The sequence below is a fragment of the Drosophila virilis genome, unplaced genomic scaffold, assembly GCF_030788295.1.
Source record: "Drosophila virilis strain 15010-1051.87 unplaced genomic scaffold, Dvir_AGI_RSII-ME tig00000574, whole genome shotgun sequence".
Lineage (NCBI taxonomy): Eukaryota > Metazoa > Arthropoda > Insecta > Diptera > Drosophilidae > Drosophila > Drosophila virilis.
Genome location: NW_027212813.1, coordinates 129838 through 201926, shown reverse-complemented (window position 1 = coordinate 201926; position 72089 = coordinate 129838). Strand labels below are relative to the sequence as shown.

Here is a 72089-nt window from a genome sequence, read left to right as displayed (position 1 = left end):
CAAGTAGTAGCATATGCTACTATAGGAATTAGAAACGACATTCGCTGTGACGAGCCGCTAGATGCCGTCAAGTGCTTACCTGAGTTTGCAGGAGTACAGGAATCTTATGTATCTTGGAGGCAGGCAGCATTAGCCGCTTACGAGACCTTCAGACCACATAATGGCAGTTCTTGTCATTATCAGGCATTGAACAGGAATTTGATACCTTGAGGCATGGTGGCCTGTCCCTGCTTTAATATTACGATGAGGTAGAGAAGAAACTCACTCTTCTCACTAACAAAGTTGACATGTCATATGAGCCGGCTTAAGAAAAAGTCCTATGTGAAAAATTCCGCGACGATGCGTTGCGTGTGTGGTCTCAAGCGCAGTCTTACAGATGTGCTCTTTGCAGCAAAGCCCAGAGATTTGCCTTCAGCGCTAGCTCTCGCGCAAGAAGTCGAGTCAAATCATGAAAGGTACGCATTCGCGGCTAATTTCGCAAGAATTCTAGAAGACAAAGAGCGCAAGTCGCATGCAAAAGCATCACCAACAGGAGAGGCATTCGCAACAAGCCGACGCACAAGCCAGCGGTACAAAGAATCCGCACTTTAGCAAGCAAAGCAAGGCCCCAGTGCAGACTGACAGGCAGGCAGCACAATAATAATGGCGCACCGGTGCCCATTGAGGTCGATCTTTCCTTCTCAAGGGTCTTGCAGCCCATTCAGGCCCCTGCTTACGCGAATAGGAAGCACCCCGCATCTGACCGCACAGGCGGTCGGGCGCGGTCAAGAAATTCATTCGGTCACATGAACGGTTCAAAGACGTCCGCTCGGTAGAGTCTCCCTTCAAAATTCATTCCATTCACAGCGAGACACAAATTACACACAAATGCTTTGTTTCAATGTTTGGGTTAAAGGCAACCTTTTTTATTCTGCAGGACTTGTCAACTTTTGATGGGATTGTAGGCCTTGACCTGCTAAAGCAGGCAGCTGCTTCTCTTTATCTAGCTTCAGGAAAACTTAAGTGGGGTACGGAGATCACAAATCACCTTCCACACGTGCAAAAATGTAAATTTCACAAATGTAGACTGTGCAGAGGCATCCCCATTAGCTAGAAGTTCTTTTTTGAAAATGCTAAAGACTAGACAAAATGCCTTTGCAGACCCAGACGAGGCGTTGCCGTATAACACATCAGTCGTGGCTACCATTAGGACCACAGATGAGCAACCGATCTATGCCAAGCCTTACCCATATCCAATGGGAGCAGCTGATTTCGTTAATAAAGAAATCAAAGATCTGCTAAAAAAATGATATAATTCAAAAGTCCGTCTCTCCCTACAATAACCCTATATGGGTAGTAGACAAGAAGGGCACTGATGAAGCACGCAATAGGAAAATGAGGATGGTAATGTACTTTCGTAAACTCAACGAAAGATCCGTGCCTGAGAAATACCCTATGCCAAATATATCAATGATATTGGGGAATTTGGGGACAGCCAAATTCTTTTCAACAATAGACCTCAAGTCTGGTTATCACCAGATCATACTCGCTGAACGTGACCGTGAAAAAACCTCTTTCTCTGTGAACGGGGGGAAATACGAGTGCAAAAGACTCTCCTTTGGATTAAAGAATGCAGCAAGCATCTTCCAAAGAACCATCGACGACATACTGCGAGAGCAGATTGGCAAATTTTGCTATGTTTATGTCGATGACGTAATCATCTTTTCAGAAGATGAGGAATCCCACATTAAACACGTGGATTCGGTCCTAAAAAGCTTACACGAAGCAAACATGAGGGTCTCCGTCGAAAAGTCACGTTTTTTTAAGAAAAGCGTGAACTTTCTTGGTTTCATAGTCACCAGCACTGGCACCACCACGGATCCTGAAAAGGTTAGGGCAATGCAGGAGTATCCAGAAGCCTCGCAAGTTATTAAAGATGTTTCATTAGAGACTTCGCCGCAATAGCAAGACCCATCTCGAATATCTTGAAGGGTGAAAATGGAACAGTCAGTAAGCATAGGTCTAGAAATATAAAGGTTCAATTCTCTGAAGTGCAAAGGGCGTTTCAGAAGTTGCGCGATATTTTGTCATCCGAGAATGTAATGCTCAGGTACCCCGATTTTAAGAAGCCATTCGATCTAATGACTGATACTTCGGCTCACGGCATAGGTTCAGTTTTGTCTCAGGAGGGTGGTCCTATAACAATGATTTCAAGAACATTGAAGGACAGCGAGGTTAACTATGCAACAAATGAGAGAGAGTTATTGGCCATCGTATGGTCACTTGCCAAGTTAAGGCACTATTTGTATGGGGTGTAAGACATTAATATCTTCACTGACCATCAACCCTTGATCTTCGCAGTTTCGGAATTCAATCCAAATGCGAAGATCAAAAGGTGGAAAGCGCGCATTGACGAGTCTAATGAACGTATCGTCTATAAACCTGGCAAGGACAATCTGGTTGCGGATGCGTTGTCAAGACAGCAGCTCAACGCTGTAAATGAACAAAAAGTTGAGTCCTGCGCAGCAATGATTGAGATAACCGACAAACCCTTGAAATGTTTTCAAAACCAAATAGTGCTGGAAGAGGCGCGTTTCCCCTTAAAACGAAGTTTTATTCTGTTTGGAAATAAGAAACGATCCTTGATCAGCTATACTTGCATCGAATCGCTTCTAGACGAGCAAGAAGATGTAGTTTCACCCAAATACGTAAATGCTCTCCACTGTAATTCACACTCGCTTCCAATGATACAATATGCATTGGTTCGAAGATACCCGGCCACAAAGTTCTGGCACTGCAAAAATCGCATAGTGGACGTATTTGCGGTTGGAGAAAGAAGGGAAATCCTCAAAGCCGAGCATAATAGGGCCCATAGGTCTGCACAGGAAAACATTAAGCAGGTACTCTCGGAGTTCTACTTTCCAAAGATGGCCAAAAAATACAAAATTGCAAAACATGTGCAAGGGCTAAATATGATAGACGCCCCAAAAACAAGAGCTTGTGCAGACACCGATCCACTCACATGTAGGAGAGATGTTACACATAGACATTTTCTCCACTGACAGGAAATAATTTCTCACGTGCATCGACAAGTTCTCTAAGTTTGCTATTGTCCAACCGGTCCCTTCAAGAACCATTGTGGATCTGAAGCCAGCTTTAATGCAACTAATGAATTTTTTTCCAAAAGCCAGAGACCATCGTGACTATACTCGCAAACAACTATGGGGTCAGCATTTCAAGTGCACCACCATTGCATAGCATCTCGAATGGACAGGTGAGCGCTTTCACAGCACTCTGTTAGAACTAGCCAGATGCCTAAAGTTCGATAAAAGCATAAGTGACACCGTAGAAGTCATTTTACTGGCTACAACTGCGTACAATAAGTCGATCCATTCGGTCATCGACCAGAGACCAGTCGATATGGTTCAGGCGCACCCAGATGAGGCACAAGAAAAGATACAAGAAAAAATCAGAAACGCAAATCGGCAGAATAGGGTCTTCGACGCTAGTGACAAAGTTTTGGTCAAGTCCAACCGACGGCTCGGAAACAAACTCACACCTTTTTGTGATGAGAAGGCCGTGGAAGCAGACCTGGGGACCGAGGTCCTCATTAGAGGGAGGGTGGTACACAAGGACAACCTAATGTGACTCCCTTGTTTTTTTACACCGTTTTTTAAGCCACTAGGCAAACTCGTATAAATTAGATATAGTTTTTCAATTCACTTTTAGCCACTTCGCATAGTTTTTATAAAACATTTTTGGTGGTGGGCAAACCTCTTTAAAAAGAAAAACAAAAAAATGGCTAAAAAGAAAGAAAACAACTTCATTTCACAGGTTTGGATCCATAATACTCCTTTCCTTATCAGTGGCTTCGGCACATGTCACCGACTACTCGCATGCCAAGTACATTCCCATCGTCGACGGCGAAATCTTGGTATGGGAAGAATACGCCTATGTTAGGCACTCGGAAAACCTCTCAGAGTACGTGCGAATGGTGGAAGAAACGATCAAATTAATTGACATGTTCCCGCTATCCCACATGAAAAAACTTCTAAGTGTGGACACGGTTCATCTACAAGACCTATTGGAGGCGTTAGGCACACACCATAGAGTCGCCAGGAATTTAGATTTCCTAGGATCCATACTGAAGGTTGTGGCGGGTACACCCGATGCCGGTGATTTAGAGCAGACTAGGTTCACTGAAATGCAACTAATAAATGCCAACAATAGACAAATAGAAATAAATACTAGAGTTCAAGACCAGCCTAACCAGTTAACAATCCCTGTCAATAAAATTCTGAAGATAACCAAAAATTCACAAGTTGACACTAGCCATTTATTTAAAACACTACTGACTAGAAACAGAATGCTGATGATGGAGTTGCAAATTTAATGCTTGCTATTACTCTTGCGAAGGCTAACATTGTTAGCCCAAACATTTTGGACCACTAAGATTTTAAATCAATTTGGCTAGAAGAACCAACCAACACTCCCATAGGAGATGTTATGTCCGTTGCGTCCGTAAAAGTTCTTTAATCCATTAACACTATACATTTTCCTTTGCTGAAAATCACTGCCAGCCAAGATGTCCTCAGCCTCCCTTACCTTCATCGTTTGAATGAACGTAATTTGGAGGTGATACAGCAATTCAAGAAAGACGCCGGAATTGATCAAGCTTATCGTGTGGCATTCATCATTGGAGCCATATGCTGTGCTTTAATCTGCATTGGTCTCACTCTTTGGCGGATCATCGACGCAAGGAAGTCTGCGAAGCAGTTACGAGAAGTCGTCGCCGGTCTAATACTTGAAGGGGGAGTAGTTAACACATAACACTTAATAAAGGATATTTCAAAGGTTTATAATCAACCCTATCTATCGCGTGCTTCACAAGTTAAGAAACAGCCCTCGCAATTGCGACACTGCATACTTTGTATCTGCTCTATAGCTGCAATGGTCAGCGGCGGTAACCGGACACTTTTGTTTTGCTGCAAGAGTTTCCGTTATTGCCTAAGATTTTGCTGAGTCGCCTTGCCGACCATGACATTGAGGCGTGATGCGAGTTTTGGCTTAGCTTAAGTGATATATTCTGTGTATTAAGAAATTAGTTTTGAATTCAGCGCTCTTCCAATAAATCGCTTAAAAAAATATTTACTCCGGCACTAGGCCGTTAAATAATTTGCCTTATTGTCTGAGCCCAGGCCTAGCAATAAGAGGCACAGTCGCCTCTCAACGCAATCTTTAGCCACTACAGGACTGTAAGGATGTTCATTTGCATACAGATAAACTTTGAATTTGCGCTGGTGCCGCAACCACGTGTTTCTTAATCGATCTTCTACAGTATATATTAATGTACCATAGAATATCTCTGTATTCTCAAAAAGTAAATTGCATTAAAATTCTAGCTTAAATTGGTGGGCAATGAAAGGTGGGTTATTAACTTCATTTAGAGCTATCTGGTAGAAGCGGGAAGATGGCGATAGGTATACAATGAATTATACTTGATATATACATACTATTCTAGAGAAAACATGTCAATTTTGGTGGATCTAGCTCTTATTATATACCCTATTTACTCAAAAAACCGGATTTCGACATCGATTTATATCGATTGCTTGGAGGAAATGAAGTTATCGATTATCGAAAACAAACTCGATCCGCGCATGTATTAAGAGGACCTACAGCAAAAATTTCAAGTCTCTAGCTCTTATAGATACTAAGATCCTTGCGTTCATACATACGGACGGACGGAGACAGACGGACATGGCTAAAATGACTCGGCTGTTGACGCTGAACAAGAATAGATATACTTTATGGGGTCAAAGCAGCTTCCTTCTGCCAGTTATATACATTTACCATTTCCACAAATACAATATACCGTTGTTATCTATTTTCAATGGGTTCAGGGTATACAAAAAATAAGTTCCCTTCGCAGGGTTCAAGCTCGCAACTAACCGTACCACTTGCCACCGCCTAGCTTTTCTCAAAAAGTAAATTCTATTAAAATTCTAGGTTAAAATAGTGGACAATGGCAGATGGGTTATTAACTTCATTTATAGCTATCTGGTAGAAGCGGGAAGATGGCGATAGGAATACAATGAATTATACTTGATATACCCATACTATTCTAGAGTAAACATATCAATTTTGGTGGATCTAGCTCTTATTATTAATCCTTTTTAATCAAAAAAACGGATTTCGATATCGATTTGTATCGATTGCTTGAGGGAAAGGAAGTTATCGATTATCGAAAACAAACTCGATCTGCGCATGTACTAAGAACTTACAGCTAAAATTTCAAATCTCTAGCTCTTCCTTCTTCTTCTTGCGTTTAAACTGTCTCAAATGATATCGCAATCATATGCGAGACTTAACCCGACAAAACTCTCGGAAACACATCGGAAAACGATAGCAATATGATATGATTTAGTGATTGTCAAAGTTTTATTTACGACTGTTGCAAGAAATACTAGCGAGCGTTTTGTGATATTTTAAAAAAGTCTCTAAAAAGATATCGCAAAGGCTGTCATGAAATATGGTTTGCGAAACTTTATTTGTTCCATGCCTACTTTGTTCCCATAAAAATGTTTGCTACTGTTTTTTCTAATATTTATATATATTCAAAGTGTATTTTAAAAATAAATAACATTTAATTTAACTTTAAATTAAAGGGCATTTTTAAAGGAATCTTATAATGATAAAAAAAATGAATATGTGTAGTTATTAGTCTTTTAGCACTGCCTAGTGAGCAACGAAATTCGAAGATTTATATTTTCTGTTTCAAATGTATATATTTGCCGCACAGGGCCCTTATAACTTACGAAATGTTACAATCCTGCTCGGCAGTCAACTCGAAATAGTTGTGCCTCGCTTGCGATCGAACGAAAAACTAATCAACGATATGCAAAACGAACGAAATTGAGCTCCGCTCAGAACGATGGGCAGCGGGCATCAATGCAGGAGGCAAAGGGCCGATAAAGAGAGTAGGCAGCAACTTACAAAGAGCAAACATCATTTGCTCTTAAGCTGTAATTGTGATTATAGACTTCTGCTGTTACTGCACGCAGCCGTCGCTGTTATCTCTACCGGTCGTTTAACCAAACATCCTCCCCCCGTTGGAAGCAAGGGACTTTCAACATCATCCTGTTTTGGCAGCAAACACAGCTTACGTACGGCTCTGCGTATGACTCCAGTCGCAGTCTGAAGCACTGCGACTCTAGATACCCCATCAGATCCCGAGATCAGCTCTAGAACTCTAGCTAATGGCCAATTCAGCGGAGGTAGGTTCTCATCCTTTACAAGGACGACATCGTTGATAGAGAGTCCTGGCTGAGGAGTGCGCCATTTGGAGCGCTGTTGAAGAAGCGTTAAATACTCTTCGCGCCAACGGGCCCAAAATACTTGTTGGAGGTATGTGACGCGCTGAAAATAGCTAAGCCGATTGAAATTAAGCTTCCTTAGATCAGGCTCAATGTATGACGAAGATGGCGATGTACCCAAAAAGTGTACGGGTGTCAAGACGTCAAGATCATCGGGATGCTCTGAAAGTGGAAGTAATGGACGAGAATTAATGAACGATCATTCAGATCTGCCATTATATGCTCTGCCAATCGTGGCTTGGCACGAAAACAGATTGTGCATTTGGCAACAATACTAGAGACTTTTTTACGACCGCCAATGGGCCAGTGTTGGAGCCGAATCGAAGCCAATACGGCGCGAGGTCCAGCATGTAAATTCCGTTTATGAAAGTGGATTATTATTGCTCGGGTCACAGGATGCTGGCGAGGCAATATAATCGGATGTCGCACTGAGAAGTCTAACGACGAATTTTTCAGCCGTCCATCGATGCGGAGTAGGCCGCAGTCGTCAAGGAATGGCGCGAGAGAAGCCATTGAGCTAGACCGTTTGACGGGCCTTAGCCATAAGTGCCTTGTAGTCATCGCCAAGAGTAGCCATTTGCACTGACCGCAGGAACAGATGTGTGCCGTAATGCACGTGGCTTACAGTTACCTCAGATCCTCGGGATCGATTTACAAACTTGTAAATGTAATCAAGGACGCGTTGCAGCTTGCAGAACGGGTTGATGAACTTGCAGCCAATTGACAGATCAAGTTGCGCTGCAGTTCCGAGTAATACCTTGTGTCGGAGTTCTGGCAAGGATTCGACAGGTACACAGGAGGCAGGCCACTCTTCCTTTTCCTTTCCGAGAAAGCTCGGGCCATGGGACCATAACGGGGATCTGGAAACCTCACTGGGCAGCGCTCGTCGTGAAATTATATCCGCCGGGTTTAATTCAGTGGGAATATGATGCCATTCCATGCCAGTGGTGAGCTCTTGGATGGCTGCGACCCGATTGGCAACGAAAATATTGAATTTGGAAGCATCATTGCGAATCAAGCCAAAACTACAGCAGAGTCTGACCAACAGTAATAACGACAGTTAAACACTTTCAGTTGGCAGATTTCGCTGAGAAGTTCAGCCAATAATGCAGCTCCGCAGAGTTCCAGCTTTGGTACAGTGATGGTTTTCACAGGCGCGACACGCGACTTGGAACACAAGAGACGTACGCTTGTGTTGCCATGGCACCTTGAAACTGTATAGACGCATGCTCCATAAGCGCTCAGGCTGGCATCACAAAATCCGTGAATCTCAACAGTGCTGTCTTATGAGAGTGCACGACGGGGATACTGGAATTGCTGAGTCTGCTCAAAATCAGCGCAGAAGTTGACCCAGGCTGTGCTTAAGTGTACAGGCAAGCTCTCATCCCAGTCCAGTTTTTCTCTCCAGAGATCCTGCATAAAAATTTTAGATTTTGTTATTACAGGCCCAACAACACTAAGGGCGTCGTAAAAACGAGCAATTGAGGAGAGGATTGATCGTTTTGTCAGTCTCGAGGGTAGCCTCAATGGAGAAAAAGAAAAAAGAAAACAGTCTGAGGCGGGATCCCAAACGGGGCCTAACGTTTTCGTGATATCGCTGCCATCGTTGAAGTTAAGCAGCGATTCTCTATCCTCTTCGGATATGCTTTGGAGTACAGTAGCGTCGCTACAACACCATTTTCGCAGCTTAAAGTTGCTCTTGGCGAGTAGTCCAGACGTTTGCTTCAATATCTCGACTGATTCTACCACCAGAGATGAGATCATCCACGTAAAAATCCCTTTTAATAATGTCAGCGCCAATAGGAAATGCCTGCTGCTCATCCATGGCCAGTTGGTGCATAGCCCGCACTGAGAGAAACGATGCTGGTTTTGTGCCGTAGGTGACAGTGTCTAATTTGTAAGTCTGTATCTTCTGATGCTGAGAATCACGCCACAGGATACATTGAAGATAGCTGTCTGCTGGTTCGACTCGTACGCATCGATACATTTTGCATATGTCGCCTGTAAGTATCGAAACAGTTTCGGTTGGATGGTAGGACCTGCCATCAGTGCATCATTCAGCGAGTGTCCAGAGGTAGTAGCTGCTGATCCCTCAAACACGACCCTTAGCTTGGTTGTAGTACTATCCTCCTTCAGCACGCTGTGATGTGGCAGATAGTATTTGCATTGGCCCAATGCAGCTAAGCTAACAAGTGACATATGATTTAAGTCAAGATATTCCTTGATAAATGCTGCATACTGGGTTCTCAAAGTTGGGTTGCGGTATAGTTTCCTTTCTAAATTAAGAAATCGGCGAAGCGCCTGTTGATTGGAGTCACCCAGCTGATCCAGGCTTAGTCGAAGCGGTAAGCGAACTGAATACTCGCCAGTCGGCAGACGCTTAAAATTGGCCTGAAAGTGTGCCTCGCAGTCACGCTCCTCCCTGTTCGGGGATGACTCAGGCTCGGTGCAAGATTACAGCTCCCAAAACCGACGGATTAATTCGTCAATCTGTGCATTCGTCTGCAGATGCGAGTCTACCAGCAGATCTGGATTCATCACAAATCGCCTAGCCACGAGCGATGATTTTCCTGCATATGCAGCACCTCCAGTCGCGACCCAACCAAAGCGAGTCTTTTGCAGTATCAGCAGTCCAGCAGCTGGTTTGATCTGGCCAACGCAAAGCAGATCGAAAAACAGACTGGCTCCGATCAACATTACGATTTGCTGAGATTTGAAGAATTCAGGATCAGCTAGTTGTATGTTTGACGGAATGTTCCATGATGCAGGGTCGAGAGTGAAGCCAGGCTGATTATCGGTGATGGATGGTGCAATCAATGTCGGGATGCATGTGGAGTATTCAGACACTCGAGATTGGACATTGATGTTTACCGAAAAACCATCTGACGAAAACGCTGCATCACCAATGCCAGAGACGACTGCTGTGGAATTGAATTTGCGCAGCTGGAGCTGATGAGCAAGACGAGAGGTGATGATGTGCAATTGCGACCCAGAGTCGAGCAACGCACGGCAGGGCACCAAAGAGCCAGCGGGATTTTTAAAATTGTTGACGGCAGTGGCAAGTAGGATGACATCATGCTTAAGATGCTGGTCGATGGAGAGTGTCGACGATGAAGTTTCCGCCAGGATGTTTTGAGATGACGTATGAGTTTCTGCTTCTTGAACATTGTGTGAGCTAGAAGCAACGCTGTGACTGCTTGTGTTGCCAAGATGCAACAGGCTATGATGTTTGCTTCCACAGACTTTGCAAGTACTGGAACCGCAGACTCTCAGCTGATGTCCCCTTTGCAGGCAATTAAGGCACAGCGCAAGCCGTTTAGCTTCATGAAGGCGCAGCGAGGGCGATAATTTTGCGAATTGCAAACATTGCATAAATTTTGGGTAAAAGGAGTGGCCTGCGGCTTCACAAAATACACATGCATATGTTCCATTCTTAATCACCACAAACGTTCTTCTACTATTGTTGTTCTGGCCCACCTGGGAGCCAGGCGTGTTCATTGCCGTCGCATGATCCGCATTTTCCAGCCTTTGACAACGCTGCTCAATGAAAGCTGTAAGCCGCTCACATGATGGTATGACGTCCAATGGCGCATCATCCTCCCAGCTAGCTTCCGTGGCGCTATCTAGCTTTTGCAGCAGTGTGTGTACTATGATGCAGCCGGCGATCTGCCCATCGATTTTAACGCACGTAAATGAGAGTTTCCTTATCTGAGAACTCGCGCAGTTGTTTCGTCGCATCCTTATCCACCTTTCTTTAACTCAAAATTTATGCAATATGTGCCTGAAAAAATACGCTTGTTATTAAAACGCTTATCAAGCAGTTCTAGAGCGGCAGCGCTGTTCCAGTGCTGTTCCTTTGAGGCATGACCGCAGATGCTTAAGTTTTTCAATGTTGGTCAAATACGGATCCTTATCAATGACCGTGGTGAACATATTCGAGAAGTCAGACCATTCTGTGTATCCTCCACTAAACTCCGGCAATTTAAGTTGAGCCAATCGAGAGTGGTTTGGAACAACAAAAGTAGAGCGCGGATCATCGGCTGCCGCTGAATTTAAAGAGGAGCAATGGGGAGTCTGCTAAATCTTGCTTCCGCGCTCGCGTTGAAGGGACACTCGTAGCCGCCTAAAGTTTGACTGAAAGCTTGACCTAAGACCCTCTTCAACGCTGACCTGACACACATCCAACAAACTATCATAGATTGTTTCAAATTTCGCCTGCTAGTCAGATGCCATGCATATGTAATCTTGCAGCTCGTAGTCATCAGCATCGCGAAGTGGCGCGGGATCAAGTTCATTTGCACTTTCGCTTTTTATTTGCACTTTCACCTTCATCAAATATTGTTAATGTAGCGCACAATAAAGTTCACACAGCCGAACTACAATACAAAATTTGCGCGCACAAGTGTTCGTTCGAGCGAGATAGTGTATAGCTGGTTAAAGCGCGCAACGCTTAATGGTGATTTCGCTACGGCGTCTATTTACAACGACAAACTGTATGCATATACACAAGCATGCGGTTAAGTACAGTTACAGTGAGAGGATTGGTTAAATTTATCAATTTATGTTGAGGCTCGCAGCACTTAACGCACAACTTTTTGTAAATATACGCAATGAAATTATAAAACAAATGCGAACCGAAAGGAAATGATATAGTAATAAAGAGAAAATCACGTCGGGGCCACCAAAATGTGTAGTTACAATCAATTAATTTGCACTGCTTTGTACGCAACGAAATTCAAAAAATTATATTTTTTTTTTCAAATGTATTTATTTACCGCACTGGGCACTTATAATTTACGAAATGTTATAATATTGCTCGGCAGCCAACTCGAAATAGTTGTGACACGCTTGCAATGAAACGAAAAACTAATCAACTATACGCAAAACAAACGACATTGAGCTCCGCTCAGAACGATGGGCAGCGAGCGTCAATGCAAAGAGCAAACATCATTTGCTCTTAAGCTGTAATTATAAATATTGCCTTCTGCTGTTACTGCACTCAGCCGTCGCTGTTGTCTCTACCGGTCAGTTGACCAAACAGAATACATAATATAAAATTATTATATTTACAACTATTTAAAACAAAACTTAATATATTCTAATTTTTTGGGAATTGTTTAGCTATTAATTTACACTTGGTTATTACTTACTTAATTACTTGTCCGCTTCGGCGGACAATAAAAAAGAGAGGAATAGGAAAAAACAACAAAAGCAACACAGCAGCCGAATGCCACGTCGTTTTTACTATCTCGCTCTCATGAAAATGTTGCACTCTCTGAGCACGATTAACATTTGAAACAAAAACAATAAAAAATTCTCTCTATAGTACAACGCTCGTGTGCGAGTGTTTTGCGAAAAAAATATATCCCACTCCTTTTCTCCTCGCACGCGAGCTCGAGTGTTGGTGCGCTGGGTTAGTTATGCAGAAAACAATACAATCGCAATTATTTTGCTGTTGATAAATAAGAAGCAGACGCGCATGAATGTGCATGAGTACGTGCATACAGATATTCTTCGAATTTCGAGCGGGTGCCGTAAACAAGTGTTTCTTAACCGATCTTCATGAAATTTTCTGCAGTATATCTTAATGTACCATAGAACATCTGTTTATTCTCAAAAAGTAAATTGCATCAATATTCTAGCTTAAATTGGTGGGCAATGGAAGGTGGGTTATTAACTGGATTTATAGCTATTAGGTAGTAGCGCGAAGGTGGCGATGGGTATAAAAAGAATGACACTTCACATATATATACTATTCCAGAGGAAACATGTCGATTTTGGTGGATCTCGCTATTATTATTTATCCTATTTACTCAAAAACACAGGATTTCAATATCCATATTATCGATTATCGGAAACAAATTCGATCTGTGCATGTACTGAGAGGACCTACAGCTAAGATTTCGAATTTGCACTGGTGCTGCAACCACGTGTTTCTTAAGCCATCGTCCTGAAATTTTCTAATGTATATCTTAATGTACCATAGAATATCTTCTCAAAAAGTAAATTGCGTTAAAATTCTAGCTTAAATTAGTGGGCAATGGAAGGTGGGTTATTAACTGGATTTATAGCTATTAGGTAGTAGCGCTAAGGTGGCGATAGGTATAAAAAGAATGACACTTCATGTCGATTTTGGTGGATCTCGCTCTTATTATTTATCCTATTTACTTAAAAAAACAGGATTTCAATATCCATATTATCGATTATCGGAAACAAATTCGATCTGTGCATGTACTAAGAGGACCTACAGCTGAGATTTCGAATTTGCACTGGTGCCGCAAACACGTGTTTCTTAACCGATCTTCACCAAATTTTCTACAGTATTTCTTAATGTACCATAGAATATCTCTGTATTCTTAAGAAGAAAAAAGCATTAAAAATTCTAGCTTAAATTGGTGGGCAATGAAAGTTGGGTTACTAACTTGATTTATAGCTATCAGGTAGCAGCGGGAAGATGGCGATGGGCATACAATGAATTATACTTGATATGTACATCGTTGGATCTAGCTCTTATTATTTACCCTAATTACACACAAAACCGGATTTCGATATCGATTTCTATCGATTGCTTGGGGGAAAGGAAGTTATCGATTATCGGAAACAAACTCGATCTGCGCATGTACTAACAGGACCTACAGGTAAAATTGCAAATCTCTAGCTTTTATAGTTACTAAGATCCTTGCGTTCATACATACGGACGGACGGAAAGATACACTGACATGGGTAGATCGACTCGGCTGTAGATGCTGATCAAGAATATACATACAATATGGGGTCGGAGAAGCTTCCTTCTGCCTGTTACATACATTTACATATTGGACATATACAATATACCCTTTTTATTTAATTTCAATGGGTTCAGGGTATTATAAAAATAGGTTCCCTTCGCAGGGTTCGAACTCGCAACTAACCGTAATCGAGTATTAGTGAGAAGAAAACCAATTAACTTTACTCAAAAACAGGATTTCGATATCGATTTGTATCGATTGCTTGGGGGAAATGAAGTTATCGATTATCGGATACAAACTCGATCTGTACATGTACTAAGAGGACCTATAGCTAAAATTTCAAGTCTTTAGCTTTTATAGTTACTAAGCTCCTTGCGTAAATACATACGGACGGACGGACGGACAGACAGACGGACATGGCTAGATCGACTCGGCTGTTGATGCTGAGCAAGAATATATATATATTATGGGGCCGGAGAAGCTTCCTTCTTCCTGTTACATTCATTTACATTTTACACAAATACTATATACCCTTTTTAACCATTTTCAATAAGTTCAGGGTATAATAAAAATAAGTTTCCTTCGCAGGGTTCGAGCTCGCAACTAACCGTACCACGTGCCACCGCCTCCACTCAACATCCACACTAATAATCGATTATTAATGATAAGAAACCCAATTTACTTAGTTATACGGAAAACAATATGGCTAGATCGACTCGGCTGTTGATGCTGTTCAAGAATATATATATTTTATGGGGCAGAAGAAGCTTCCTTCTTCCTGTTACATACATTTACATTTTACACAAATCCTATATACTCCTTTTAACCATTTTCAATGGGTTCAGGGTATATAAAAAAATAAATTCCCTTCGCTGGGTTCGAGCTCGCAACTAACCGTACCACCAATAATCGATTATTAATGAGAAGAAACCCAATTAACTTAGTTATACAGAAAACAATACAATCACAATTATAATCCTGTTGATAAATACGAAGCAGACGCGCTTGAATGTGTGTGTGTACATGCATACAGATATTCTTCGAATTTGCGGTGGTGCCGCAAACACGTGTTTCTTAACCGATCTTCATGAAATTTTCTACAGTATATCTAAATGTACCATAAAATATCTCTGTATTCTCAAAAAGTAAATTGCCTTAAAATTCTAGCTTTAATTGGTGGGCAACGGAAGTTGGGTTATTAACTTGATTTAAAGCTATCAGATAGAAGCGAAAAGATGGCGATAGGTATACAATAAATTATACTTGATATATACATACTATTCTAGAGTTAACATGTCAATTTTGGTGGATGTAGTTCTATTTATCCTATTTGCTCAAAAAACAGGATATGGATATCGATTTGTATTGATTTATTGGCGGAAATGAAGTTATCGATTATCGGAAACAAACTAGATCTACGCATATACTAAGAGGACCTACAGGTAAAATATCAAACCTCCAGCTTTTATAGTTACTAAGATCCTTCCGTTCATACATACTGACGTACGGACAGACAGACGGACATGGCTAGATGGACCCGGCTGTAGATGCTGATCAAGAATATATATACTTTATGGGGTCGGAGAAGCTTCCTTCTGCCTGTTACATACATTTACATATTGCACAAACACAATATACCCTTTTTATCTATTTTCAATGGGTTCAGGGTAAAACAATAAATAAGTTCCATTCGCAGGGTTCGAGCTCGCAACTGACCGTCTCACTTGCCACCGCCTCCAGTCAACAACCCCACTAATAATCGAGCATTAGTGCGAAGAAAACCAATTAACTTAGTAATACAGAAAAGAATACAATCGCATTTATATTGCTGTTGATAAATACGAAGCAGACGCGCATGAATGTGGGTGTATATGCAAATTAACCGATTAGTGGCTACTTATTGGAAAAAAATATTTTATAAGTGGGAGGCTGAAGACTTCCGATTTATTTGAATCCAAGATTAGTACTAAAGTACAATTGTGAACTTATGCTGCAAGTCAGCTACGGTTATGATAAAGCTTATCCTCCTCAAGCTCAATAGCTCGCGGTGATCTTATGCTGCGAATCAGCTGTGTTTATGCTAAAGCTTCTATCCTTAAAGTTTAAAAGCTCGCGGGGGTTTACGTTAGCAATTGCGCTCTAGAAACTGGGTCTTTAGTTCACGTAATGAATTGCGCATGAGAATTTGAATCTTTATGTTAAGTAGTTGCGCTGTTATGTTTATGTTAGTGCCGGGAATCTGGATATTTATGTTAGCAGAGCTGCAGCTGTGCGTTAAATGGACGTAGTGATTGAAACGGGTCAAATAAGTCTGAAAGGGTTAAGTAATTGGGATAGCGACTTATACTGAAATGTTGTTTATGATTGCAATAAGAATTTCCTTGCGGGCTGGGTGATAACTCCTCCCTTTCTTAAAAAGAATCGTCCCCGATTCTTAATGATTTCTTTTTAAAGATTCAATTTGTTCGTTTAAATATGTCAAGCTCTGTTTCTGTAGTTTGAGTTTTATGGTACTTTTGATTAGTTGACGATTTCAATATGAGTATTTTGAGGGGATTTAGATTTATTAAAGGGCAGCGTTTAAGAAGCCTTACCATAGTAAAAATTAAAAATTAGTATAAATAATAAAAGTTTATTTTTGAATGATTACTTTCTAATATTATTACAATTTTTGATAGTATTTTTGTATCTTCTAATTTGTAGTTCAGTATTATTAGTAACTTGATATTCACTAACTAAGTTGTTTGTGAATTTATTGTGTTTTACACAATTAAAAATTTTTTCTTTTACATTGGTGTAGGAAACGTTGTTTATGGTTACTATGGTCTTAAACGTAACAAGGTAAATGCCTGTAAGCGAGGTTACGTTAATACACTTTGTGCCTGATACTAAAATAGAGCCGTCTGTCATAATATCAAAATTGTTTTATATTTCTTAAAGTTACGAGAAGCAGGCAGACCCGAATTGCTCTGTGCTTATTATTTAAGAACAATAGTTTATATAAGCAAGCGAAGCAAGCGAAGAGACAATTATTAGTTATAATTTTGAGTAATGCAAGTGGCCGATGCGTACCAAATGCACGAAGCGAACGAACTTAACTAACTCGATGCGCAGCATCGAGGCCTTCGCATAAGTAAAGCTAGGGCAATAAAACGATCGTTACAGCGACGAGCGGCAGCTTTATGTAAATGAATTCTTAAGAGCGAAATTTAGGCACTTGCTTTGCAGAGCGAGTATTATACGATAAAATTAAGATGCTGCTCTTATCAGTTGCGAGGTCGCTCCGTAACCAGACAACTATTATAAATTTCTCTTTTATAGTTATCAATTAGGAAAAACGTGTTATTACATTTAGCAATTTTGTCGTTAACGAAAAATTGTCCATCTGTTTGGGATATGGCTTTAGCGTGGTATAACTTACAATTGTAATTAATTGTAGGGTATTTTATAAAAACTATGATTAAACCTTGGTATGAAACGATCGAAAAGAGGCAATGTCTAAAAGATCGATTAGAGTAATATTGAGTGTTTCGTGATTAAATATATTTATCATGTCTTGTTTATTTAAGATTTTTGGATTCAATATTGCAGGTTTGGAAAATGTGATAGTATCCAGCAGATTTGTAGGTCAAGTGATAACAACTTAAGTCGATATTTTTTCATAAATAATTCCTGATTGAATTTAATATCTCTTAAAAGATTTGTGACTTTAGTGACTTCTTTGAAAATTGAAGAATTGATTTGATTTTGCATATTATTGTTTTGAATAAGTTCATTGATTTTAGTTTGAATAGTTATCATGACATCATGGTCTGGTGTTACTATGATCAATTTAAAAATTGTGCCTAGTGTATTGATACTTCGTTTGGCAATTTTGTGAGGTGTAAGTTCAGAAAGGAGTGTTTTAATTAAATTCAATTCCAAGGTTACTTCCAATTGTATTGTTTCTGTTCTTAAAAATATCGTTATAAAAACTTAGATTAGTAACGTGAAAAACTTCTCCGTATGCTTCGTATAAAATTAGATTATCTGTATCCTCAAGTAGGACATAGTCATCATTTGAATAATTAATAATGTCTGCACCGCAAAGCGGCAGTATAACAGATTTTGACTTTATTTTCTAAGTCTTCTTTAACTACCTGTTTCTTAAATCTAGGTTGTAGTTTGCTACGTTCGTCATGTATTTTTTCATAAATTATTTCACCTACTTGGTCATTTTTTGGTGACCTGTTTTTGTTATGGTACTCTAACATTTTGGCTTGGGCTGATTTTAATTTTTCTGGCAATTTTGGGTGTTATATTTTGTTAAATAATATGTCACATGGTTTTTGTTGAGTTGTTGATTGAATTGTGTTGTTATACTCTTTAACTGCTTGATATACGACTTCGGAATGATCCATTATACTGTATTTTTCTTGAATACAACGAGAAATTTTGATTATTGTTGAATGAACTCTTTCTACCTGACCGTTGCTTAAACTGTGTCTGGGGTCTGCATGATAAATCGCTATATCTGAACGAGACATTGACGATTTGAATTGTGTCGAGGAAACTGTGGGTTCGTTGTCCATCATTATGGATTTAGCGAAAGAAAAAGTTTGGATAAGAAAAGTTTTGATTTGTCATTGATTTGCTTAATCATTAAAAATTTAGAATATGCGTCTAGGCATTTCAAGAACGTTAATTTTTGAGCATAAAAAATGTCAATATGTAATTGTTCACCTTCTCTCTCCGGAATAGGGGCTTTAGAAATAGGAATTTGCTTAGGGTTTCTGTTACATTTATTTTTATTACAAATTTCGCAGTAGCGTATGTGTTGCTTAAGGGTTATATAGTCTTGGCTAATAATAGTATTTGAGAATTTGCTTAATATTTTTGTTTCTTCAGATACGCTTTTATAACTACTGTCGGTTGAATGGATAGTTTCATTATCGGATGACGGTTCTTCTTCGGACACGAGATTGCTTTCATTGATAACGCGTCAGCGACGACATTGGTAGATCCTGGCTTGTAAAATATTTTAGGGGAAAATTCTTCTATGAAAGCATGCCTTTTCATTTTTGAGTTAGGGTTTCGTGCAGAAACTGCAAAAGAAAGTGGTTGATGGTCTGTTTGGATTTCTAAATTTGTAACACCATACAAGTAGTTCCTAAGCTTTTTTAATGCCCATGCAATGGCGTATAATTCCTTTGTGGCGTAATTTCTTTCTGTTTTATTTAAGGTTTTTCAACAAAGGTGATAAGTTTGTTTTCCTGTGAAAGGACGGCGACTATGGCGATGTCGGAAGCGTCTATGGTGAGGACGAACTTTTTTGTATTATCTGGCTGAGTTAGTTCGATGTTTGCAATCAAGTGTGATTTTAAGTTTTCAAACGCAGAGATTGCTTTCTCTTCTAGAGATATTTCCGTTTTTTTGGACATTTGTTTTGAAACCATACCGTTATGTCCCTGTAACAATTTAGTAAGAGATTTGCTATAGTCGCGTAGTTTTTTACAAACTTCCTGTAGTAGCCTGTTAAACCAAGAAAACCTCGTAATTCCCTTTAATTATTAGGAGGGGGGTATTTCATGATCGATTCTATTTTTTTCGGATCAGTTTTAATGATATTGTATGATACTATGTATCCTAAAGATTCCGATATTGTATGATACTATGTATCCTAAAAATTCTTTTTCTTTTCTAAAGAATATGGATTTTTCCAAGGATATTCTCAGTTGCGAGGTCGCTCCGTAACCAGACAACTATTATAAATTTCTCTTTTATAGTTATCAATTAGGAAAAACGTGTTATTACATTTAGCAATTTTGTCGTTAACGAAAAATTGTCCATCTGTTTGGGATATGGCTTTAGCGTGGTATAACTTACAATTGTAATTAATTGTAGGGTATTTTATAAAAACTATGATTAAACCTTGGTATGAAACGATCGAAAAGAGGCAATGTCTAAAAGATCGATTAGAGTAATATTGAGTGTTTCGTGATTAAATATATTTATCATGTCTTGTTTATTTAAGATTTTTGGATTCAATATTGCAGGTTTGGAAAATGTGATAGTATCCAGCAGATTTGTAGGTCAAGTGATAACAACTTAAGTCGATATTTTTTCATAAATAATTCCTGATTGAATTTAATATCTCTTAAAAGATTTGTGACTTTAGTGACTTCTTTGAAAATTGAAGAATTGATTTGATTTTGCATATTATTGTTTTGAATAAGTTCATTGATTTTAGTTTGAATAGTTATCATGACATCATGGTCTGGTGTTACTATGATCAATTTAAAAATTGTGCCTAGTGTATTGATACTTCGTTTGGCAATTTTGTGAGGTGTAAGTTCAGAAAGGAGTGTTTTAATTAAATTCAATTCCAAGGTTACTTCCAATTGTATTGTTTCTGTTCTTAAAAATATCGTTATAAAAACTTAGATTAGTAACGTGAAAAACTTCTCCGTATGCTTCGTATAAAATTAGATTATCTGTATCCTCAAGTAGGACATAGTCATCATTTGAATAATTAATAATGTCTGCACCGCAAAGCGGCAGTATAACAGATTTTGACTTTATTTTCTAAGTCTTCTTTAACTACCTGTTTCTTAAATCTAGGTTGTAGTTTGCTACGTTCGTCATGTATTTTTTCATAAATTATTTCACCTACTTGGTCATTTTTTGGTGACCTGTTTTTGTTATGGTACTCTAACATTTTGGCTTGGGCTGATTTTAATTTTTCTGGCAATTTTGGGTGTTATATTTTGTTAAATAATATGTCACATGGTTTTTGTTGAGTTGTTGATTGAATTGTGTTGTTATACTCTTTAACTGCTTGATATACGACTTCGGAATGATCCATTATACTGTATTTTTCTTGAATACAACGAGAAATTTTGATTATTGTTGAATGAACTCTTTCTACCTGACCGTTGCTTAAACTGTGTCTGGGGTCTGCATGATAAATCGCTATATCTGAACGAGACATTGACGATTTGAATTGTGTCGAGGAAACTGTGGGTTCGTTGTCCATCATTATGGATTTAGCGAAAGAAAAAGTTTGGATAAGAAAAGTTTTGATTTGTCATTGATTTGCTTAATCATTAAAAATTTAGAATATGCGTCTAGGCATTTCAAGAACGTTAATTTTTGAGCATAAAAAATGTCAATATGTAATTGTTCACCTTCTCTCTCCGGAATAGGGGCTTTAGAAATAGGAATTTGCTTAGGGTTTCTGTTACATTTATTTTTATTACAAATTTCGCAGTAGCGTATGTGTTGCTTAAGGGTTATATAGTCTTGGCTAATAATAGTATTTGAGAATTTGCTTAATATTTTTGTTTCTTCAGATACGCTTTTATAACTACTGTCGGTTGAATGGATAGTTTCATTATCGGATGACGGTTCTTCTTCGGACACGAGATTGCTTTCATTGATAACGCGTCAGCGACGACATTGGTAGATCCTGGCTTGTAAAATATTTTAGGGGAAAATTCTTCTATGAAAGCATGCCTTTTCATTTTTGAGTTAGGGTTTCGTGCAGAAACTGCAAAAGAAAGTGGTTGATGGTCTGTTTGGATTTCTAAATTTGTAACACCATACAAGTAGTTCCTAAGCTTTTTTAATGCCCATGCAATGGCGTATAATTCCTTTGTGGCGTAATTTCTTTCTGTTTTATTTAAGGTTTTTCAACAAAGGTGATAAGTTTGTTTTCCTGTGAAAGGACGGCGACTATGGCGATGTCGGAAGCGTCTATGGTGAGGACGAACTTTTTTGTATTATCTGGCTGAGTTAGTTCGATGTTTGCAATCAAGTGTGATTTTAAGTTTTCAAACGCAGAGATTGCTTTCTCTTCTAGAGATATTTCCGTTTTTTTGGACATTTGTTTTGAAACCATACCGTTATGTCCCTGTAACAATTTAGTAAGAGATTTGCTATAGTCGCGTAGTTTTTTACAAACTTCCTGTAGTAGCCTGTTAAACCAAGAAAACCTCGTAATTCCCTTTAATTATTAGGAGGGGGGTATTTCATGATCGATTCTATTTTTTTCGGATCAGTTTTAATGATATTGTATGATACTATGTATCCTAAAAATTCCGATATTGTATGATACTATGTATCCTAAAAATTCTTTTTCTTTTCTAAAGAATATGGATTTTTCCAAGGATATTCTCATGTTTGCTTTGAATTTTGAATTTCAATGATTTCTTGTAAATCATCAAAATGTTGTTCCGGGGTATTTGAAAAAACTATAATGTCGTCCATATAAATGTGACAATTTTTCCGTTTTTTTTTCACGTAATATAGTGATTCATAGAATCTGTAGCGTTTGCCAAATATGTTTATTTTATGAAAATGAGTTATGATATTGTAGCCATTTATAGTTTTAATTCTTTTTTTATAACCAATTCTTCTGCGTTATCGTATATACCGTCTTTTATACAAGCGGTGGCACCGGTGTCAATTAATATTTTTAAAATTTTATTTATTTTTTTGTCTAATCTGAAAATGTAGGAGACAATATATAACAAGCGGTGGCACCGGTGTCAATTAATATTTTTAAAATTTTATTTATTTTTGTGTCTAATCTGAAAATGTAGGAGAGTTCTCCCCCTCTTCTTCTAAAAAATGGTATTCCTCGAGGTTATTGATACGCATGAGTTTGTTAGGTTGCTGAACCGAAGGAGGAACGTATTCCCGTTTCTTTGGGTGAGCCGAATTTCAATTTTGGGGATACGGATTAGGTGTATTCTGCAGTTATATGAATTTGTCTACATCCATGGGCTCCGGTGGAGGTTGAGGAGTCGTGTTGCTTTGCACAAAAATTTGATTTTTTGCAACTTGATTGAACCTTAAGTGATTGTCATATCTTTTATTAGGTTGTTTTGGGGATTCAGCTTTCTTTTGCTGATTGTTATGACCTGAGTTTAGATTATTACGATAATGGGTATTTGCGAAATGGTGGTAAGCGAAGTTAACGCTTTGGTAATTGGCTTCGAGTTCCTGAGCTTTTGCCAAAGAGGATCTACAGGTAAAATTGCAAATCTCTAGCTTTAACAGTTACTAAGATCCTTGCGTTCATACATACGGACGGACGCACAGACATTCGGACATGGCTTGATCGACTCGGCTGTAGATGCTGATCTAGAATAAATATACTTTATGGGGTCGGAGAACCTTCCTTCTGTATGTTACATACATTTACATATTGCACAAATACAATATACCTTTTTTATCTAATTTCAATGGATTCAGGGTATACAAAAAATGTTCCCCTCGCAGGGTTGGAACTTACAGCTAACCGTCCCACTTGCCACCGCCTCCAGCCAACAACCCCACTAATAATCGAGTATTAGTGCGAAGAAAACCAATTAACTTAGTAATACGGAAAACAAAACAATCGCAATTATAATGCTGTTGATAAATACGAAGCAGATGCGTATGAATGTGTGCGTACATGCATACAGATATTTTTCGAATTTGGACTGGTGCCGCTAACACGTCTATCTTAACCGATCTTAATGAAATTTTCTACAGTATGGAATATCTTTACATTCTTAAAAAGTAAATTGCATTAAAATTCTAGCTTAAATTGGTTGGCAACGGAAGTTGGGTTATTAACTTAATTTACAGCTATCAGGTAGACGCGGAAAGATGGCGATGGGAATACAATGAATTATACTTGATATATACATACTATTCTAGAGTAAAATTGTCATGTTTGGTGGATCTAGCTCTTATTATTCACCCTATTCACTCAAAAAATACGATTTGGATATCGATTTGTAACAATTGCTTGGCGGAAAGGAAATTATCGATTATCGTAAACAAACTCGATCTACGTATATACTAAGAGGACCTACAGGAAAAATTTCAAATCTCCAGCTCTTATAGTTACTATGATCCTTGCGTTCATACATACGGACGGACGTAAAGACAGACCGACATGGCTAGATCGACTCGGCCGTAGATGCTGATCAAAAATATATACACTTTATGGGGTCGGAGAAGCTTCGTTTTCATCCTGTTACATACATACATACATACAAACACAATCTACCCTTTCTATATATTTTCAATGGGTTCAGGGTACCCGATCTTCAAGAAATTTTCTACAGTATATCTTAATGTACCATAGAATATCTCTGTATTCTTAATAAGTAAATTTATAGTTATCAGATAGAAGCGGTAAGACGGCGATAGGTATAAAATGAATTATACTTGATGTCAACATGTCAATTTTGGTGGATCGAGCTCTTATTATTTACCTTATTAACTCATAAAACAGGATTCCGGAAAGGAGGTTATCGATTATCGGAAACAAACTCGATCTGCGCATGTACTAAGAGGACCTAAAGGTAAAATTGCAAGTGTATAGCTCTATAGTTATCTAATAGTTACTCTATAGTGACTAAGATCTTGCGTTCATACATACGGGTGGACGAATAGACGGACAGACGGACGTACATGGCTAGATTGACTCGGCTGTTGATGCTGATCATCAATATTTATATTTAATGGGGTCAGAGATGCTTTCTTCTGCCTGTTACATACATTTACATTTTGAACAAATACAATATACCCTTTTTACACATTTTCAATAGGTTCAGGGTATAAAAAAATAATAAGTTCCCTTGGCAGTGTCCAAACTCGCAACTAACCGTACCACTGCCTGTGCCATCGCCTCCACTCAACAACCACACTAATAATGACTAAGAGGACCTTCGGGTAAAATTTCGAGTCTCTAGCTCTTATAGTTAGTTAGATCTAGCGTTCATACAAACGGACGGAAAGGACAGATAGACGGACATGGCTAGATCTCGGCTGTAGATGCTAATCAAGAATATATATACTTTATAAGGTCGGAGAAACTTCTTTCTGCCTGTTAAAAACATTTACATTTTGCACAAATACAAGATACCCTTTTTATATATTTTCAATGACTTCAGGGTATAAAAATAAATAAGTTCCCTTCGCAGGGTTCGAGCTCGCAACTAACCGTCCCACTTGCCACCGCCTCCACCCACTAATAATCGAGTATTAGTGCGAAGAAAACCAATTAACTTAGTAATACAGAAAACAAAACAAAACAATTAAATTAGTAATTTAGAAAACAAAACAATCGCAATTATAATGCTGTTGATAAATATGAAGCTGATGAGTATGAATGTGTGTGTAGATGCATACAAATATTTTTCGAATTTGCGCTGGTGCCGCCAACACGTGTATCTTAAAAGATCTTCATAAATTTTTTTGACGTACCACTTGCCACCGCCTCCACTCAACAACCACACTAATAATCGATTATTAATGAGAAGAAACCCATTGAATTTTGTAATACAGAAAACAAAACAATCGCAATTACAATGCTGTTGATAAATACGAAGCAGTTGCGTATGAATGTGTGCGTACATGCATACAGATATTTTTCCAATTTGCACTGGTGCCGCTAACACGTGTATCTTATCCGATCTTAATGAAATTTTCTACAGTATAGAATATCTCTACATTCTTAAAAAGTAAATTTTATCAAAATTCTAGCTTAAATTGGTGGGCAACGGAAGTTGGGTTATTAACTTGATTTACAGCTTGCTGGCACCGAGACTCGTGCCGGGGCGCGTATGCGGCAGGGACTTCTAGCGTCAAAAGAAACAAGTCGATTCAATTCGTTTCGTACGAGGCGGTACGATATAATATAATTCGAACGATTCGTGCTCCGCACGCGCTTCTGTTCTCTTTCACTTCTGCTCAGAAATGCAGCTTGTACAGCTGCGTGCGATCGACTTATCATGTAAAAACTAATTCTAACGGTGCGCTTCCAGTGTAAGCAGCGAGGACTGCTTACAGAAAAAATGCGAGACCCAGTAGGACTTAGTCAACAGCTATTTTCACTTCGCCCCGTAACATTCCCCACCACGTAATTCACGAACGTCCGTGCAGTGTGTTACCAACGGGGCGAGTAATAATTCCATCGGCGGTTCGCACCACGGCACTTCGGACCTGGCCATCCTTTTGTCCAACAGTTTCGCTTGGCACCGTCGTCCACTATTATGACGACGTCGTCGACTGATATTGGTTCGAGTGGCGGTTGAAACCACTTGGTACGTCTGGTGAGTGTAGGCAGATACTCGCGCAGCCATCTCTTCCAAAATTGGTCAGCCAATTGACTGGCGACTCGGAAGCCTCGTGCCAAGCTAGCTCCGCCTTGCTCCCGTAATCCTCTCTCACGCAATCCGCTTGAATGACCTATAAGAAAATGATTTGGAGTCAGGGCTTCGGACTCAGATGTCTCCAAGGAAACATAAGTGAGTGGCCTTCAGTTGAACACGCTTTCTACGTCAGCCAGTGCTGCTCGTAGCACCTCCTATCGTAACCCAGAGGGAGGCAGAATTTCCGACAGTATTGACTTTGTAGAGCGCACCATTCGTTCCCACGATCCTCCCATGTGGGGTGATCCTGGCGGCGATATACGTTCAATTTCATCTTTTAATACTCTGCTAGCGCCTCTGAAATTTGTGCCATTGTCCGACAGCATGCGGCGGGGGCAGCCGCGTCTGGTTACGAACAACTTAAGAACGCATAAGTATGAGTCAGTTGAGAGGGACGTAGCTATATCATGATAAATATGAAGCTGATGAGTATGAATGTGTGTGTAGATGCATACAAATATTTTTCGAATTTGCGCTGGTGCCGCCAACACGTGTATCTTAAAAGATCTTCATAAATTTTTTTGACGTACCACTTGCCACCGCCTCCACCCAACAACCACACTAATAATCGATTATTAATGAGAAGAAACCCATTGAATTTTGTAATACAGAAAACAAAACAATCGCAATTACAATGCTGTTGATAAATACGAAGCAGTTGCGTATGAATGTGTGCGTACATGCATACAGATATTTTTCCAATTTGCACTGGTGCCGCTAACACGTGTATCTTATCCGATCTTAATGAAATTTTCTACAGTATAGAATATCTCTACATTCTTAAAAAGTAAATTTTATCAAAATTCTAGCTTAAATTGGTGGGCAACGGAAGTTGGGTTATTAACTTGATTTACAGCTTGCTGGCACCGAGACTCGTGCCGGGGCGCGTATGCGGCAGGGACTTCTAGCGTCAAAAGAAACAAGTCGATTCAATTCGTTTCGTACGAGGCGGTACGATATAATATAATTCGAACGATTCGTGCTCCGCACGCGCTTCTGTTCTCTTTCACTTCTGCTCAGAAATGCAGCTTGTACAGCTGCGTGCGATCGACTTATCATGTAAAAACTAATTCTAACGGTGCGCTTCCAGTGTAAGCAGCGAGGACTGCTTACAGAAAAAATGCGAGACCCAGTAGGACTTAGTCAACAGCTATTTTCACTTCGCCCCGTAACATTCCCCACCACGTAATTCACGAACGTCCGTGCAGTGTGTTACCAACGGGGCGAGTAATAATTCCATCGGCGGTTCGCACCACGGCACTTCGGACCTGGCCATCCTTTTGTCCAACAGTTTCGCTTGGCACCGTCGTCCACTATTATGACGACGTCGTCGACTGATATTGGTTCGAGTGGCGGTTGAAACCACTTGGTACGTCTGGTGAGTGTAGGCAGATACTCGCGCAGCCATCTCTTCCAAAATTGGTCAGCCAATTGACTGGCGACTCGGAAGCCTCGTGCCAAGCTAGCTCCGCCTTGCTCCCGTAATCCTCTCTCACGCAATCCGCTTGAATGACCTATAAGAAAATGATTTGGAGTCAGGGCTTCGGACTCAGATGTCTCCAAGGAAACATAAGTGAGTGGCCTTCAGTTGAACACGCTTTCTACGTCAGCCAGTGCTGCTCGTAGCACCTCCTATCGTAACCCAGAGGGAGGCAGAATTTCCGACAGTATTGACTTTGTAGAGCGCACCATTCGTTCCCACGATCCTCCCATGTGGGGTGATCCTGGCGGCGATATACGTTCAATTTCATCTTTTAATACTCTGCTAGCGCCTCTGAAATTTGTGCCATTGTCCGACAGCATGCGGCGGGGGCAGCCGCGTCTGGTTACGAACAACTTAAGAACGCATAAGTATGAGTCAGTTGAGAGGGACGTAGCTATATCCAGATGAACGGCGCGCACCGTGAGGCATGTAAATAACACCCCCGAGCGCTTCTCACGACGCCGTCCAACGACAATGTCGTAGGGGCCGAAGTAATCCACTCCAGTATATGTGAACGGTGGAGTATAGGGCGATAATCGTTCGATTGGCAGGTCGCCCATCCCTGGCGGCTTTGGGCGGGCGCGTCTTATGCGGCACGCTGGGCAGGTATTGGAAACTTCTCTCACCGAAGCTCGTAAGCCACAAACCCAGTACCGCTGCCGTAGTTCATTTACGAAGATTTCGTTGTGTAGGTGATGATATCTGCGGTGATAAAACTCAACCAGCAGATACGTCAATTGATGTCGTCTTGGCAGAATTATCGGGCGTTTTACGCAGACTTCGACTCCTTCTATATTGTCTATCCGTCCTTTAATACGTAGAATGCCCGAGTCATCCACATACGGGGAGCACTTAAACAGCAAGCTTTTGTGATCGGTTAAGCGGCGCCCCGACCTTAAGCAGGTGATCTCACTATAAAACTCCTCTTCTTGACAAATCCGGATAAAAATCACATCCATTTCATTGCTTCTTTTAAGGAGCAGCGTCTTCTGCAGATCCAGTCCTCCGTCCAATCTGACCTTCTTAGTAATATTCCGTAGGAAATCCAGTACGCATAGCTGTACGGCTCTCAATTTTTCTAGCTTGCTGAAACGCTGCAGATCCGGCAGAATATATCTCCAGGACGACGTGTGATTGGGTTGTTCTTCAGCATGGTACAACATGTTTAATGCAGGTCCTATATCCGATTGTGGCCACTGCGATTCTTCTAGATACAAAAATGGTGGTCCATTGAACCACCTGGTTGAGCCATGAATTTCAGGCGTTTTAGTCCATTTCGTACCATCGTCTGCCACGTTTTGAGCCGATGGTACCCATCGCCAGCTGTCCACATCTGATTCTTCTAAAATCTCTCCTATCCGAAGCGCTATGAATTGCTGGAACTTTCGAGCATCGGAACGGATCCAGTAGAGCACATCCTTTGAATCTGTCCAGAATGTTCGTGTATGTATGCGTACCGACATTTCCTTTTGGATAAATTTGGCCAGTCTCAGACCTAAGGCCGCGGCCATCAGTTCCATTCGAGGTATGGACACGGGCTTTAGGGGGTGCTACTCTCGTTTTCGAGGCGACCAAACTGCAATGTACTTGGCCATCAAGTTCAACCCTCAAAAATACAACTCTGGCTTAAGCATTCGTACTGGCGTCAACGAATGTATGCATCTGCACAGCCTGGGTTCGGCTCACCCACTTCATGCACCGTGGATGCGGACGGCATTCAAATTTGAAACTAGATCAAGCTAGTGTTGCCAATCGGCTTCGGCTTCGTCTTCGTTGGTGAGGTCGTCATCCCATCCGATATTGGATCACCATATGTTCTGAAGGATGATCTTAGCCCGTGTATTAAAGAATCGTAGCAGCCCGTGCGGGTCGAAAATAGACATGATCACACTCAGAACACGTCTTTTAGTTGGGCGCTCCTTAGATGCCTTCGCGAGCAAGTTCGGCGTCACCACAAACGTCAACAGATCTTGTCCAGGTAGCCACCACAGGCCTAAGACCTTCTCTTGCGCTTCATCCTGAGCGCTGATACGCTTGTCCAACCCCTCACAGTCGTCTTCCAGCGCCTGTATAACTTGCTTCGAGTTTGATGTCCAGCGGCGCATCTCGAAGCCGCCACTAGCATGAATCCTTTTTACAGTCTCAGCTAACTGTATCATTTCAGCTCCAGTATCCACCGACTGCAGCCAGTCGTCGACAAATGTGTTTTCGCAAATCACCTTTACGGCATCCGGATGCTCCGCTACAAACCGCTCGGCATTGCGATTCTTGACGTAATTTGCTAGAGCTGGCGAGCAGGATGCTCCAAAAGTCATGACTTGCATAACGTATGTTTCGGGGAAGCTTGACGAATCTCCATCACGCCAGAGAAACTTCTGTGCCGGTTGGTCTTCTAGGCGCACCTTGACTTGATGAAACATTTCCCTTATGTCGCCGGATACTGCGATAGGATGCTCTCGGAAGCGTATTAGTACCCCCATCAAAGATGCTAGTGTATCTGGACCTTTCAACAAACAATCGTTCAGCGACATGCCACTAAATTTGGCAGCCGCATCCCAAACCAGGCCCGTCTTTTTCTTGTTCGGATTGGTGACTGTAAAGATAGGAAGAAACCACGATGTAGTGTTAGCTACTAACTCACTATCCTTCAACCGGCGGATATATCCCTTCTGTTTGTAATCGTGCATCGTGTTCATCAGTAACTCTTTCAGTGATGGGTCTTTTGACATCTTTGCCTCTAAACATTTCAGGCGCTTAACAGCCATCTGATAAGAGTCTGGCAGGTGCATGTGATCGAACCTCCATAACAGTCTGGTCTGCCAGCGCATTTCGTCTTCCAGATAGGTTGTTGTTGCCTCCATCATCTGCATCGAGCGTTCGTCCTCTTTGGATCTCAGCGGATGTGAGGAAACGCTCACACCTAGTGACTCAATTGAAAAAAAGTTCTTCAGAGCTTCATCCATCCCACGCGCTGCACTGCACTGGCAAATGTGTAGCAGTCGAGGTGTGGTGCTGTCTCCCACAATGGGGCGACCATATACGGCCCATCCTAGTCTGCTTCACGCTGCTATGACGTCGTCGTTTTCACCTTCTCGTATCTCTAAGGGTGCAGTTATTTTGATATTGTCTAAGCTAATGATAAGCTGAGCCTTGACGTTCGCTATTGTTCGCACGTTTTTTAAGGCATACTGTATTGCGTTATGTTCTGGAGCTGAAATGCTCACAGCCCCGGACATCGACTCAGGTTCATTCTTGGTTATGTCCTCTGTCCATTTAAGACACAGCTGGGTCGCAGGACCATCTAATTCCAGCTCGTCTGCAAGCGCTCTTTCTATTAACGTACACTCAGCTCCTGACAGACGGTGGTTACCGGCGCACTTCGCACATGCAACCCTCTCCTGTTCCTATTGTGAACGTTGTTGCTGAGAACCCTCAGGGCTATCTACCGTGTTGTGCACAAAAATTCGCTCTCTAGTGGTTTTCGTGGAGCTCTTCTTTTCGTTACCAACCAGTGGGGTCTCGTATGGCGTGACCATAGTCGCGCACATTGCCACATTGAACAGCCAGTTATCAAAGGTTGCCAAACTGCTACCTTCATTCGACATTTGATGCCGGCCCCAATTCAATTTCATATTGCTGGGCATCTTAGCAACAAGCTCGTTCAGCAGCGCGGGATCGTAAAGATATTCGTGCATACCAATGGCCGCTATCGTTGCGCAGTAGTTTTGGACAGCTAGGGCCAGTCGGATAGCGGTGTTCATGTTGTCCAACTTTATTGCTGGTTCCTCTCGGAGCTTTTGCTGCAGAGCAGCATGTACTGCGGCCATACAACATTCGCAATGTGCCTATAGCATACGGCACTGTCAACCACACTAATAATCGATTATTATTGAGAAGAAACCCAATGAATTTTGTAAACAAAACAAAACAATCGCAATTATAATGCTGTTGATAAATACGAAGCAGTTGCGTATAAATGTGTGCGTACATGCAGACAGATATTTTTCCAATTTGCGCTGGTGCCGCTAAAACGTGTATCTTAACCGATCTTAATGAAATTTTCTACAGTATATCTAAATGTACCATAAAATATCTCTGTATTCTCAAAAAGTAAATTGCATTAAAATTCTAGCTTGAATTGGTGGGCAATGGAAGTTGGGTTATTAACTTGATTTATAGCTATCAGATAGACGGAAAGATGGCGATAGGTATACAATGAATTACACTTGATATATGCATACTATTCTAGAGTAAACATGTCATTTTTGGTGGATCTAGCTCTTATTATTCACCTTATTTACTCAAAAAACAGGATTTGGATATCGATTTCTATCGATTGTTTGGGGGAAAGGAAGTTATCGATTATCGGAAACAAACTCGATCTGCGCATGTACTAAGAGGACCTACAAGTAAAATCGCAAATCTCTAGCTTTTACAGTTACTAAGATCCTTGCGTTCATACATACGGACGGACGGACAGACAGACGGACATGGCTAGATCGACTCGGCTGTAGATGGTGATCAAGAATATATATACTTTATGGGGTCGGAGCAGATTCCTTCTTCCTGTTACATACATTCACATATTACACAAATACAATATACCTTTTTTATCTAATTTCAATGTGTTCAGGGTATACAAATATAAGTTCCCTTCGCAGGGTTCGAACTTGCAACAAACCGTAATCGGGTATTAGTGAGAAGAAAACGAATTAACTTAACTTTACTCAAAAAACAGGATTTCGATATCGATTTGTATCGATTGCTTGGGGGAAATGAAAATATCGATTATCGGATACAAACTCGATCTGCACATGTACTAAGAGGACCTACAGCTAAAATTCCAAGTCTTTAGCTTTTATAGTTACTAAGATCCTTGCGTTCATACATACGGACGGAGGGATGGACAGACAGACTGACATGGCTTGATCGGCTCGGCTGTTAATGCTGATCAAAAATATATATACTTTATGGGGCCGGAGAAGCTTCCTTCTTCCTGCTACAAACATTTACATTTTACACAAATACTATGTACCCTTTTTTATCTAATTTCAATGGGTACAGGGTATAAAAAAAATATGTTCCCTCCAGTCAAGAACCTCACTAATAACAGAGTATTAGTGCGAAGAAAACCAATTAACTTAGTCATACAGAAAACAAAACAATCGCAATTATAATGCTGATGATAAATACGAAGCAGATGCGTATGAATGTGTGCGTACATGCGTACAGATATTTTTCGAATTTGCACTGGTGCCGCTAACACGTGTATCTTAACCGATCTTAATGAAATTTTCTACAGTATAGAATATCTCTACATTCTTTAAAAGTAAATTGCATTAAAATTCTAGCTTAAATTGGTGGGCAACGGAAGTTGGGTTATTAATTTGATTCACAGCTATCAGGTAGACGCGGAAAGAAGGCGATGGGTATACAATGAATTATACTTGATATATTCATACCATTCTAGAGTACACATGTCAATTTTGGTGGATCTAGCTCTTATTATTTACCCTTTTTACTCAAAAAACCAGATATGACACCGATGTATATCGATTGCTTGGGGGAAATGTAGTTAGCGATAATCGAAAACAAACTCGATCTGTGCATGTACTAAGAGGACCTACAGGTAAAATTGCAAATCTCGAGCTTTTATAGTTACCAAGATCCTTGCGTTCATACATACGGACGGACAGACAGACGGACATGGCTAGATCGACTCGGCTGTAGATGCTTATCAAGAATATATATACTTTATGGGGTTGGAGAAGCTTCCTTCTGCCTGTTACATGCATTTAAATATTGCACAACTACAATATACCTTTTATATTTAATTTCAATGGGTTCAAGGTATACAAAATTAAGTTCCCTTCGCAGGGTTCGAACTCGCAACAAGCCGTAATCGAGTATTAGTGAGAAGAAAACCAATTAACTTAGCTATTTACTCAAAAAACAAGATTTCGATATCGATTTGCATCGACTGCTTGGGGGAAATGAAAATATCGATTATCGGATACAAACTCGATCTGCACATGTACTAAGAGGACATACAGCTAAAATTTCAAGTCTTTAGCTTTTATAGTTACTAAGATCCTTGCGTTCATACATACGGGCGGAGGGACGGACAGACAGACGGACATGGCTAGATCGGCTCGGCTGTTAATGCTGATCAAAAATATATATACTTTATGGGGCCGGAGAAGCTTCCTTGTTCCTCTTACATACAGTTACATTTTACACAAATACTCTATACCCTATTTCATTTTTTAGATTTTTACCCATTTTCAATGGGTTCAGGATATATAAAAAAAAAAGTTCCCTTCGCAGGGTTCGAGCTCCTCCACTCAACAACCACACTAAAAATCGATTATTAATGAAAAGATACCCTATTAACTTAGTTATACAGAAAACAATACAATCACAATTATAATTCTGTTGATAAATACGAAGCAGACGCGCATGAATGTGTGTGTGTACATGCATACAGATATTCTTTGAATTTGCGGTGGTGCCGCAAACACGTGTTTCTTAACCGATCTTCATGAAATTTTCTAATACAGAAAACAATACAATCGCAATTATAATGCTGTTGATAAATAGGAAGCAGACGTGCATGAATTGTGTGTGTGTACATGCATACAGATAGTCTTCGAATTAGCGCTGGTGCCGCAAACATGTGTTTTTTAACCGATCTTCATGAAATTTTCCACAGTATATTTTAATGTACCATCTGTGTATTCTCATAAAGTAAATTGCATTAATATTCTAGCTTAAGGTGGTGGGCAATGGAAATTGGGTTATTAACTTGATTTATAGCTATAAGGTAGTTGTGCGAATGTGGCGATGGGTATAAAAAGAATGACCCTTGACATATATATTTTATTCTAGAGTAAACATGTCAATTTTGGTGGATCTAGCTTTTATTATTTACCCTATTTACTCAAAAACCGGATTTCGATATCGATTTGCATCGATTGCTTGGGGGAAAGAAAGTTATCGACTACCGGAAACAAACTCGACCTGCGCATGTACTAAGAGGACAAACAGCTAAAATTGCAAGTCTCTAGCTCTTTTAGATACTAAGATTCTTGCGTTCATACATACGGACGGACGGACAGACAGACGGACATAGCTAGATCAACTCGGCTTTACTTTACTTTATGGGGTCGGAGAAGCTTTCTTCTGCCTGTTATATACATTTACATTTTGCAAAAATACAATATACCCTTTTTATCTGTTTTTAATGGGTTTAGGGTTTACAAAAAAAAAATTTCCTTTCGCACGTTTCGAGCTCGCAACTAACCGTACCGCTTGCCACCGCCTCCACTCAACAACCACACTAATAATCGAGTATGAATGAGAAAAAAACCTATTGACAGTCCTCATAGAATAGTCCTCACTACTCTTTATTAACTCACTCGTACTTCCATCGTTGCGTGCACTTGGGCCCAATATGACTTGTGTGTGTAGGTGTATTATTGTATGGGTATTATTGTTGCCTTTGTACAAAGAAAGTAAATTATAAGTATATATATATAAATATTGACGTGCATATAAATGTCACAACCTTACCTTTGCCAACTATATTCATAGGTCAAAAGGAATATTACTTATGCTGCTTAACTCTAATATCTATCGACTAATTTTTAATTCAATAGAATACATTTTTTCTTCATATTTGTTTAGTTGCTTAAATTTACTTTAGCTTCGATTAATTGGAATAGAGTAGGTAGACAACCGCTGATCGCAGTCAAAAATTTATGTTTAATGGCATGTATGTGTGTTTGTGGGGGTGGCGTCAGATAAATAATCCTTGATTGTTATTGGTGAAAAAGCACTTTATTAGAATTTTCTGCTGCATGTAACAAACACTGCTGGTTAAGTGATTTTACATATTTTTGGTTGAAGTGATGGAGGTGGAAAGGAGACCACAAGGAGAGTGCTGAGCGCATCTGGGATCGAATTAGTGAGTGACTCTCTCACACTGAGTGAGGCTCAGTCAATGCTGTGTTCACACAAGCACTGAACTGGCGTGAACATTCTCCCCCCCCCCCCCCCCCCCCCCCCCCCTGGCAATATGCAGATTGCAAGAATTCCTATTGCGTGCATGTGCCAGAGAGTATCCATCCAAACTTGGTATTTTGAGCCATCGGCAGACCGCCTTGGCTCGGGAGGATACCTGGTAGGATGATGTCTGGGTAGACGTCGGCGCCGAGTAACAAAGGGACTGGAGATGGACGGAACCATTCGTTGACCGCCAAAGCGACGTTGCTGAACTGGTCCTTCATGTCCACTCTGATGACTCGGGCTGGAGTTATGCAGCTAAGTTGCGGGTCAGCCATTAAGACCACTTCTCGAGACATCTGAGTTGTTTTGGAGCGTAGCACGACTGTGCACGCCTCTTCTGCGCCAATGCGTGTGACGGATGGGCCATAGGCCCTTGCCACGGTTGCATTAATGAGGCTTACTGAACAACATGGATCAGAGCCCGAGTCTCAAGGGTCTTTTTTTCCGGTGTCGAGCAGCACTATGGCGGTGGGCAATATACTGACCCCCCTTGTGCTGGAGCAGGGATGTAAGCGACGTCCGTATAGTAGCACGACTCGGGCTTGGGGGTGATGTGATGAGGGCGAGGAGCCAGAAGCTCTTCTTGTGGGCCTGTTGCCTGACCGAGAGGGACGAGCGCTACGGGGATCACACATGTGGAGTAAGGTGTGGTGGTCCTTTTTGCAAATTTTGCAGTTGGCTCTACAGCGGCATGATTCCCCTGAATGCTGATGAGCCAGACAGTTGGAGCAATATATGTTAATTAACACGGCTCGGAGACGCTTCTCGGGCGTGAGCTTTAAGAAGCGCTGACACTTGCGTAGCGCATGGATGCCTCTACACACCCGGCATCTAAAAGAGTCCGTTCCTTGACGTTGATTGGATGCCTTCGTTGACGGTGCCATGCTGGATCTCTACAGAGGAGTGAACTGGAGAATAAGATGTAGGACAGGTGTTATGATGTGATGATTTTGTTTTGAATGAGGGATTGGTTGCTTTTAAGGATTAGTCGGTGGTGCTATTTGCCTCAGTAGGAAGAAGGACCAATTTGGCTATTGCCAGCTGGACTCGGCCAAAGCGCCATTCATTTATTGGTATGTTATCTTCCTTGATAATGACCATATCACCGAGTTGGAGGTCCCTTGTAGGGGACTGCCATTTGTTTCGCTTATGGAGCTCTTTCAAATACTCATTCTTCCACCGTAAGCAAAATTGCTGGTGGAGCGCTTTGACTCGCTGCCAGCGGTTAATTATAGAAATAGCGTCTTCTTTGATTACTGGCTCGTTAATTGACAGAAGAGGGCCACCAACTAGGAAGTGGCCTGGACTTGGAGCCAATAAATCAGTCGGATCTTCCGACATTGGAGAGATTGCCCTGGAGTTAAGGCAGGCTTCAATCTTGGAAAGGAATGTCGCGAACTCCTCGAATGTATATTTTGATTATGCGGTGGATTTGTAGAAATGGGTCTTGCGATATATCGCGAAAATGCGGCCAGGAATCTCTCCGTGGTGAGATCTGTGGTGGCTTCTAAATGGATTGCTTTCGTGCTAAAACACACGAAGACACAGACATAACCCTTGGTAATTTTGCATGCTCGACCAATGTAGCTTTTAATATCGAAAGGTCCGGCAAAGTCTACACCTGTATGTGTGAAGGGTCGGGAAAAGGTTGATCTCGCCCTTGGGAGTTCCCCCATAAGTTGGGTCTGCAGTCGTCTACGGTGTATTACACAGACCTTGCAGGAGTTTATGGTAGATTTTACCAGGACCTTGAGCTTTGGGATCCAGTATTTGGCTCTTACGAGGAGCATTACCAACTGATTGCCTCCGTGAAAACAAATGAGGTGGGTAAATCGGACCAGGAGGCGTGAAAAATCACAATTGGCCGGAATGATTATGGGGTGTCGCTCATCATAGCCTAACGAGGTTGACGCTTTCAGCCGTCCACAGGATCGCAGAATACCCCTTTGATCGATGAAAGTGGTTAAATAGCGAATGCTGCTTGATCCTTGAATTGGCTTCTTATCGAGCAAACAGCTATACTCCTTAGGATATGCTTGGCGTTGAGTATACTCGATAAGTCGGAACTGAACTCTCGTAAGTTCTTCATTACGGAGCTCGGCGGGAAAGTGGACAGCTGGATTTCTACGGCGCTGGATAAAGCGACAGACATATGCAATAACTCGCAATGCCTTGTCGAATCTGGAGAATCGTTCCCGAAGGTTATAGGAGGGTAGCTGTGAGACATTGCACTTCACTGCGCGTTGTTCAATCTCTGTCTCAAGTACCGTAACAGGAACTGGCTATTGGTTTTGTGGTAGTTGTAACCATTCCGGTCCATACCACCACAAAGTGCTGCCCAATAGGTCCCGAGGAGAAGCCCCCCGACTAGCTAGGTCAGTCAGGGTTATGTTTGGATCGAACATGGGACCATTTGCCATTGGATGATGATATCTTCGCTACCCGGTTAGCCAGAAAGGTAGACCATTTGCATGGAGGTTTATCCAACCAGGCAAGAACAATAGTGGAGTCTGTCCAATTGAAATTTTCTTTACTCTGGAAGGGGAGCTGAGGAATAAGAGCCGTGGTGAGCTCGGAAAGAAGGACGGCGCCACACAGCTCTAAGCGTGGTAGTAATACCGTCTTAAATGGCGCGACTCTCGTTTTTGCTGCGAGAAGGTGAGTGGAGATGCATCCGTTGATCTCGACACGCAAATAAAGTGCAGCAACATATGCGCGCTGGGACGCGTCGCAGAAGCCGTGAAACTGCACCTTTGCCTTTTTCTGAAAATCGACCCATCTTGGAATACGGATCTCTTCGAAAGAGGGATAGTCGGTTAGGAAGTCATGCCAACGTTGAACGAGATCTTCTGGCAGGGAATCATCCCACCCCAGCTCTTGGAGCCAGATCTCTTGCAGGAAAATCTTTGCTGGAACTATCACAGGTGCTAGCCATCCAGCAGGGTCGAACAATTTCGCAATCTGTGATAGTACTTCACGTTTAGTGAGCGAAGGCTGAGATACCATTTTGGACGGAGCAAAGAAAAACTGGCCTGTTGTGGCTATCGAATGCCTAGCGTTTTAACGACGCTGGCCTCTTCGATTTCTAAGAAAATCCGCACACAGTAAGTGGTCCCTTGGTATTCCTTTTAACACTTCCTTTGTGTCGGATGTCCACTTTCTCAGAGGGAACCCAGCTCTGTCGAGTGCTATGCGGAGCTCTGCAATGGCTGAAATTGTTTGTGGCTTCGTGTGTGCCCCTGCTAGAACATCATCGACATACATATAATTTTTAATTATATCGGAAGCGATGGGACAATATTCTCGTGACGGAGGACCCGAATTGCGAGGTATGGGGCACAGTTTACCCCAAAGGTAACTGTATTGAGTTCGAAGTCGCAAGGTTCTTCGTTCTCATTGCGAAATAGTATTCGTTGGTAGGGCGTATGTCATGGATCGACCTGGATTTGGCGATACATCTTGGTTATATCGGCATTGAAAACGTAGCGGTAGAATCGCGACGTTAGTATCTGAATCAGCTCAGATTGGAGTACTGGTCCCGTGTGTAGGATATCATTTAGACTTTTGCCATTGGAAGACGCGAACCTTTGTTGTGGTGCTGTCGGGATTAAAAATAGCATAATGCGGCAGGTAAAAATTATTGGGGTTGCTGTTTGGAGAGACTTGTGTCATATGACCTAAGTCGAAGTGCTCCCGAATCACGGAGTCGTACTGCTCTTTCAAAGAAGGATTTCTTTTTAAACGATTCTCGTTCTTTCGAAACTGAGCTGGTGCGATAGATCTTGAATGTCCTAAGTCTATGTGATTAGGTTCTTTGAAAGGTAGGGTGACTACATATCTGCCATTCTCGTTCCTTGTTGTTGTTCGGATGAAATTACTCTCATAAAAGGAGTCGGAGCTCTTAACCAGTTTGACTGGAATGTCCTCCACCTCCCAAAATTTTGTAAGAATGACGTCTAATTGCTCTTCTTGAGAGACAGATATTCGAGTCGAGAATGACGAGATTGCGGTGGATGCGGTTTTTGAAACTGGGCCTGTTAAAATCCACCCGAAAATAGTTTCCTGGCCCAGCAACGTGCCACATATGTTAGGATGGGAGCCGCCCGTTAGTATGGACGGTAGGATATCAGCGCCAATCAGCACATCTATCTGCGCACTCTTGTGGAAATTAGGGTCCGCTAACTGGAGTTTTGGCAGGGTTGTCAATAAACTTTGGGGGATCGAACATGATGGTAGATTCCCTGCAAAATGTGGGAGGAGGCAGGCTGATGCCTCGATTTGGATACGAGGCTTGGAATGAGAGCTAATATTAAAATGGCAGAGTTTGCGTGGCTGGGCTGCAACAGCTTGATTTAATCCCGATACTTGTGCCTGTACGGATTTGTACGGCAGCTTTATCAGGTGGAAGAGTCCCTCGGAAATAAATATTGCCTCTGATCCCGATCAGTGCACGAGATGTATAATTTACACCCAAATGGCGAACATATATAACAGTCGTACTTAGGAGAACACCGTGGGTGTTAATTGCAACATAATTGGGAACATTCGTTTGTTGGGATGGAGTGGACTGTATGGATTGATTGGAGGGAGCTGTTGCTTGTGGCATGGAGACTACGGTAGGGCTCAATTGTGGAGTGTCACTACGATGCAAGAGGGTATTGTGACGACCCTTGCACTTAAAACAATTGTGAGCACTTGTGCAATCCCTTAACTGATGACCCCTAGCGAAACAGTTCAAACATTGTTTTTGCTGTTTGATGTGAGTTGCCCGTTCGCTGACGGGCATTTGGAGAAATCGTGGGCACAGACGGATAGGGTGATTCTCCCTGGAGCACAAGTTGCAGGCTTGCGGCTTGTTAGCGACCTTATTCTCAAATGAGTTAAGCCTTCTAGTGGTAGGAGGTTCTGTTCGAACAATTCTAGAGTGCGCTGGAGTATTTGCGCTTGGCTTAAGCTCTTCCATCGCTTCTAGGGTGCGATAGCGTTCTAAGAGAAAGGCGTTCATCTCAAGCCAAGATGAGATATCGTTTTTCTGGAGATGGACTGTTCCCATAAGGAGAGTGTTAATTTGGGTAAAAATATCAATTTTGGTGGATCTAGCTATTATTATTTGCCTATTTTCTCAAAAAACTGAATTTCGATATCGATTTGTATCGATTGCTAGGGGGAAAGGAAGTTATCGATTATCGGAAAAATACTCGATCTGCGCATGTACTAAGAGGACCTACAGCTAACATTTCAAGTCTTTAGCTCTCATAGTAACTTAGATCCTTGGGTTCATACATACGGGAAGACGAACAGACATACGGACTGACGGACAAAGATATGGGTAGATCGACTCGGCTGTTAATGCTGATCAAGAATATATATATACTTTATCGGGTCCGAGAAGCTTCCTTCTACCTGTTACATACATTTACATTTAGCACAAGTACAATATACCCTTTTTATCTATTTTCGATGGAGTCAGGGTATAAATAAAAATAAGTTCCTCTCCCAGGGTTCGAGCTCGCAACTAACCATACCACTTGCCACTGTCTCCACTCAACAACCACAGTAATAATCGAGTATTAGTGACAAGAAACCCAATTAGCTTAGTAATACAGAAAACAATACAGCCGCAGTTATAATGCTTTGGATAAATATGAAGCAGACGTGGAAGAATGTGTGTGTGTACATGCATACAGATATATTTCGCATTTGCGCTGGTGCGCAACCACGTGTTTCTTAACCCATCGTCCTAAAATTTTCTACTGTATATCTTAATGCACCATAGAATATCTTCTCAAAAAGTAAATTGCGTTAAAATTCTAGCTTAAATTGGTGGGCAATGGAAGTTGGGTTATTAACTTGATTTATAGCTATCAGGTAGTAGCGCGAAGGTGGCGATAGGTATAAAATGAATGATACTTGACATATTTATACTATTCTAGAGTAAACATGTCGATTTTGGTGGATCTCGCTCTTATTATTTATCCTATTTACTCAAAAAAACAGGATTTCAATATCCATATTATCGATTTTCGGAAACAAACTCGATCTGTGCATGTACTGAGATGACCTAATGCTAAAATTTACCAAGATCCTTGGGTTCATACATAGGGGAAGACGAACAGACAGACGACAATCGGCTGTTGATGCTGATCAAGAAAATATATACTTTATGGGGTCGGAGAAGCTTCCTTCTACCGAGTACATACATTTTCATTTTGCACAAATACAATATACCCTTTTTATCTAATTTTAATGGGTTCACGGTTTAAAAAAAATAAGTTCCCTTTGCAGGGTTTAAGCTCGCAACTGACCGTAGCACTTGCCACCGCTTTCACTCAACAACCACAGTAATAATCGAGTATTAGTGAGAAGAAAACCAATTTAATTAGCAATACAGAATACAATACGGCCGCAATTATAATGCTGTTGATAAATACGAAGCTGACGCGTATAAATGTGTGTGTAAACATGCATAAAAATATTTTTCGAATTTGCGCTAGTGCCTCAAATGTGTTTCTTAACACAACTTCCTAAAATTTTCTACTGTAATGTTCCATATAATATCTGTGTATTCTCTAAAAGTAAATTGCATTAAAATTGTCGCTTAATTTAAAGCTATCGGGTAGTAGCGGAAAGGTGACGATATGTATAAAAAGAATGATACTTGAAATATTTATACTATTCTAGAGTAAACATGTCCATTTTGGTGGATCTAGCTCTTATTATTAAACCTATTTACTTAAAAAAGTGGATTTCAATATCGATTTGTTTCGATTGCTTGGGGGAAAGGAAGTTATCGATTACCGGAAAAAAACTCCATCTGTGCATGTACCAATAGGACCTACAGCTTAAATTTCAATGGGTTCATGGTATTAAAAAAAATAGATTCCCTTCGCAGGGTTCGAGCTCGCTACTAACCGTAGCACTTGCCACCGCCTCCACTCAACAACCACACTAATAATCGAGTATTAGTGACAAGAAAACCAATTAGCTTAGTAATACAGAAAACAATACAATCGCAATTATAATGCAGTTGATAAATACAAAGCAGACGCGCATGAATGTGCATGAGTGCGTGCATACAGATATTCTTCGGGTGCCATAAACAAGTGTTTCTTAACCGATGTTCATGAAATTTTCTACAGTGTATCTTAATGTACCATAGAACATCTGTGTATTCTCAATAAATAAATTTTATTAAAATTCTAGCTTAAATTGGTGGGCAATGGAAGGTGGAAAGGAGGTTATCGATTATCGGAAATATACTCGATCTGTGCATGTACTGAGAGGACCTACAGCTAAGATTTCATGTCTCTAGCTCTTATAGTTACCAAGATCGTTGGGTTCATACATACGAACGGAGGGGCAGACAGACGGACATGGCTAGATCGACTCGCCTGTTGATGCTGATCACGAATATGTATACTTTATGGGGTCGGAGAAGCTTCCTTTTGTCTGTTACATACATTTAGATCTTGCACAAATACAATATACCCTTTTAACCCATTTTCAATGTGTTCAGGGTATAAAAAAAATAAGTTACCTTCACATGGTTCGAGCTCGCAACTAACCGTAACTTTTGCCACCGCCTCCACTCAACAACCACACTAATAATCGAGTATTAGTGACAAGAAAACCAATTAGCTTAGTAATACAGAAAACAATACAATCGCAATTATAATGCAGTTGATAAATACAAAGCAGACGCGCATGAATGTGCATGAGTGCGTGCATACAGATATTCTTCGAATTCGAGCGGGTGCCGTAAACAAGTGTTTCTTAACCGATCTTCATGAAATTTTCTGCAGTATATCTTAATGTACCATAGAACATCTGTTTACTCTCAAAAAGTAAATTGCATTAAAATTCTAGCTTAAATTGGTGGGCAATGGAAGGTGGGTTATTAACTGGATTTATAGCTATTAGGTAGTAGCGCGAAGGTAGCGATAGGTATAAAAAGAATGACACTTCACATATATATACTATTCCAGAGTAAACATGTCGATTTTGGTGGATCTCGCTCTTATTATTTATCCTATTTACTCAAAAAAACAGGATTTCAATATCCATATTATCGATTATCGGAAACAAATTCGATCTGTGCATGTACTGAGAGGACCTACAGCTAAGATTTCATGTCTCTAGCTTTTATAGTTACCAAGATCCTTGTGTTCATACATACGGAAAGGCAAACAGACAGACGGACATAGCTAATTTGACTCGGCTGTTGATGGTGATCAAGAATGTATATACTTTATCTGGTCGGAGAACCTTCCTTCTCTATGTTACATACATTTACGTGTTGCACAAATACAATATACCCTTTTTACCCATTTTCAATGTATTCAGGGTATAAAAAAAATTTAGTTACCTTCGCAGGGTTCGAGCTCGCAACTAACCGTAGCACTTGTCACCGCCGCTACTCAACAACCACACAAATAATCGAGTATTAGTGACAAGAAAACCAATTAACTTAGTAATACAGAAAACAATACAGTGTGTACATGCATACAAATATTTTGAATTTGCGGTGGTGCCGCAAATACGTGTTTCTTAACCCATCTTCCTGAAATTTTCTACTGTTTATCTTAATGTACCATAGAATATCTTCTCAAGAAGTAAATTGCGTTAAAATTCTTGCTTAAATTGGTGGGCAATGGAAGTTGGGTTATTAACTTTATTTATTGCTATCAGGTAGTAGCGAGAAGGTGGCGATAGGTAAAAAATGAATGATACTTGACATATTTATACCATTCTAGAGTAAAAATGTTAATTTTGGTGGATCTAGCTCTTATTATTTACCCTATAACCTCAAAAAAAAGATTTCAATATTGATTTGTATTGATTGCTTAGTGGAAAGGGGAGGAAAGGGGGTTATCAGAAACATTTTCGGAAACAAACCTAAGCTCTTATAGTTACCAAGATCCTTGGGTTCATACATACGGGAAGCCGAACAGGCAGACGGACATGGCTAATTTGACTCGGCTGTTGACGCTGATCAAGAAAATATTCGTGGTCGCAACTAACCGTACCACTTGCAACTGCCTCCACTCAACATTCACAGTAATAATCGAGTATTAGTGACATAAAAACCAAGCTAGTAATACAGAAAACAATACAGCCGCAATTATAATTCTGTTGATAAATATGAAGCAGGCACGCATGAATTTGTGTGTGGACAAGTTATCCCTCAGCCCACAAGGCAATTCTTATTACAATCATAAACAACATTTCAGTATAAGTCGCTATCCCAATTACTTAGCCCTTTCAGACTTATTAGACCCGTTTCAATCACTACGTCCACTTAGGCCGCAGCTGCAGCTCTGCAGATTCCCGGCTCTAGCATAAACATAACAGCGCAACCACTTAACATAAAGATTCATATTCCCAGGCGCAATTCATAACGTAAACTAAAGACCCAGTCTCTAGAGCGCAATTGCTAACGTAAACATGACGCACCCCACCCCCGCGAGCTTTTAAACTTGAAGGAAAGAAGCTTTAGCATAAACACAGCTGATTCGCAGCATAAGATCACCGCGAGCTTTTGAGCTTTAAGAGAATAGCCTTTATTATAACCATAACTGACTTGCGGGATAAGTTCACAATTGTACTTTAGTTCTAATCTTGGATTCAAACAAATCGAAAGTCTTCAGCCTCCCACTTAAAAAAATTTTTTTTCAGTTAGTAGCCACTAATCGGTTAATTGCCGCACCAACGTGGGGCGCGCGATTATGAACACAGAAAAAGGATAGTTAACAATTTTCTAAGAACGAAAATATCGAGTGCCTCTAAAAACATTAAAAATTTCCAAAGAACGGAAATACCCTGTTTCTGAAAACATGAAGAGTAGTGAAAATACCCTGAGCTGGAAATAATGATTGTTCACAAGACTTAAAAGTGAAATCAAATTTTCCCATTCAAGTTAAATGAAAACATTCCAAAAAAATAATCGATCAAAAAGCGAAACAAATATTTTCGCCATCAAAAATTGTTTCACCAATCAAAAACTTTTAACCAATTAAACAATATCACGTCAACCTAAGACCACCATAAAAGAAGACCCTAAAACCCAGAAGGAAGGAAGGAAGGAAGATTTGAACGACATAAGTATAATCACCCATAAAGAAAGACCTTTTACGTGAGCCAATATCATTTACTTTAAAAATAAATTTTTTTTACTAAAGTAATGAGAGTTTAAATTTGTGTAAGCATTTGTTAGAATAATAAGTGTTATAAACTGGATAACCATATAGAAAGTTTAATTGAAGATTTTCAAAATTTAAAAAAGGCTAACAATAAAAACTTGTCAGCTGATTTGGTAGCTCAGTTGATTGCAACTCAGACCGGAGCGCTTCAAGAGCAAATTGTAGAATTGAAGTTACATCTAATAATGAACAAGAATATAAGATTACTGAAATAAATGACCTTATTCGTTGCGATAAATATTTTAATGTTATTAAGTCCATACCAGAATTCTCAGGCAGATATAATAAATAAAAAAAATAAAATAAAAAAATTTAGTTAATAAAAACAAAACTATTATGACGTATGGTGACAAAGCTTACATCATTACGGAAATGAATAAGAAAAACACAGACAACGCTTTAAGAATTTTCATCACAGGTCAACGGTTCTTTATCAGAAGTATTGTTCTCCCTTAAACCTGAAAAATTGCCTAATGCTTTGGCAAAGGCTCAGGATCTGGAAGGGAATTACCAAAGGGCTAACTTCGCTTACCACCATTTCGCAAATACCCATCAACGTAACAATCTAAACCCAGGGCATAACAATCAGCAAAAGAAAGCTGAATCCCCAAAACAACCTAATAAAAGATATGACAATCACTTAAGGTTCAATCAAGTTCCAAAAAATCCAATTTTTGCGCAAAGCAACAAGACTCCTCAACCTCAACCGGAGCCCATGGATGTAGACAAATCCATACAACTACAGAATACACCCCTTCGGTTCAGCAACCTAACAAACTCATGCGTATCAATAACATCGGGGAAGACCATTTTTTAGAAGAAGAGGTGGAGAACTCCCCTACATTTAGAGAATAGACAAAAAAATAAATAAAATTTTAAAAATATTAATTGACACCGGTGCCACCGCTTGTTATATAAAAGAGGGTATATACGATAACGCAAAAGAATTAGTTATAAAAAACAGAATTAAAACTATAAATGGCTACAGAATCATAATTAATTTTCATAACATAAACATATTTGGCAAACAACACAGATTTTATGAAATTAATAATCTAGACGCAGATCTATTAGTCGGTTATAATTTACTGAAGGATATTAAGGCAGTAATCGACTTGTCAAAGGGAACTTTGTTGTCTATTAAAAAAAAAAATGAAAATATTATTTTTACAAAACATGTATCGAAAAAACTAAAGTTGACGATATTCTTAATGAAGGAAAGCTAAAGAAATTAAAACTCAAAAAGAACAGACGTCGAAATATGTCGGTATCCTCTACAACAAGTTCTTCTTTATGCAAAATAAATCATTCCATTAATGAAATTTGAATACCCTTGAGCAACAAACAAGTCGTTCAATAAATAGAAACAAAGCATTCTCAGATATAAACATGTCTCCCTTTTAGAACAGATATTAGAGGAGAGATAAGAACATTAAACGAAAATGCTATTTACATTAAACAATATCCTTATCCTCATTCAGCTAACAATTTTGTTAGTCAGGAAATAAACAGGATGTTAAACGAAAATATAATAAGGCCCAGCATAAGTCCTTAAAATGCCCCGGTATGGGTAGTAAAGAAAAATGTTTTAATGAAGATGGAACGCCTAAGAATCGATTGGTAATAGATTTTAAGAAAAATAACGAAACAATCCCCGAAAGGTATCCAAAGCCTGATCCTTCAGTCATTCTATCCAACCTAGGCAAAGCCCAAATTTTTTCGACAATTGACTTAGAATCGGGATTTCATCACATTCTCATGAAAGCAGAAGACATCGAAAAAACAGCTTTAACCATTAACAATGGAAAATATAAATTTCTTCGTTTGCCATTTGGGCTTGCGAATGCGCCAAGCATCTTTCAGAGAGCAATGGACAATATATTATGTGAACAAATCAGAAAAACTTATCACATTTATATGGACGACATAAGAGTTTTTTTAAATACCCCTGAACAACATTTTGATGATTTACAAGAAATCATTGAAATTCTATTCAAAAAACATGAAAATATCCTTAGAAAAATCAAAATTCTTTAGAAAAGAAATAGAATTTGTAGGATACATAGTATCATACAATATCAAAAAAACTGATCCGAAAAAAATAGAATCAATCATGAAATTTAAATCATGAAATTTACAATTTAAAGGAATTACGAGGTTTTCTTGGCTTAACAGGCTACTACAGGAAGTTTTTGTAAAAAACTACGCGACTATAGCAAAACCACTCACTAAATTGTTACAGGGACATAACGGTATGGTTTCAAAACATATGTCCAAAAAAACAGAAGTATCTCTAGACGAAGAAGCAATCTCTGCGTTTGAAAACTTAAAATCACACTTAATTGCAAACATCGAACTAACTCAGCCAGATAATACAAAAAAATTCGTCCTCACCACAGACGCTTCCGAGATCGCAATAGGCGCCGTCCTTTCACAGGAAAACAAACCAACCACCTTTGTTTCACAAGATTTAAATAACACAGAAAGAATATACGCCACAAATGAAAGGAAATTATACGCCATCAACCACTTTCTTTTGCAGTTTCTGCACGAAACCCTAACTCAAAAATGAAAAGATGGCATGCTTTCGTAGAAGAACTTTCCCCTAAAATATTTTACAAGCCAGGATCTACCAATGTCGTCGCTGACGCGTTATCAAGGGTAATGATCAAACATATTTCCAATGAAAGCAATATCGTGTCCGAAGAAGAACCGTCGTCCGATAATGAAACTATCCATTCAACCGACAGTAGTTAAAAAGCGTAATTGAAGAAACACACATACCATTGAATCAATTTAAAAAACAATTACTTGTTTCTAAAAACAACATATGAACTCATGAAAAATATGAAGTTTTCAACAAAACAAAATATATTATAGAATACGACACAGTACACAATTTAATAATCTTACTTAAAGAATTTATTCAACCAAACTTGACTACAGGAGTTCATTGCAGTCTCGTAGATTTATACGAAATCCAGAACTAATTAAAAAACACTTTTAGCAACAAATTTTTATTTACTAAAAAGTTTGTCCTAGACATCGAAAACAAAACTGACCAAGAAATTATAATAGAAGAAACACATGCTCGTGCTCAAGAGGTTTGGAGGAAAATCTTGACCAAATTCTCAAATACTATTATTGGCCAACACTATATAAAACCCTTTAGCAACACATACGCTACTGCGAAATTTGTAATAAAAATAAATATAACAAAAGCCCTAAGCAAATTCCTATTTCTAAAGAGAGAGAGAAGGTGAACAATTACATATTGACATTTTTTATGCTCAAAAATTAACATTCCTGACATGCCGAGACGAATATTCGAAATTTTTAGTGATTTGGGAAATCAATGACAAATCAGATATGGCAAATAAAGTGTTCGAACTTATCCAAACTTTTTCTTTCGTTAAATCCATAATGATGAACAACGAACCTACGTTATCCTCGACACAATTCAAATCGTCAATGTCTCGTTCAGGTATAGCGATTTATCATGCAGACAACAAACACAGTTTAAGGAACTGTCAGTTAGAAAGAGTTCATTCAACAATTATCGAAATTTCTCGTTGTATTTAAGAAGAATACAATATAATGGATCATTCCGTAGTCGTATATCGAGCAGTTAAAGAGTATAACAACACAATTCAATCGACAACTCAACAAAAACGATGTGAAATATTATTTCACAAAATAGAACACCCAAAATTGTTGAAAAAATAAAATCAGCAGAAGCTAAAATGTTAGAGTACCATAACGAAAAGAAGTCACCCAAAAATTACCATTGAATTTAATCAAAACACTCATTTCCGAACTTACACCTCACAAAATTTCTAAACGTAGTATCAATGAACTAGGCACAATTTTTAAATGGATCACAGGAACACCAGACCATAAAGTTGCCTACGTTCAGTGGTGGTTACACAGAATGGGCCGACTTTTATTCTATGTTCACAAGCGTCATAGAAAATCATCCTGATCTAGCAGATATCGAAAAGCTGCAGCATCTTCGATCGTGCCTGAAGGATACAGCGCTGGACGCGATTCGATCATTGGAAATAACAAACGATAATTATGCATAGCACTTAATTTATTGGAGAAAAGGTTTAATAATAGACGTTTGGTTTTTCAGGCACACATACTTGAGATATTGGGGCTCAAGAGCGTGGCAGGTGGATCGGCCGTGTCGTTAAGGGAGTTATCCGACCAATTCAACGCACATTTTCGCGCGTTTTACAAAAGCTGGAACCAATATCACAAGCCAAATGGGAAGAAAGGCTAGAGGATTCGTCGTTCGTTAATTTAATACCATCGTGGGAGCATATGGCTACGTTTCTGGAGCAGAGATGCCGAACAATGGAAACCGTAAATTTTGCTATGGCAAGCTATACCCCTAGCCATCAGGTGGGAAAAACTAGAGCAATTAACACAAGTAGATCATCATTTATCGCCACTAACCACGACGCCGTCTTTTGTGACAGCCCTGGTCATAGTATATATAATTGTTCTCGATTTGGAAATTTGACCCCTGCATTACGGCTTAGGGAGACAAAACGAGTTGCACTGTGCTTGAATTGCCTAAAGAAAGGTCATCAATTGCGATCATGCAGCTCTGGATGCTGTCGGACCTGCGGGGCGAAACATCATTCTCTGCTGCATTTAAACAATTCCATATCTCCGTCTGGTCAGCTGATTGAGCCTGCAAATTCATCGCCGATAGCCCATGCCTCTTTCGCTAAGTCAACGCCATCTACCTCCACATCTCTGTTGCCCAGTATTTCAGTAGTGATATTGTCGTCTTGGCTACGGCTATGATCTTTGTAAGAAATCGCTCCGGCACTTTGATACCTTGTCGTGCCCTTTTGGATTCTGGTTCTCGGCTTCACCTTATAACGTCGCGCCTTGCTCAACAGCTTCAGCTAAAGAAGCACAAGTCCTCAGCCACTGTCTCTGGTTTAGGAGATTCTCGTTTTGAAACAGAAGGAAACACGGTCACTATCACAATACAGTCTCAAGTCTCTGAATACTCAACATGCCTTACAGCTCTGGTAGCGCCTAACATAACTGATAGTCAACCGAGTTTTACTATCAACACGACGAATTGGAACATTCCCGATAACATAAAACTTGCAGATCCGTCTTTCTTTAAACCTCAACGCGTGGACTTGCTACTTGGAGCTAGCCTGTTTTACGACCTTCTCAGCGTCGGCCAGATAAGGCTTCTCCCAGGAGTTAAAGAAGACTTAGGAAATAAAGTCAAAATAAACAATAGGGATCGTATTATTCACAAAAACAAAATCAAATTCTACCCATTTTATGTTTTTAATGTATTTTTAGATTGCACATTTTATGTATCTTATCTGTTATACTGCCGTTTTGCAGTGCAGACATTATTAATTATTCAAATGATAACAATGTCCTACTTCTTACGAGTCCTACTTCCTCGATAATCTTTTTTTATACGAAGCATACGGAGAAGTTTTTCACGTTACTAATCTAAGTTTTTATAACGATATTTTTGAAAAAGAATAAAATTTTTTTAAAGACAAAAACAATACAATTGATTGGGAAGTAACCTTGGAATTGAATTTAATCAAAACACTCATTTCTGAACTTACACCTCACAAAATTTCTAAACGTAGTATCAATGAACTAGGCACAATTTTTAAATGGGTCACAGGAACACCAGACCATGTTGACATGATAACTATTCAAACTAAAATCAATGAACTTGTTCAAAACAATAATATGCAAAATTAAATCAATTCTGCAATTTACAATGAAGTCACTAAAATCACAAATCTTTTAAGAGATATTAAATTTAATCAGCAATTATTTATGAAAAATATGGACTTAAGTTGTTATCACTTGACCTACAAAATCTATTCGATACTACCACATTATCCAAAGCCGCAATATTGAATCCAAAAATCTTAAATAAACAAGACATGATAAATATATTTAATCACGAAGCACTCAATATCACTCTAATCGATCTTTTAGACATTTCCTCTTTTTCGATCGTTTCATGCCATGGTTTAATCATAGTTTTTATAAAATACGCTACAATTAATTACAATTGTAAGTTATACCACGCTAAAGCCATATCCCAAACAGATGGAAAATTTTCGTTAACGACAAAATTGCTAAATGTAATAACACGTTTTACCTCATTGATAACTTTAAAAGAGAAATTTATAATAGTTGTCTGGTTACGGAGCGACCTCGCAACTGATAAGAGCAGCATCTTAATTTTATCTTATAATACTCGCTCTGCAAAGCAAGTGCCTAAATTTCGCTCTTAAGAATTCATTTACATAAAGCTGCCGCTCTTCGCTGTAACGATCGTTTTATTGCCCTAGCTTTACTTATGCGAAGGCCTCGATGCTGCGCATCGAGTTAGTTAAGTTCGTTCGCTTCGTGCATTTGGTACGCATCGGCCACTTGCATTACTCAAAATTATAACTAATAATTGTCTCTTCGCTTGCTTCGCTTGCTTATATAAACTATTGTTCTTAAATAATAAGCACAGACCAATTCGGGTCTGCCTGCTTCTCGTAACTTTAAGAAATATAAAACAATTTTGAACACAAAAAATAAATAGTTAATTATTTCTATTTGTGAAAGCTATTGAAAAAGCTGATTTCTTATTTTTGTTGTTGTAAGATTATTTGCTTTACATTAAAGCAATAATCTTAAAAGGCACCACCTGGCATTTCGTTTTGTGCACTTTATATACATACATACTTATCGGCGTCGCGTTGCCTACTCTCTCGGTCGCTTGAAGTCTCTTCTCATTCGTGCGGTACTTATGTAAAAGCTTTTGCCGTTGCTTTATTACATAGCTTGACACTTACGTTCGCCGAAGTTCTTATTGTACACCTATTGTTTTTTGAACGGTTTGCATGTACTAGCGATCACCGTTGTTAGTTACTCAGCTAGTTTCGCACGCGCTTTCTATCACGCTTCTAATGGAAACCGAAAATAATGCCTCTAGTGCAGTGCCCTCTGCAAACAGGGCGACCTTTCTGAAGCGCAAAGCCATTTCAATTTATGACAGTTTGCAAACACTTCGAAATTCTCTAACTAATTCGCCACTTAGTGCAATTGATGAGTGCGGTCTTAGTGTTAGGCTGAAGCAAATCGAGCGGCTTCAGACCTCATTTGATATTACTCACACTAGCCTCGAAGAACTAGACTTTGATGAAATCGGTAACCAATTGCGTGAGGACTTCGACGAGTTAGCAGTTTCTATGGAAATTTCGGTTCGGAGTGAAATTGCGATACGTGTCTCAATATTGCCCTGCTCAACATTTCGCGACCAATCTGTGCTGCCCTCGCAGAAAGTTAGAACTAAGGCACCGCCAAAACTACTCTCAATAAAGTTGCCTATGTTCAGTGGTGGTTACACAGAATGGGCCGACTTTTATTCTATGTTCACAACCGTCATAGAAAATCATCCTGATCTAGCAGATATCGAAAAGCTGCAGCATCTTCGATCGTGCCTGAAGGATACAGCGCTGGACGCGATTCGATCATTGGAAATAACAAACGATAATTATGCCATAGCACTTAATTTATTGGAGAAAAGGTTTAATAATAGACGTTTAGTTTTTCAGGCACACATACTTGAGATATTGGGGCTCAAGAGGGTGGCAGGTGGATCGGCCGTGTCGTTAAGGGAGTTATCCGACCAATTCAACGCACATTTTCGCGCGTTTTACAAAAGCTGGACCAAATATCACAAGCCAAATGGGAAGAAAGGCTAGAGGATTCGTCGTTCGTTAATTTAATACCATCGTGGGAGCATATGGCTACGTTTCTGGAGCAGAGATGCCGAACAATGGAAACCGTAAATTTTGCTATGGCAAGCTATGCCCCTAGCCATCAGGTGGGAAAAACTAGAGCAATTAACACCAGTAGATCGTCATTTATCGCCACTAACTACGACGCCCCTGTCTGCGTCTTTTGTGACAGCCCTGGTCATAGTATATATAATTGTTCTCGATTTGGAAATTTGACCCCTGCATTACGGCTTAGGGAGACAAAACGAGTTGCACTGTGCTTGAATTGCCTAAAGAAAGGTCATCAATTGCGATCATGCAGCTCTGGATGCTGTCGGACCTGCGGGGCGAAACATCATTCTTTGCTGCATTTAAACAATTCCATATCTCCGTCTGGTCAGCTGACTGAGCCTGCAAATTCATCGCCGATAGCCCATGCCTCTTTCGCTAAGTCATCGCCATCTACCTCCACATCTCTTGTTGCCCAGTATTTCAGTAGTGATATTGTCGTCTTGGCTACGGCTATGATCTTTGTAAGAAATCGCTCCGGCACTTTGATACCTTGTCGTGCCCTTTTGGATTCTGGTTCTCAGCTTCACCTTATAACGTCGCGCCTTGCTCAACAGCTTCAGCTAAAGAAGCACAAGTCCTCAGCCACTGTCTCTGGTCTAGGAGATTCTCGTTTTGAAACAGAAGGAAACACGGTCATTATCACAATACAGTCTCAAGTCTCTGAATACTCAACATGTCTTACAGCTCTGTTAGCGCCTAACATAACTGATAGTCAACCGAGTTTTACTATCAACACGACGAATTGGAACATTCCCGATAACATAAAACTTGCAGATCCGTCTTTCTTTAAACCTCAACGCGTGGACTTGCTACTTGGAGCTAGCCTGTTTTACGACCTTCTCAGCGTCGGCCAGATAAGGCTTCTCCCAGGACTACCGTGTCTTCAAAAAACACGGCTTAGTTGGGTAGTTTCTGGAGGCGGACCCCGCTTGAGTGGTTCTATGTTAATGGCAAAGCATACTGCGGGCAAACTTGAGTCAAGTTCTGAAGAACGTGCTGATGAAATGGTTCGAAGATTTTGGGAGATAGAATCCTGCTTGGAAAGTATACCTACCACTTCAAAGGAAGAAAACATCTGTGAAGAACATTTCGTAAAGACTCATATCAGATTGCCTAGTAGCCAATATTCAGTTCGTTTACCCTTCAAGCGAAGTTTGGAATGTCTGGGGACGTCATACCAACAAGCCTTTCGTCGGTTCCTGACCCTGGAACGCAAACTACAAAATCGTCCAGATCTAAAGATTCAATATTCAAACTTTCTAAAGGAATATTTGGATCTTGGTCATATGTCGCCTGTTGCTCCAGACTCTATAGGACCTTGTCAATACTTTCTTCCTCATCACTGTGTCTTTAAAGAAGACAGTTCAACGTCGAAATTGCGAGTCGTTTTCGTCGGCTCAGCAGCTACCTCGTCAGGTTATTCATTAAATGAACTATTGATGGCTGGACCTGTTATTCAAAGCTCGCTGTCCACTTAACGCACAGCTGCAGCTCTGCTAATATAAATATCCAGATTCCCGGCTCTAACATAAACATAACAGCGCAACCACTTAACATAAAGATTCATATTCTCATGCGCAATTCATAACGTAAACTAAGGACCCAGTCTCTAGAGCGCGATTGCTAACGTAAACATGACTTAAAGCGTCTAGCTTACGCAAGCCATCTCCGCGAGCTTTTAAAATTTAAGGAAAGAAGCTTTAGCATAAACACAGCTGATTCGCAGCATAAGATCACCGCGAGCTTTTGAGCTTTAAGAGAATAAGCTTTATCATAACCATAGCTGACTTGCAGCATAAGTTCATAATTGTACTTTAGTTCTAATCTTGGATACAAACAAATCGGAAGTCTTCAGCCTCCCACTTAAAAAAATATTTTTTTCCAATTAGTAGCCACTAATCGGTAAATTTACATGCATAAAAATATTTTTGATTTTGCGCTCGTGACGCATATACGTGTTTCTTAACCCATCTTCCTGAATTTTTCTGTTGTATATCTTAATGTACCATAGAATATTTGTGTATTCTCAATAAGTAAATTGCATCAAAATTATCGCTTAAATTGGTGAGCAATGGAGGTTGGGTTCTTACTTAATTTATAGCTATCAGGTAGTATTGCAAAGGTGCCGATAGGTATAAAATGAATGATACATGACATATATATACTATTCTAGAGTAAACATGTCAATTTTGGTGGATCTAACTCTTATTATTTATCCTATTTATCCTATTTACTCAAAAAACAGGATTGCTTGGCAGAAAAGAAGTTATCGATTATCAGAAACAAACTCGATCTGTGCATGTACTAAGAGGACCTACAGCTAAAATTTCAAGTCTCTATTTTTTATAGTTACTAAGATCCTTGCGTTCATACTTACGGACGGACGGACAGACAGACGGACATGGCTAGATCGACTCGGCTGCTGATGCTGATCAAGAATATATACTTTATGGGGTCGGAGAAGCTTCCCTCTGCCTGTTACATACATTTACATTTTGCACAAATAAAATATACCATTTTATCCATTTTAGAATATCTGTGTATTCGCAATAAGTAAATTGGATTAAAATTACAGCTTAAATTGGTGGGTAATTGAAGTTGGCTTATTAACTTAATTTATAGCCATCAGGGGGTAGCGCGAAGATGGCGATAGGTATAAAAAGAATGACACTTGACATATATATACTATTCTAGAATAAACATCTCAATTTTGGTGGATCTAGCTCTTTTTATTTACCCTATTCACTCAAAAACAGGACTTCGTTATCGATTTGTAGAGTGGCAGCCGAACGCCGGCCTCAGCAGCCTCAGCAGTGTCTGGGCACACTAAAATGGTCGCAGGTACCATTGGGGTCGCCTCGTTTCGATTTTTCATGTTTCGATTAAAAGTGCCATTTGGTATGTCGTTCAGTATGAAGCCGCATCTTGCTCAGCGCACAACGTCGCGGCTGATGCGTTTTCTTAATATATGTATGTATGCCATTTTTAAATCCTTACAGCCCAAAAACATATATGTGTATGCATGTGCCTCGCTCTCACTCATTGCTTCGAGCACTTGCATCCATCTCTTTCTCCCTGCATAGCTTCCCACAAAACACCGAGATCTACAAACATTCATACGTTTGTGTTGTGTGGATGTACGCATAAGTAGATCGCGGCGTTTGTCGCGAGCCAGAGGTTATTTCTTCAATTGTGTGCCTTTTGTACCTGTGGTAGCAATAGGCACTCACATTTAAATGCTCTATAATGTATTTCTTCGTCCAGTCAGGCATGATGAGAAGAATTTGATCAAATTTTATTTAATACACAATTAATTGACCTAAATAAAATATTTATATTTATTTTCTGTTTTCTGAAGGGACCTATTTTGCTTAAAATACAAAAATATCTAAGTCGTATTTCTGCAAGGGTAATTCATCGTCGGCTTGTCGAAGAATTTAAGAAAAGACCAAAAATTGACGCGCACTCTTTCAAGTAGCAGTTGTGTGAAATTATTAAAGGGTTTGGCCTGTTCATGTGCAAAATTGATATTTTCCATGCTTGTGGTTGGGGGAAGGGTACCTGATCGCTGGCATGTGTGCATGATAACTTTTTGGGTCGGCCAACTACGCACACTAACACACTTTTCTGTATGGATGGAAGCATTAATGCGTTTGTGTGCGTATTGGTTGCCTGCCTGCCTGCGCAATGCAAATTTGACAAAATTTGAAGATTTTGCCATTTGTGAATTTCGAGCTCTACACACACATATAAACGCACACAAATGTGTGTGAATCAGCTGATCAAGGGTTTGTCGTGAGGCTGAGATATTTTTATCAATGGGTGCGTAAAATGGTATGGGTCTGGATCTATGCTATACATTGAGATCGTTAATTGCCTGTCATAAAACCCTTTTACCTAAGATTTTAATAATTCCAATAAATGATTACTTGCATTTGTTCCATATCAAAGTGCAAATGAGCGACAAGTGCGATCCACCTGTTTCATTCAAGTCCACCACAGGGATGCCCAAAAAACAAAGACCGTGCCAGTCGCCCAAATTTACGCATCCATTGATAAAAATATCACAGCCTCAAAAGGCACACAGTATTAGTGAGGAAAAAACAATTAATTTAGTAATACAGAAAACAATACAATCGCATTTATATTGCTGTTGATAAATACGAAGCAGACGTGGTTTTATGTGTGTGTGTACATGCATACAGATATTCTTCGAATTTGCGCTGGTGCCGCAAACACGTGTTTCTTAACCGATCTTCGTGAAATTTTCTACAGTATATCTAAATGTACCATAGAATATCTCTGTATTCTCAAAAAGTAAATTGCATTAATATTCTAGCTTAAATTGGTGGACAATGGAAGTTGGGTTAGTAACTTGATTTATTGCTAACAGGTAGAAGCGGGAAGATGGCGATAGGTATACAATGAATTATACTTGATGTAGACATAGTACTCTAGAGTTAACATTCTAGCTCTTATTATTTACCCCTTTTACTCCAAAAACCGAATTTTGATATCGATTTTAATCGATTGCTTGGGGGAAAGGAAGCTATCGAATATCGAAAACAAACTCGATCCGCGCATGTACTTAGAGGACCTGCATCTAAAATTTCACGTTTCTAGCTCTTATAGATACTAAGATCTTTGCGTTCATACATACGGACTGACGGACAAAGATATGGGTAGATCGACTCGGCTGTTGATGCTGATCAGCAATATATACACTTTATGGGGTCGGAGAAGCTTCCTTCTACCTGTTACGTACATTTACATTTTGAACAATTACAATATACCCTTTTTATCTATTTTCAATGGGTTCCGAATGAAAAAAAATTAGTTCCCTTCGCAGGGTTCGAGCTCGCAACTAACCGTACCACTTACAACCGCCTCCACTCAACAACAACATTAATAATCGAGTATTAGTGAGAAAAAAAAACATTTAACAAAATAATACAGACAAAAGTTTATTCGCAATTATATTGCTGTTGATAAATACGAAGCAGCCGCGCATAAAGGTGTGTGTACATGCTTTTGCTAAATACGAAGCAGACGCGCACGAATGTGTGTGTTTACATGCATACAGATGTTTTTCGGTCTTGCGCTGGTGCCGCAAACGCGTGTTTCTTAACCGATCTTCCTCAAATCTTCTACAGTATATCTTAATGTACCATAGAATATCTGTGCATTTTAAAAAAGTAAATTGCATTAAGATTCTAGCTTAAATTGGTGGGCAAAGGAAGTTGTGTTATTAACATAATTTATAGCTATCAGGTAGTAGCGCGAAGGTGATGATAGGTATAAAAATAATGACACTTGTAATATATATACACATCTAGAGTAAACATGTCAATTTTGGTGAATCTAGCTATTATTATTTACCCTACTTACTCAAAATAGATGATTTTAATATCGATTTTTATCAATTGCTTAGGGGAAAAGAAATGATCAATTTTCGGAAACAAACTCTATCTGCGTATGTTCTAAGAGGACCTACAGCTAAATTTCAAATCTCTAGATTTTATAGTTACTATGATCCTTGCGTTCATACATACGGACGGACGGACAGACAGACTGGCATGGCTGGATCGACTACGGTCTTGATGCTGATAAACAATATATATATACCTAATGGGGTCGGATAAGCTAACTTCTGCCTGTTACATACATTTACATTTTGCACAAGTACAATATACCTTTTTTACCCATTTTCAATGGGTTCAGGGTATAAAAAAAAAAGTTCCTTTCGCAGGGGTCGAGCTCGCAACTAACCGTACCACTTGCCACCGCCTCCACTCAACAACCACCACTAATAATCGAGTATTAGTGAGAAGAAAAGCAATTAATTTAGTAATACAGAAAACAATACAATTGCAATTATAATGCTGTTTATAAATACGAAGCAGACGCGCACGAATGTGTGTGTGTACATGCATACAGATGTTCTTCGATCTTGCGCTGGTGCCGCAAACGCGTGTTTCTTAACCGATCTTCCTGAAATTTTCTACAGATTATCTTAATGTACCATAGAATATCTGTGCATTTTCAAAAAGTAAATTGCATTAAAATTCTAGCTGAAATTGGTGGACAATGGAAGTTGGGTTATTAATTTGATTTATGGCTATCAGGTAAAAACGGGAAGATGGCGATAGGTATACAATGAATTACACTTCATATATACATACTATTCTAAAGTAAACATGTCAATTTGGTGGATCTAGCTCTAATAATTTACCCTATTCACTCAAAAAACAGGATTTCGATATCGATTTGTATCGATTGATAGGGTGAAAGGAAGTTATCGATTATCCGACACAAACTTGATCTGCGCATGTACTAAAAGGACCTACAGCTTAAATTTCAAGTCTCTAGCGCTTATAATTACTAAGAACCTACGGACTGACGGACAGACAGACAGATATGGCTAGATCGACTCGGCTGATGATGCTGATCATGAATATATATACGTGGGAGAAGCATCATTCCGCGTGTTACATACATTTACATTTTGCACCAATAAAATATACCCTTTTAATCTATTTTCAATGGGTTCAGGGTATAAAAGAAATAAGTTCCATTCGCAACAACCACACTCATAATCGTGTATTAGTGAAAAGAAAACCAATTAACTTGGCAATACAGAAAACAATACAATCGCAATTATAATACTGTTGACAAATACAAAGCAGACGCGCATTAATGTATGTGTGTACACGCATACAGATATTTTTTGAATTTGCGCTGGTGCCGCAAATACCACTCTTAACAACACTTCCTGAAATTTTCTACTGGATATCTTAATGTACCATAGAATATCTGTGTATTCTCTAAAAGAAAATTGCATTTAAATTGTCGCTTAAATTGGTGAGCAATGGAATTTTGGTTATTAACTTAATTTATAGATATCAGGTTGTAGCGCGAAGGTGACGATAGGTGTAAAAAGAATGACACTTGACATATATATACTATTCTAGAGTAAACATGTCATATTTGGTGAATCTAGCTCTTATTATTTATCCTGTTTTCAGAAAACAGGATTTCGATGTCGATTTGTATAGATTTCTTAGGGGAAAGGAAGTTATTGATTATCGGAAATAAACTCGATCTGCGCAAGTACTAAGATGACCTACAGCTAAAGTGTCCAAATTCTAGCTTTTATAGTTACTAAGATCCTTGCGCTCATAAAAACGGACGGACGGACGGACGGACGGACAGACAGACCGACATGGCTAGATCGACTCGGCTGATGATGCTGATCAAAAATATATATACTTAATGGGTCGGAGAAGCTTCCCCCTGCCTGTTACATACATTTACATTTTGCACAAATGCAATATTGGTGAGCAATGGAAGTAGGGTTATTAACTTAATTTATAACTATCAAGTAGTATCGCAAAGACGCCGATAGGTATAAAAAGAAAGATACTTGACATATATATAATATTCTAGAGTAAACATGTCAATTTTGGTGGATCTAGCTCTGATTATTTACCCTACTTAATCAAAAAAGAAGATTTCGATGTCGATCTATATCAATTGCTTGGGGGAAAGGAAGTAACCGACTATCGGAAAAAACTGATTTGTGCATGCACTAAGAGGAAATACAGCTAAAATTTCAAGCCTCTAGCTTTTATAGTTACTAAGATCCTTGCTTTCAGACATACGGACGGAAGGACAGACAGACGATATGGCTAGATTGACTCGGCTGTTGATGCTGATCAAGAATTATGTACTTTATGGGGTCGGAGAAGCTTCCTTCTGCCTGTTACGTACATTTACATTTTGAACAATTACAATAGACCCTTTTTATCTATTTTCAATGGGTTCAGAGTAAACAAAAATTAGATCCTTTCGCAGGGTTCGAGCTCGCAACTAACCGTACCACTTGCAACCACCTCCACTCAACAACAACACTAATAATCGAGTATTAGTGAGAAAAAAAACCAATTAACATAAGTAATGCAGACAAAAATTTATTTGCAATTATATTGCTTTTGATAAATACGAAGCAGCCACACATAAACGTGTGTGTACATGCATACAGATATTCTTTGAATTTGCGCTGTTGCCGCAATCACGTGTTTATTTACCGATCTTCATGACATTGACTACAGTATATCTTAATGAACCATTGAACATCTGTGAATTCTCAAAAAGTAAATTGCATTAAAATTGTACCTTGAATTAGTGGACAATGGAAGATGGTTTATTAACTTGATTTATGGCTATCAAGTAGTAGCGCGAAGTTGGCGATGGGTATAACGAGAAAGAAAGGGTATCTTCGGCACGCCGAAGATCTAATACCCTAGCAGAATTAACCTTTTCATAATGCTTATAGTGCTTTGAACGTATCTAAGAAGCACAGGGAAAATAGTTAATGCCGAGTTTGGGCAAGATATCTTGATAAACAAATAAAGGTTATTAATCAAGTTCCTATGCCAGCTAAATGATATAATGGTCCGATCTTAATATGATTATTTGAGGAGTAAGTAAAACTGATAACTGTCGAGATTGGTCAAGATATCTTGAAAATCAAATGTTTTTTCATACAACAGCTTAATTTTCCACCGATCGTTCCTATGGCAGCTATATGATATGGTGGTGCGATCCTAAAAGGATTTCGCATATATATGAGGAGCATAGTTAAACAAATAAGTGCCGAGTTTGGTCAAGATATCTTGACAAACAGAATGTTTTTTCATACAGCAACTTAATTTTCGGACGATTGTTCTTTTGGCAGCTATATGATAAAGTGATCCCATATTAATAGGACTTTGCATATATATGAGAAGTATAGTAAAACCAATAAATGCCGAGAATGGTCAAGATATCTAAAAAAAAAAAAATGTTTTGTCATACAACAGGTTAACTTTCAACCGATTGTGGCTATGACAGCTATATGATATAGTGGTCCGATATTTATACGATTTCGCATATATATGAGGAGCATAGTAAAACTAATAAATGCTGAGTTTGGTCAAGATATCTTGACAAACAAAATGTTTTTTCATACAACAGCTTAATTTTCGAACGATCGTTGCATGTCAGCTATATGATATAGTGGAGCGATCTTAATAGGATTTTGTAAATATATAAGGAGCATAGTAGAACCACTAAATGCCGAGTTTGGTCAAGATATCTTGACAAACAAAATGTTTATTAGTACTACAGCTTAATTTTCGACCGATCGTTCCTGTGGCAACTATATGATATGGTGGTCCGATCTTAATAGGATTTTGCATGTATATGAGGAGTATAGTACAACCAATAATTTTCGAGTTTGACAAGATATCTTGATAAACAGAATGTTTTTTCATACAAGAGCTTAATTTTCAATCGATCGTTGCTATGGCAGCTATGTGATATAGTGGTCCGATCTTAATAGAATTTTACATATATATGAGGATCATAATACAGTTAATAAATGCCGAGTTTGGTCAAGATATCTTGAAAAACAAAATGGTTTTGCACACAACTTAATTTTCGACTGATCGTTCCTATGGCAGCGATATGATATAAGGGTCCATATTAATAGGATTTTTCATACATATAAGGAGCATAGTAAAACTAATAAAGGCCGAGTTTGGTCAAGATATCCTGACAAACAAAATGTTTTTTCATAGAACAGCTTAATTTTCGACCGATCGTTGCTATGGCCACTATATGATATAGTGGTGCGATCTTAATAGGATTTTGCATATATATGAGGTGAATAGTAAAACAAATAAATGCCGAGTTTGCTCAAAATATCTTGAAAAAAAATTGTTTTTTGATACAACAGCTTAATTTTCGATCGATCGTTTCTGTGGCAGCTATATGATATAGTGGTCCCATATTAATAGGATTTTGCATATATATAGGGAGTATAGAAAAAATAAAAATACCGAGTTTTCTGAAGATACCTTGAAAATCAAATGTTTTTCATACAACAAATCTTAATTTTTGACCGATCGTTCCTATGGCAGCTATATGAAATAGTGGCCCGATGTTAATAGTATTTTGCATGTATATGAAGAGTATAGTTCAACTTATAATTGTCGAGTTTGGTCAGGATATCTTGAGAAACAAAATGTTTTATCATACAATAGATTAATTTTCGAACGATCGTTGTTAGGGCAGCTATATGATATAGTGGTCCGATATTTCTAGGATTTTCCATATATATGAGCAGTAAAGTAAAACAAATAAATGCCGAGTTTGGTCAAGATATCTTGACAAACAAAATGTTTTTTCATACATCAGATTAATTTTCGAACGGTCGTTGCTATGGCCACTATATGACATAGTATTGCGTTCCTAATAGGATTTCGCATTTATATGAGGAGCATAGTAGAACAAATAAAGGCCGAGTTTGGTCAAGATATCCTGACAAATAAAATGTTTTTTCATACAACAGCTTAATTTTCGACCGATCGTTGCTATGGCCACTATATGATATAGTGGTGCGATCTTAATAAGATTTCGCATATATATGAGGAGCATGGTAAAACTAATAAATGCCGAGTTTGGTCAAGATATCTTGAAAATAAAAATGTTTTTTCATGCAAGAGCTTAATTTTCGAACGATCGTTTCTATGGCAGCAATATGATAAAGTAATCCCATGTAACTAGGACTTTGCATATGTATGAGGAGTATAGTAAAACTAATAAATGATCAGTTTGGTCAAGATATCTTGAAAAACAAAATGTTTTTTCATACACGAGCTTAATTATCAAACGATCGTTGCTATGGCAGCGATATGATAAAGTAATCCCATATAATTAGGACTTTGCAAATATATGAGGAGTTTAGTAAAACTAATAAATGCCGAGTATGGTCGAGATATCTTGAAAAATAAAATGTTTTTTCATACAAGAGCTTAATTTTCGACCGAGCGTTGCTATGGCAGCTTTATATGATATAGTGGTCCGATCTTAATAGGACTTTACATTTATATGAGGAGTATAGTAAAACTAATAAATGCCGAGTATGGTCAAGATATTTTGAAAAACAAAATGTTTTTTCATACAGCAGCTTAATTTTCGACCAATCGTTTCTGTGGCAGCTATATGATATGGTGGTCCGATCTTAATAGGATTTTGCATGTATATGAGGAGTATAGTATAACCAATAATTTTCAAGTTTGGACAAGATATCTTGATAAACAGAATGTTTTTTCATACAAGAGCTTAATTTTCAATCGATCGTTGCTATGGCAGCTATGTGATATAGTGGTCCGATCTTAATAGAATTTTACATATATATGAGGATCATAATACAGTTAATAAATGCCGAGTTTGGTCAAGATATCTTGAAAAACAAAATGGTTTTGCACACAACTTAATTTTCAACTGATTGTTCCTATGGCAGCGATATGATATAGGGGTCCATATTAATAGGATTTTTCATACATATGAGGAGCATAGTAAAACTAATGAAGGCCGAGTTTGGTCAAGATATCCTGACAAACAAAATGTTTTTTCATACAACAGCTTAATTTTCGACCGATCGTTGCTATGGCCACTATATGATATAGTGGTGCGATCTTAATAGGATTTCGCATATATATGAGGTGAATAGTAAAACAAATAAATGCCGAGTTTGCTCAAAATATCTTGAAAAAAAATTGTTTTTTGATACAACAGCTTAATTTTCGATCGATCGTTTCTATGGCAGCTATATTATATAGTGGTCCCATATTAATAGGATTTTGCATATATATAAGGAGTATAGTAAAACAAAAAGGCCGAGTTTTGTGAAGATACCTTGAAAATCAAATGTTTTTCATACAACAAATCTTAATTTTCGACCGATCGTTCCTATGGCAGCTATATGAAAAGTGGCCCGATGTTAATAGGATTTTGCATGTATATGAGGAGTATAGTTCAACTTATAATTCTCGAGTTCGGTTAGGATATTTTGAGAAACAAAATGTTTTATCATACAATAGATTAATTTTCGAACGATCGTTGTTAGGGCAGCTATATGAAATAGTGGTCCTATATTTCTAGGATTTTTCATATATATGAGCAGTTAAGTAAAACAAATAAATGCCGAGTTTGGTCAAGATATCTTGACAAACAAAATGTTTTTTCATACATCAGATTAATTTTCGAACGATCGTTGCTATGGCCACTATGACATAGTATTGCGATCCTAATAGGATTTCGCATTTATATGAGGAGCATAGTAGAACAAATAAAGGCCGAGTTTGGTCAAGATATCCTGACAAACAAAATGTTTTTTCATACAACAGCTTAATTTTCGACCAATCGTGGCTATGGCCACTATATAATATAGTGGTGCGATCTTAATAAGATTTCGCATATATATGAGGTGAAGAGTAAAACAAATAAATGCCGAGTTTGCTCAAGATATCTTGAATAACAAAATGTTTTTGCATACCACAACTTAATTTTCGAACGATCATTCCTATGGCAGCTATATGATAAAGTGATCCCATATTAAAAGGACTATGCATATATATGAGGACTAGAGTATAACTAATAAATGCTGAGAATGGTCAATATATCTTAAAAAAACAAACTGTATTTTGATACAACAGCTTAATTTTCGACCGATCATTCCTTTGGCAGCTATATGATTTAGTGGTCCCATATTAATAGGATTTTGCATACATATAAGGAGTATAGTGAAACTAAAATGCCGAGTTTGGTCAAGATACCTTGATAATCAAATGTTTTTTCATACAAGCAATCTTAATTTTCGACCGATCGTTCGTATGGCAGCTATGTGAAATAGTGGCCCGATGTTAATAGGAATTTGCATGTATATGAGGAGTATAGTACAACTTATAATTGTCGAGCTTGGTCAGGATATCTTGATAAACAAAATGTTTTTTCATACAAGATATTAATTTTCGATCGATCGTTGCTATGGCAGCTATATGATATAGTGGTGCGATCTTAATAGAATTTTGCATATATATGAGGAGCATAGTACAACCAATAAATGACGAGTTTGGTTAAGATATCTTAAAAACAAAATGTTTTTTGATACAAGAGCTTAATTTTCGAACGATCATTCCTATGGCAACTATATGATAAAGTGATCCCATATTAAAAGGACTATGCATATATATGACGAGTAAAGTATAACTAATAAATGCTGAGAATGGTCAATATATCTTGAAAAACAAACTGTTTTTTGATACAACAGCTTAATTTTCAACCGATAATTCCTTTGGCAGCTATATGATATAGTGGTGCGTTCTTAATAGGATTTTGCATATATATGAGGAGCATAGTACAACCAATAAATGACGAGTTTGGTTAAGATATCTTGAAAAACAAAATGTTTTTTGATACAAGAGATTATTTTCGAACGATCGCTCCAATGGCAGCTATATGATATAGTACAACCAATACATGCCGAGTTTGGTCAAGATATCTTGAAAAACAAAATGTTTTTTATACAAGAGCTTAATTTTCGACCGATCGTTTCTATGGCAACTATATGATATAGTGGTGCGATCTTAATAGGATTTCGCATATATATGAGGAGCATGGTGAAACAAGTAAATGCCGAGTTTGGTCAAGATATCTTGAAAAACAAAATGTTTTTTCTTACAATAATTTAGTTTTCGAAGGATCGTTCCTATGGCAGCTATGTGATAAAGTGATCCCATATTAATAGTTCTTTGCATATATATGGGGAGTATAGTAAAACTAATAAATGCCGAGAATGATCAAGATATCTTGAAAAACAAAATGTTTTGTATTACCACTTAATTTTCGACCGATCGTTCCTATGCCAGCTATATGATATAGTCATCCCATATTAATAGGATTTTTCATACATATGAGGAGTATAGTAAAACTAATAAATGCCGAGTTCGGTTAAGATATCTTGAAAAACAAATGTTTTTTCATACAACAAAACATAATTTTCGACCGATCGTGCCTATGGCAACTATATGATATAGTGGTGCGATCTTAATTGGACTTCATAGATATATGAGGAGCATGGTAAAACAATCAAATTTCGTGTTTGGTCAAGATATATTGAAAAACAAAATGTTTTTTGATACAACAGCTTAATTTTCTTAATAGGATGATCTTGCTTGTATATGACGAGTACAGTAAAACTAATAAATGTGGAGTTTGGTCAAGACATCTTGAAAATCAAATGTTTTTTCATTCAACAGCTTAATTTTCTAACAATCGTTGCTGTGGCAGCTATATGATATAGACCGAGTTTGGTCAAGATATCTTGAAAAACAAAATGTATTTTCATACAACTTAATTTGGTAAAGATATCTTGAAAAACAAAATGTTTTTTCATACAACCTAATTTTCGACCGATCGTTCCTATGGCAGATATATGATATAGTGGTCCCATTTTAATAGGATTTTGCATATATATGAGGAGTATAGGAACACTAATAAATGGCGAGTTTGGTCTAGATATCTTGAAAAAAAACTGTTTTTTCATACAACAGCTTAATTTTCACCGATCGTTGCTATGGCAGCTATATGAGATAGTGGTCCGATATTTTTAGGAATTTCCATAATTATGAGGAGTAAAGTAAAACTAACAAGTGCCAAGCTTGGTCAAGATGTTTTGAAAAACCAAATGTTTTTTATAGAACTTCATATCGTTCCCATGGTAGCTGTTGCGCTATTAAGCTTTTTCAATAGCTTTTACAAATAGAAATAATTACCTATTTATTTTTTGTGTTCAAAATTGTTTTATGTTTCTCAAAGTTACGAAAAGCAGGCAGACCCGAATTGGTCTGTGCTTATTATTTAAGAACAATAGTTTGTATATAGGCAAGCGAACCCGAATTAGTACGTGCCAATTTTAGCGAAGAAACAATTATTAGTTATAATTTTGAGTAATGCAAGTGGCCGATGCGTACCAAATGCATGAAGCGAACGAACTTAACTAACTCGATGCGCAGCATCGAGGCCTTCGCATAAGTAAGGCTAGGGCAATAAAACGATCGTTACTGCGAAGAGCGGCAGCTCTATGTAAATGAATTCTTAGGAGCGAAATTTAGGCACTTCCTTTGCAGAGCGAGTATTATAAGATAAAATTAAGATGCTGCTCTTATCAGTTTCGAGGTCGCTCCAGTTGTTTTGGCTGCGTAACCAGACATTCTCCCCCCGTTGGAAGGCATGGGCTTTCAACAGATTCCCTGATGGGCAATAGGCACTGCTTGTTTGCAGCTCTTCTCGTTTCTCCTGTTGCGGTGCGCAAAATGTCAAAAAAATAGTCATCCCATATTAATAGGATTTTTCATACATATGAGGAGTATAGTAAAACTAATAAATGCCGAGTTCGGTTAAGATATCTTGAAAAACAAATGTTTTTTCATACAACAAAACATAATTTTCGACCGATCGTGCCTATGGCAACTATATGATATAGTGGTGCGATCTTAATTGGATTTCATAGATATATGAGGAGCATGGTAAAACAATCAAATTTCGTGTTTGGTCAAGATATATTGAAAAACAAAATGTTTTTTGATACAACAGCTTAATTTTCTTAATAGGATGATCTTGCTTGTATATGACGAGTACAGTAAAACTAATAAATGTGGAGTTTGGTCAAGACATCTTGAAAATCAAATGTTTTTTCATTCAACAGCTTAATTTTCTAACATCGTTGCTGTGGCAGCTATATGATATAGACCGAGTTTGGTCAAGATATCTTGAAAAACAAAATGTATTTTCATACAACTTAATTTGGTAAAGATATCTTGAAAAACAAAATGTTTTTTCATACAACCTAATTTTCGACCGATCGTTCCTATGGCAGATATATGATATAGTGGTCCCATTTTAATAGGATTTTGCATATATATGAGGAGTATAGGAACACTAATAAATGGCGAGTTTGGTCTAGATATCTTGAAAAAAAACTGTTTTTTCATACAACAGCTTAATTTTCACCGATCGTTGCTATGGCAGCTATATGAGATAGTGGTCCGATATTTTTAGGAATTTCCATAATTATGAGGAGTAAAGTAAAACTAACAAGTGCCAAGCTTGGTCAAGATGTTTTGAAAAACCAAATGTTTTTTATAGAACTTCATGTCGTTCCCATGGTAGCTGTTGCGCTATTAAGCTTTTTCAATAGCTTTTACAAATAGAAATAATTAACTATTTACTTTTTGTGTTCAAAATTGTTTTATGTTTCTCAAAGTTACGAAAAGCAGGCAGACCCGAATTGGTCTGTGCTTATTATTTAAGAACAATAGTTTGTACATAGGCAAGCGAACCCGAATTAGTACATGCCAATTTTAGCGAAGAAACAATTATTAGTTATAATTTTGAGTAATGCAAGTGGCCGATGCGTACCAAATGCATGAAGCGAACGAACTTAACTAACTCGATGCGCAGCATCGAGGCCTTCGCATAAGTAAGGCTAGGGCAATAAAACGATCGTTACTGCGAAGAGCGGCAGCTCTATGTAAATGAATTCTTAAGAGCGAAATTTAGGCACTTCCTTTGCAGAGCGAGTATTATAAGATAAAATTAAGATGCTGCTCTTATCAGTTTCGAGGTCGCTCCAGTTGTTTTGGCTGCGTAACCAGACATTCTCCCCCCGTTGGAAGGCATGGGCTTTCAACAGATTCCCTGATGGGCAATAGGCATAGCTTGTTTGCAGCTCTTCTCGTTTCTCCTGTTGCGGTGCGCAAAATGGCTACTCGACCGACTCCATCCTTTCCCACGATTAACTCTGTATAAGGAGTATAGTGAAACTAAAATCCCGAGTTTGGTCAAGATACCTTGAAAATCAAATGTTTTTTCATACAACAAATCTTAATTTTCGACCGATCGTTCCTTTGGCAGCTATATGAAATAGTGGCCCGATGTTAATAGGAATTTGCTTGTATATGAGGAGTATAGTTCAACTTATAATTGTCGAGTTTGGTCAGGATATCTTGATAAACAAAATGTTTTTTCATACAAGAGATTAATTTTCGAACGATCGTTGTTATGGCAGCTATATGATATAGTGGTCCGATATTTCTAGGATATTCCATATATATGAGGAGTAAAGTAAAACAAATAAATGCCGAGTTTGGTCAAGATATCTTCAAAAACAAAATGTTTTTTGATACAACAGCTTAATGTTCTTAATAGGATCTTGCATGTATATGAAAACTAAGTGCCGAGGTTGGCCAAGATATCCTGAAAAACAAAACGTTTTTTCATACAACTTAATTTTCGACCGATCGTTCGTATGGCAGCTATATGATATAGTGGTGCGATCTTAATAGGATTTTGCATATATATGAGGAGTATAGTACAACCAAACTTTCGACCGATCGTTTCTATGGCAGATATATGATATAGTGGTCCCATATTAATAGGATTTTGCATATATATGAGGAGTATAGGAAAACTAATAAATGGCGAGTTTGGTCTAGATATCTTGAAAAATAAACTGTTTTTTCATACAACAGCTTAATTTTCACCGATCGTTGCTATGGCAGCTATATGAGATAGTGGTCCGATATTTTTAGGAATTTCCATAATTATGAGGAGTAGAGTAAAACTAATAAGTGCCAAGCTTGGTCAAGATGTTTTGAAAAACCAAATGTTTTTTATAGAACTTCATATCGTTCCCATGGTAGCTGTTGCGCTATTGAGCTTTTTCAATAGCTTCCCAAATAGAAATAATTAACTATTTATTTTTTGTGTTCAAAATTGTTTTATGTTTCTTAAAGTTACGAAAGGCAGGCAGACCCGAATTGGTCTGTGCTTATTATTTAAGAACAATAGTTTGTACATAGGCAAGCGAACCCGAATTAGTACATGCCAATTTTAGCGAAGAAACAATTATTAGTTATAATTTTGAGTAATGCAAGTGGCCGAAGCGTACCAAATGCATGAAGCGAACGAACTTAAATAACTCGATGCGCAGCATCGAGGCCTTCGCATAAGTAAAGCTAGGTCAATAAAACGATCGTTACAGCGAAGAGCGGCAGCTCTATGTAAATAAATTCTTAAGAGCGAAATTTAGGTACTTCCTTTGCAAAGCGAGTATTATAAGATAAAATTAAGATGCTGCTCTTATCAGTTGCGAGGTCGCTCCAGTTGTTTTGGCTGCGTAACCAGACATTCTCCCCCCGTTGGAAGGCATGGGCTTTCAACAGATTCCCTGATGGGCAATAGGCATAGCTTGTTTGCAGCTCTTCTCGTTTCTCCTGTTGCGGTGCGCAAAATGGCTACTCGAGCGACTCTATCCTTTCC

General features: G+C 38.8%; 3 protein-coding genes across 3 annotated transcripts; all 3 read right to left on the bottom strand.

Annotated features, from left to right (window-relative positions):
- Positions 1–7014: 7014 nt before the first annotated feature.
- LOC138911479 (uncharacterized) lies at positions 7015–11093 on the bottom strand. The gene is made up of 3 exons (XM_070210780.1): positions 9814–11093; positions 9395–9777; positions 7015–7517 (listed from the first exon to the last, which is right to left on the bottom strand). Exons 1-3 carry the CDS (start codon positions 11091–11093, stop codon positions 7015–7017), a joined length of 2166 nt encoding a protein of 721 aa, XP_070066881.1.
- Positions 11094–27906: 16813 nt separating this feature from the next.
- Positions 27907–29277, bottom strand: LOC138911478 (uncharacterized). Its single transcript, XM_070210779.1, has one exon. The coding sequence runs from the start codon at positions 29275–29277 to the stop codon at positions 27907–27909; it is 1371 nt and encodes a 456-aa protein (XP_070066880.1).
- A 285-nt stretch (positions 29278–29562) lies between these two features.
- Positions 29563–30720, bottom strand: LOC138911477 (uncharacterized). The gene has a single exon (XM_070210778.1). The coding sequence runs from the start codon at positions 30718–30720 to the stop codon at positions 29563–29565; it is 1158 nt and encodes a 385-aa protein (XP_070066879.1).
- Between the last annotated feature and the right edge of the window lie 41369 nt (positions 30721–72089).

Excerpts from the sequence above, each read along its gene's own strand:
- LOC138911479 (XM_070210780.1), bottom strand. The coding sequence starts at position 11,093 with ATGCGACGAAACAACTGCGCGAGTTCTCAGATAAGGAAACTCTCATTT. Across the intron at positions 9,778-9,813 it reads ATCCGTCGGTTTTGGGAGCT|GGAGGAGCGTGACTGCGAGG; the intron begins GTAATCTTGCAC and ends ATCCCCGAACAG. Across the intron at positions 7,518-9,394 it reads GAATGATGCACTGATGGCAG|AGCATCCCGATGATCTTGAC; the intron begins GTCCTACCATCC and ends TTCCACTTTCAG.
- LOC138911478 (XM_070210779.1), bottom strand. The coding sequence starts at position 29,277 with ATGGAACTGATGGCCGCGGCCTTAGGTCTGAGACTGGCCAAATTTATC.
- LOC138911477 (XM_070210778.1), bottom strand. The coding sequence starts at position 30,720 with ATGGATGAAGCTCTGAAGAACTTTTTTTCAATTGAGTCACTAGGTGTG.